A 69873-nucleotide genomic window follows, 5' to 3' on the forward strand; every position below is an offset into this window, starting at 1 on the left:
CCCTCCCTCCCCCAACCCCTTCCCCAGTAATAAAATGGATAACTGACTGTAGCTCAAAGTCTAGAATCTCTGGAGATCTGAGTTATACGGAACGGTCTCCTTGTCTTATAGATATCTGAAAACTGACTATAAAACTTGTTCTTTTAAAACCAAAGTATGTTCTACATCACAAATTTGTTTTTAATAATATTATCATTATTACCTAACCCTTACTATTTGCCTACTATACTAAGTGCTTTTCATTAATCATCTCATTCAACCCTTACCACAACTCTATGAGGTAAATTGTATCCATATCCTTGTTTACAAATAAGGAAACTAAGGTCAAGGGGGAAAGGCACAGTAAAACACTACCAGTCTCTTTTGCCTAATGTCACACAACCAGGAAGGTCAAAAATGCCCAAATCTCAGGCTGTCTGTTCCAAGGCCTTGCTCCTAGTCCCTGTGCCCTATGGCCTCCCTTTTGCTTCTTAATTCCTTAGAGGATTCACACTAAATATATCTAAGGGACTTGGTCTAAATATTTCCATTTTATAGATGGAGAACTTGGGGCTGAGAGAGAAGCTGACACCACCCAAGTACCTTTGCCAGAGGTCAGAACTGAGGGCCTTTCCCTTCCCCACACCTCTGCAGGTGCCAATCAATACAAGTATGGCAAGAACCGAGCGGAGGAGGATGCCCGGAGGTACTTGGTAGAAAAAGAGAAGCTGGAGAAAGAGAAAGAGACGATTCGGACAGAGCTGATAGCACTGAGACAGGAGAAGAGGGAACTGAAAGAAGCCATTCGGAGCAGCCCAGGTACCTATGTGATTGTGGTCCTGAGCACCTATGGGTGGCCAGCTCATCCTTGGGCACAGTAAAGGCAGGTCTCTTGCACAAGTCACCTTGTTTCCAACCCAAGAAAAGTGGGCTTCTCCTCCCCTTCGCCTTCTCCTCCCCTTCGCCTTCTCCTCCTCGTCCTCTTCTCCTCTTCATCGTTATCATCATCATTCCTCCCAATTAAAGAAAGTGTCATCAATTTAATAACTTGTTTTGGAGGGATGAAAAAGCATCACAATAATGTATACATTTAATATAGTAAGCAGCAATCTGATTTTAGAAATGTGAAGCATAGAAGTGTGCCTTAGAATCAAAGAAATAAGAGATGTCATTTTGAACTCCACCTTTATTCATTCACAGATATATGTGAGACATTGGTCCTAGTGCAGGGAATAATGGACATGATGCTTTCCCAGGATCCTCTTCTGAAACCAGGGACCTCAGCAGGCCCTGCCTGCTCTGGGCTTCTCCACACCCTATTTTCTGCTGTGTTTCCTTTGCATTCTAACTGCAGTTCAACACACTTTAAGCCTAAGGTTTCTCCACGTGCCGGAGGGAGCAGAAGTCCTGTTGCTATAGAACATGTCCACAAACATGTAGCCCTATGAGAATCTGGTGGACCTATGGACCCTTTTCTAAGAAGAAACACCACAGTTCACAATGCTGCAAAAAAAAAGTTCAGGAGCTCATGTGGCTGCCTCTGGAGCCTATCCATAGATTGCCTAAGACTCCATGAACCTCAGATTAAGAACTTCTGGTTTAAAGGAGAAGACTTGTTCTGTGTGGCCAAGAACCAGAATCAACAGGAGGAAGGCACAGGAAGACAGTTTGGTTTCCATATAAAGAATTTTCTGAGAGTCAGAACCAGGATTTGGAGCAAGTTGACTATCCTTGTCCTGCTCAATTTTTTCCCCTATGGCACTATTACTTGGTAACATATCAGATTATTTATTATATTTATTATTTATTGTTTGCCACAGACACACAAATGTAAGCACCATAAGGGCAAGGATCTTTGCCTGCTTTGTTCACTGATACATCTAGGGCCGAGGACAATGCCTGATACATGGTAAGCACGCATTAAATACATGGTGAATGATGAATATAAAGAATTCAACATTACTGGAAAACCCTCCAGCACAGCCTCCCTCAGGGCAAAGAATGGAACTGATTTTTAAACCTGGTAAGACCCAACACAGCACTTGGCATGAGAAAGGTACTAATATAGGTTTGTTAGATTAAATTGAAAAAGTGAGCTGGGTGCCATGGTTCACGCCTGTAATCCTAGCACTTTGGGAAACTGAGGCAGGAGGACTGTTTGAGTGCAGGAGTTCGACACCAGCCTGAGCAACATAATGAGACTTCATCTCTATTTTTCTGTGTCTGTAAAGCCCTGCTATGACACTTGTTTACAAGTAACAGAAACCAAAGCTAAACTGGCAGAGAAATGAAAAGAAGATGTAATTGGAAAATTGAGTGATCTGGTGTAGTGGGGTCCAGGGACTTAAATGATGTCACCAGGAAGCTTATTTCTCATACTCATGCTTCTACCCTTCTCTCCTTTGGTTTCATTCTCCCCTTGTGATGCCACAATGGCTGCACAGTGCCAGCCCTCCCAGCCAACCCAAGCAGAGAGAGCTTCTCCTCCCAGCAACCACCACAAAACCCTCTGGATTCACTCTGATTGGTCCCACTTTCATCCTTCATCCAATCACTGTCACCAGAAGATGAGCTGTGATTATGGGGCAGACCTAAGTTATGTGCCAAACCCTTGAACTAGAAGCAGAGTCAGCCCCACTCAAACTAGAGAGAATGGGGCTGGGGGGCAGGTGCAGTGGCTCATGCCTGTAATCCCAGCACTTTGGGAGGCCAAGGCTAGTGGATTACTTGAGGTCAGCAATTTGAGACTAGGCTGGCCAATATGGCAAAACCCCATCTCTACTAAATATACAAAAATTAGCTGGGCATGCTGGGGTGTGCCTGTAGTCCCAGCTACTCGGGAGGCTGAGGCAGGAGGATTGCTTGACCCCAGGAGGCAGAGGTTGCAGTGAGCTGAGATCACCCACTGCACTCCAGCCTGGGTGACAGAGTGAGACTCCATCTCAAAAAAAAGAAAAAGAGAGAAGAGAGACAGAATGAGAAGGGGAAGGTGGTTTCCCAATGAAAACTCAGAGTGCTATTTCCAGGAGATGGTGAAATGGGTACCAGACATATAAAGACCATAATGAGACCTCATCTCATTATGGAGCTGGAACCCCAGTATGGAACTGGAACCCCAAGCCCAGAGTCCATCTCTTAACCAAGACTGGGGACTGGAAAGGCCCACCAGGAGGGGCAGACAAAGGCATCAGGCCCTGCCAGATTCCCCGACACTTCAGGTCAGGTTCAGCTGTTTCTTATCAATGTATCTTGATTCAGGAGCAAAATTAAAGGCTCTGGAAGAAGCCGTGGCCACCCTGGAAGCTCAGTGTCGGTCAAAGGAGGAGCGCCGGATTGACCTGGAGCTGAAGCTGGTGGCCGTGAAGGAGCGCTTGCAGCAGTCCCTGGCAGGAGGGCCGGCCCTGGGGCTCTCCATGAGCAGCAAGCCCAAGAGTGGGGTGAGTCCAGGACCTTCCATGCCAGGGGCAGCTACTCCTGTATCCCTCCACACACTGCAGATCTCTCCTTCATGATCACTCTTTGGAAGTAGGGGTTATGCCCATTTACAGACAAGAAAACTGAAGTCCAAAAAGGTGAAGGGCATGCCATGGGTGGCACAGCTAGGAAGAGGACTCTTGGAGCAATTTCTCTTGATTTTCTGGCCTGTTCTTGTCTCCACAGCAGCATCACCATTTGAATTTTTACCCTAAAGGTGATCTTAGAAATGGCCTTGGGGTTATTGATGATAATAGTAGCTACCATATGTTGAATAACAAGCATGTGTGATCCATTACTACAGGCATCTTAACCTGTATTATCTCACACAATCTTCATGGCAGTCCTATGAGGTAGTTTAGGGGTTGACAGACAAGAAAACTAAGGTTCAGAGATGTCGAATGACTTGCTCAAGGTCACTCAGTGAAGTGGGAGACAGGATTCAAACCCAGGAAGTCTTAACTCCAGAGCCCTGCTCCAAAGCCCTCCAGTGCAACATGGCAAAACCCTGTCTCTACAAAAAAATACAACGGTCTCACATGCCCTCTCCTGGGATCTCCAGGGTACCAGGCCCTGTCCTCAGGGCTCTGTATCCGTTATCTCTAATGCTCCCAGTAACTCTGCGAGGAAGATTCACTCACCTCCAATGGGGCTCTCTCAGAGAGAACTTCCCTGACCTCATCTACACCAGGGTTTCTCAACCTCAGCACTACTGACATTTTGGCCCTGTAACTCCTTCTTATAAGGGACTATTCTGTGTATCAGCAGGATGTTAGGGATCTTAAGGTCCTACCTAAGGATATCAAGTAGAATGTTAAGCAGCATCTCTACCTTCTACTCACTGGTTGCTAGTAGCACCCCCCGACCAGTGACAACCAAAATATCTCCAGAAATTGTCAGATGTTCCCTGGGAGAGCAAAACTGACCCTAGTTGGTCTAAATTACCAACAGCTCCCTCTATTATTCTTCCTCATAGCACTTTACCACAATTTGTGTGTATGTGTGTATATATATATTTGTGTCCTTGCTTGTCCAATGTCTGTCTTCTCCACTAGATTCTATTCTTGTTAAGAATTGGACTACATCCATTTATCATTAAATTCCTGACCCTTTACAGAAAAATAGTGGGAGTGCAAGAAATATTTGTCAAATGAATAAATGTTTTGCCTGCTTTCGGGTGAGGAAATTGGGACTTAAAGAGACGAAATAACTTGTCTGATAAGTATGACTTGTCAGGAGGCAATGTGTCATTATTATTGTTGTCCCAGGTCACATTTCCTGGTCACACCACACCTGATTGAGCCAGTGCTGTGTCTTACACCCCTACACTTCCTTTCCATGGGGTGTTTCCAATCTCATTATATAGATGAAAAACATGTCAGCCAAGGACAAAACTTCCTAGAGTCACAGAGGGCTGGTGGAGGAGCTAGCATTGGTTCATTCATCCCAGCTGCTTCCTCCCACCAGCATGACCTGATATTCCCATTCCAGAGCACTTTTCCCTCAGTTTTGGATCCTTTTGACATTCTTTGGAGATAAAGAGAAGCTTTCTCTAAATTCCTTGCAGGTTTAGCTGTTACGATGTCACCCTTAAGGAACTACATCTAGTAAGGTATTATACTAAGCAATTATCTGGAAAATGTAAGGGGTAAAGGTAATTTCAAAAATGAGAAGGAATACAGGAGAGAGGTTAAAAGTCAGACTGTGGGGCCAGGCAGGGTAACTCATGCCTATAATCCCAGCACTTTGGGAGTCTGAGATGGGCGGATCACTTGAGGCCAGGAGTTTGAAACCATCCTGGCCAACATGGTGAAACCCCATCTCTACTAAAAATACAAAAATTAACTGGGCATGGTGGCACATGCCTGTCGCAGCTACTCAGGAGGCTGAGGTAAGAGAATCACTTGAACCTGGGAGGTGGACCTCCAGCCTTGGAAAGAGAGCAAGACTCTGTCTCACACACACACAAAAAAAAAAAAAGGAAGGAAGGGAGGAAGGGAGGGAGAGAGGGAGGGAGGGAGGGAAAAGAACAAAAGAAAAGGAAGGAAGGAAGAAAGAAAGGAAGGAGGGAAGGAAAGAAAGGAAGAAAGAAAGGGCTATGGGATTGGAATCCTGGTTCTCCCACTCATCAGCCACATGACCTTGCACAGCAATTTGACCTTCCCCATTTCCTCACCTATAAAATGGAATGACTAATAATAGTACCTACTTCATAGGCTTGTTGAGAAGCTAAAGGAGCTAATTCACACAATGCTTTGTAGTGAGGTTCAGTAATTTTAGTTGTCATTATCATTATCTGAAGGTCCTCAAGTATCTTCTGTTCAGTGCTTTTTTTTTTTTTTTGAGACGGAGTCTCGCTCCATCGCCCAGGCTGGAGTGCAGTGGCGCGATCTCGGCTCACTGCAAGCTCCGCCTCCCGGGTTCATGCCATTCTCCTGCCTCAGCCTCCCACGTAGCTGGGACTACAGGCGCCCACCACCACGCCCCGCTAATTCTTTGTATTTTTAGTAGAGACTGGGTTTCATTGTGTTAGCCAGGATGGTCTTGATCTCCTGACCTCGTGATCCGCCTGTCTCGGCCTCCCAAAGTGCTGGGATTACAGGCATGAGCCACCGCGCCTGGCCAATGCCTTTTATTTTAAAGTTCCCATGCTGCTGGGCACAGTAGCTTACACCTGTAATCCCAGGACTTTGGGAGGCCAAGGTGGGTGAACTGCTTGAGCCCAGGAGTTTGAGACCAGCCTGGGCAATTTGGCAAAACCCCATCTCTACTGAAAATACAAACATTAGCCAGGCCCGGTGGTGCACACCTGTAATCCCAGCTACTTGGGAGGCTGAGGTATGAGAATCGCTTGAACCCAGGAGGCAGAGGTTGCAGTGAGCCAAGCTCGTGCCACTGTGCTCCAGCCTGGGTGACAAAGAGAGACTCTCTCTCCAAAATAAAAATAATAAAGTGTCCTCATGCTTTTGAGGGCAGGCTGGGTGTCGGTAGCCATCACCAGATCTCACCTATGTAATTATTTATTGCCATCAACAGGAAACTGCAAATAAACCCAAGAGCAGCGTTCCAGAGCAATCTCTCCCTGTCAACTGTGTTTCTGAGCTGAGGAAGAGGAGCCCATCCATCGTAGCCTCCAACCAAGGAAGGGTGCTACAGAAAGCCAAGGTAGAGCCATAGTTCAGCTTATCAAATCACAGACCTGGTAACCCCCTTTTTATGGAAGTTCACCCAAAACCAAAAAATCAGCTAGTGAGAAAGGTGGAGAATTGCCAATGCATTTATGCAATGAAATTCATGAACCTTCCTCAGAAGCAGTAATCTTCAGATATTATTCAGAACCTATTCACTCTTTGTTAACACATATTTCTAACAAGCTTAATCATCTGGTTTCTGAGCCTACAATGTGTTTTAAGACAGGACAGGTCCCATTTCATTGATGAGGTAACTGAAAATCAAGGACTATGGGACTTGCCCAGGGCTATGCAAGATATCACTGCAAAAGCAAGTAAGTAAACCCACGTCTTCCAATTCTAAGTCCATGGCTCCCTCCAGGATGCTGGTCCACAGTCCCTTCTGTGTGACTCTTGGGGGTCAGCTATGTTTCAGAACTTTTTGGATTTTATAAAGGTAATATGGTACCTACACTAATATATGATGAAAACCCCAATAAGTCCTCAGGTGGTACCATGTAAGCAAACATGTTAATAATTCTACAGCAAGACACAGGAATATTTATAGCACATGGAGTGAATGAAGATTATAAACAGCCTCATATCAGGTCAGGTCAGGTTTTGCCACCAAATGAGTCTATACCAAAACAGTGGAGAAATATTTCGGTTTCACAGCTTTCTGGATTTCTAGATGACACTAAGTGAGACCCTGTCTCAAAAAAAAAAGCACGGCTCTACGTCCCTCAGGTTGGAATTGATTTTCAGAGCCTGAGAGGGAAGAGTCTTTATTCTTTCCTACAGTTAGTCATTAAACAAATATTTGTTGAAGACCTAACATATGTGAGTCTTGTTATAATTTCTGGTTACATAACAGGGAACCCAAAAAAGTCCCTGGTCTCATAGAGTTGGGAAGACAAATACTTTAAATACCACACATAAATAATGTGATGCCAGAGAAGATGAACCTCCCAAAGGGGCTTAAGCACAGTGACAGCAAAGACCCTTTCGAGAAAGTGACACATAAGCAGAGACCTGAATGGAGTGTGAGGGAGAGACCCATGCAGGGGGCTGAGGGAATGACGATCCAGGCAGAGAGAAGAGCAAGTGTCAAGTCCCTGAAGTGGGAAAAAGCTTGGAATGTTTGAGGAACATCAAGAAGATCCAGGTGGTTCCAGTGAAGGGAACAAAGGGTGAGCATTAGGAGATGAGATCAGAGAAGTAACCAGTGAGGGGCCAGATCATCTAGACCAGCAGTCAGCAAACTTTTTCTGTGAAGGGCCAGAGAGTAAATAGTTTAGGCTTTCTGAACCATATGATCTGTTCCACAACCTCTCAGCTCTGCCATTGTCACATGAAAATAGCCATGGACAATGTGTAAATGATGATGAAAACGGCTGTGTCCCAGTAAAACTTTTTATTTTTTTTTAATTTTATTTATTTTTTTTTTTTTGAGATGGAGTCTCGCTCTGTCGCCCAGGCTGGAGTGCAGTGGCACGATCTCAGCTCACTGCAACCTCCGCCTCCTGGGTTCAAGCAATTCTCCTGCCTCAGCCTCCTGTGTAGCTGGGATTACAGGTGCACACCACCATGCTTGAATAATTTTTTTGTATTTTTAGTAGAGACAGGGTTTCACCATGTTGGTCAGGTTGGTCTCGAACTCCTGACCTCGTGATCTGCCCACCTCAGCCTCCCAAAGTGCTGGGATTACAGGCATGAGCCACTGCGCCTAGCCCAATAAAACTTATTTATAGGCACTGAAATTTGAATTTCTTATCATTTTCATGTGTCATGAGATAGTCATCTTCTTTTGATTTTTTTTTTTCAAACATTTAGAATTAAGAAAATCATTCTTAGCTGATGGATTATATGAGAACGGGCAATAGGCCAGACTTGGCCCACAGACTATCATTTACCAGCCTTTTCTCTAAAGCCTTTCAGGCCACTGAGGAACCATGGATCTTGTTGTAACATAATGGATCTTGCTGTGACATGATGGAAGGTTTTGAGCAAAGGGTTTTGGATATAAATTACATTTTTTAAAGACCATTCAGGCAACTATGTTGAGAATGGATGAAGGGACAAGAGAGACCAGCATGGAGAAGTGACTTACTCAGGGCCACAGAAAGAGAGAGGGGGGGCTAGAACCCAATGCAACCTGGCCAGTGGAGATCATCTAACTAGGTGCCATGAAATGTTTTTATCTATGTCACACTAGACCATTCAACAAATTGATTTGTCTTGTCTTTCTGTACTTCAGGAATGGGAAATGAAGAAGACCTAGGAAGAGAATGAGGATTTCATTCCAAAGGAAATATCAGCTTGTCCACCTGAGGAAGAAATGCTTTTTTCACAAGGAGACACCAAGAGAAGACTAGGAAGTAGCCCTCGTTCTCCAGGGCACCCAAAAGACCAGCCTTTATTGTCTGCATGATTTTAGGGGATATGGGGAGGGAAGAAGTAGAAGGGAAGAGGGAAATGGAGAGCATTCTTATGACTTTACAAAGGGTGGAAATGAGGATGGAGGGATTCCCTTCTGAAGAAGAAATGAAAGCACATGTGAATAACCCCTTCCATCCCATTCACAGCATCGCACTCCCAGTCCTTAAGGCAAAGGGAGGCAGTGCTGAAGCATTGGTGGTGCAGTGTAGAGAGACAAGACCTGATAATCTGATCACACTTGTTCCAACTTGATTCATATTGGGCATTACTGACAACCACTGGGCAAGGCAAACAGGTTGAACAATCAATAACATTATCCCTGCCTGCATACATGTGAACAAAAGCTGTAGAGGACATGCAAATTCTACAGTCATTCCTCATTTGCTTTAGACAGAGTGCAGCTACTGGAATCTTCCAGATTTGAGTGTTTTAAAATCAGAGCTCTGAATACACAAAAGGAAAGAGAAATGGAGCAGCTGACATATTTTAAGCTCACAGTGATACTCAGTGACAGGAGCACAGAGCTCTAATGTCCACAATATGTTGTAAGGTAGGGTCTTTCAGTAAATCAAGTCCCTTACCTATGTTCTATGACACTGAGGTTCTTGGAGCTATGGGTTAGAAATCCAGGAGGCAATATGTCATTAATCTAATGAAGTCCTCATCTTGCACTCAGAGGCCCACTAGTCTGCCCTTCTACATACTAAGTAAAACCAAGAGAAAATAAGAGGATGATGGCTTCTTTCTGTCACCTCGGTGCTAAACCTTTTACACACACTTGATACTTTCATAGAGGGACCAAGGACCTCAAGTCCTGGGCAGTCTCCCTACTGTGCTACTCACTACTGTCTCAACACTGTAGGTACTTTATGGGTCTGTATTTAACACATTTCCTTCCAATAAAGATAAAACCACTTAACTCTTAAGAGCCAGTGCTTAGCTCAAGAGGAAAGAAGGAAAATCTCAGAATAACCATGGCCACTTTGCTATAGGGTTTACATATTTTAACCCACCTAAGGTTTTACAGACTTTAGCCTCACTCAAATTTTATCACCCTCTGAGGTAGCTGGAGACCACAGCAGGAAAAATAACCTGACCAGTAATCACCCACTGACTAGTGGCACAGCATAGGACTTAGAGGTTATAAGCCCAGATCCAGATAGGGCTAGGTTTGAGCCCTGCCTCTGATGACCAGCTGGGTGACCTTCGGAAAGTCACTTGACCACTCTGATTCTTGTTTTCTTATCTGTGAAATGGGGCTAACAATTGTTACTTTTCTCCCAAGACTGTTGGGAAGATTTAAAAAGATAATACATAGTAGGCATCTTGCATAGTGTCTGAGAAATAGGAAATGCTCAGTCAATAGTGGCTTTCACTGGCCAGGCATGGTGGTACTCGCCTATAGTCCCAGCTACTCAGGAGGCTGAGGCAGGAGAACCACTTGAGCCCAGGAGTTTGAGACTAGTGCACTATGATCATGCCTGTGAATCACCACTGCACTCCAGCCTAAGCAAATAGCAAGACCCCATCTATTAAAAAAAAAAAAAAAAAGTGGCTCTTATTATTAGCTATATAGGAAATGTGTGACTCACAAGCCTGTGTTCTTTCTACTGAGGAAGAAACTACTCTTACATGGTAATTACAGCCACCAAAAGCTAAAAGGTAACCAATACATAACTGAGAGTTTTCATCCAAATTCCACCTGTGTTTTCACAGCTAAAGGGGCTCACATACTCCAGATTTTCAGTGTTCTTTTCTAAAAATGTGGATCCTGGAATGTCACCTAACTCTCCAACTATGTATTCAGTGTCTGTCATATTCTTTCTTATGCAGTTATTTTGGGGTTGTCTTTTCTCACCAACAGATCTTGAACTCTGAGAGGAGTGGCTGGGGGTGACTAATAATTAACATTTATCAAGCACTCACCATGTGTCAGGCACTGTGTCAGCCATGGCCAGCTTCACAGGCATGCAACCTGTGCAGTCACACAGGGCCCCATGCTCAGAAGGGCCCTGTTCTTGGTTTAATGCTCTACTGCTGCCTTCTTCATAATATTTGAACAAGGGGTTCTGCTTTTCCTCTTGCCTTCTAAATTAGGTAGCCAGTCCTAGTGCTAACTAACCACTTTTCCAGGTACTATCCCTTTAGTTTTCACTAAAACCCTGAGATAAGCTGTATTATCCTAGTTTTCACAGTTCAGGAAATGGAAGCTCAGAGAGGTCAAGTAACTTTCCCAGGCTCACATAGTTCTTATGCTGGCTCCACCAGCATGTAAATATAAGAAGTCTGACCCTAGAGCCTTATTCTTAATTTTAAAGCTCTATGTCATCCATATATCTCCCTCCCCTTGTACTGCAACATTCAGAAGCACACTAGCACTTAATAAACAGATGAGTGAATGCATGGATGCAAGCAGCAACCTGATGAATGTTAGGCAGCTAGGAGAAATGTAAGCAAAATGGCTAAGGCACAGATGCCACTTGTTCTTGGTTATTAAAATGCCTTGTTTAGGCCAGGTATGGTGGCTTACTGTAATCCCAGCAATTTGGGAGGCCGAAGCAGGTGGATCACTTGAGGTCAGGAGTTTAAGCCCAGCCTGGTCAACATGGCAAAACCCCATCTCTACCAAAAATACAAAAATTAGCTGGGCACGATGGCATGTGCCTGCAGTCCCAGCTACTCAGGAGGCTGAGGGAGGAGAATCACTTGAACCCGGAAGGCGGAGGTTGCAGAGAGCTGAGATCACGCCATTGCACTCCAGCTTGGGCGATAGCAAGACTCCATCTTAAAAAAAAAAAAAATGCCTTATTTGGTTGTGTTTTTTCAAAGTGTGAACCACAGGTCTAAGGTAGACTTGAAGCTCCATCCTTCCCAACACTGCCAAGTGTTCAGTCTGTCAGAATTCTACTGTCACTGTTTCCTTATCGGGGCATCTTGCACAGGTTTACCAACCTTTCTGAGCCTCAATTTGCTCACGTGTAAAAGAGAATCATAATACCTTCCTAAACCATGTCACCCTTTTCATAAGGCCAAAAAGAAAATATAAGTTACTGGTCATGACACATTTGAGTTGGGCCTCGGATTAGATAAAAAGATGAAAATACTCCAGCTCTGTCCTCATGGAACTCACAGACAAGCAGGAAAGAAAATTTGACCCAAATAACTATAGTACAAATAACCCATGTTATGACAAGATTCAGAGTGCTCAAGGAACACTTCCCATTCCCTTAAAAAAAAACTTTTTAGGGGCTCTCCAGTAACTAAGCTGGCAACTCCAAGTGTCCTGGACCCCAGTCACCAATCCATCCTCGTAGTCTGTCAGCTTTCCATCCTAAATCTCTAAAGTTCATCTATATCTTCCTATCTTCACTGACACTATCCAACTTAAGTCATTCAGCAAATATTTATTGAGTACCTACTATACTAAATGTCAGAAATCAGTGGTGAACAAGCCAGACACCTCCTGAAGCTCATATTCTAGTTGGAGGAACAAACTTTAACAAGGAAGCAAAAGAAATAAAATACTAAGAAACAAAAAGGGTGCTGGACACAGTTACTTTAGAGTGGTTAGGAATGTCTCTGTTCTCCCAGGACAGAACATAGCCCCATCTTGCCTGGGCTACTGCAACATACTGCCTTCCATACCTCTTTTCTTACACCTTGCAATCTGCTCCACAGAGCAAAATGACTCTTTAAACACATAAAGCCTTTGTCACATGTTCCCTGTCAATGTAAAATAATGTAAAAGGTCAGAATCTAGTTTAAAGAGAGTTTATTCAAGCACAAAGGTTGAGGATGGCCTACCCGGGAAGCACAGAATGTAAGAACGTGTCTGTCTTATAAAGGATGGAAGTCAGTGTTCCAAAGCGTAGAAGTTTGTATTCAGTGAGGTTTAACAGAATTTCAACATCTTTCTATGCAAGGCTTAATGCATAGTTACAACGATCTGAGTAGTTAAGGTGGTCTTTTTCCTTCAAGAAAGGTATATTTAACATCACACCCTGCAGGTGTAACTGTCGTGGGGTCAGTTCAATTCAGGGCACCATCTGGTCTGAGTTAGGTACAGGACAATAAAGGAGGCCATCTATTACAAACATCAGTGATTGAGAGGGGAGAAATCTGGTTTCTGCTCTGCTACATGGACTCAGACCACAGCCACATTTCTCTCAAAGCTTAAAGTATTTGGGAGGTTCCAATAGCTTTTACATTTTATTTATTTTCATATTCCATTGCAATCAGAATCAGACTAAATTCAGCAAAAAAAATTTTTGAAGCTGGGAGCGGTGGCTCATGCCTGTCATCACAGCACTTTGGCAGGCTGAGGAAGGCGGATCACCTGAGGTCATGAGTTCAAGCCCAGCCTGTCCAACATGGTGAAACCTCGTCTCTACTAAAAATACAAAAATTAGCTGCGCATGGTGGTGGGCGCCTGTAATCCCAGCTACACAGGAGGCTGAGGCAGGAGAATTGCTTGAACCTGGGAGGCGGAAGTTGCAGTGAGCCAAGATTGTACCACTGCATGCCAGCCTGGGTGATCAGAGTGAGACTCCATCTCAAAAAAGAAATAATTTTGAACACCTAATTAGGGCACTGCTCAATGGGAATGAATAGACAATATCTCTGCCTTAAAAGAGCTTATATTTTAATGAGAGGAAATGAGAAAATATACACCATTTAAAAAACAAGTCGATAAGAAGGGCATTCGAGAAAAAGGCTGGGAGGAGTGATAGGCAATGGTTCAGGCTGCAATGTTTTAAACCGTTCATGTGATCTAGCCCTACCTAACAACTAGTCCTATTGCCCTCCCGCCTCTGTATATTTCAGTCCCTTACATGCAATACTCTTCTCTCTTTATTAGGCCTCTGCAGATGTTTCCCTCTGCCTGAACCCTTTCTTCAGCTCAGCTCAAATACCCGCTTCCTCTGGGAAAACTTCCCACACGGCTAGATTTCTATTCCAGGCTTCCGCAACACCTGCCCCTCACCTTTAAACACCGCTCATATTCTGACTTTACATCCCGCTTGTATCTGTTGATCGCTCATAACATCAAGTAAGCTCGATGCGGACACAGCTACGATCTGCTTTGTTTGCCGCCGACCCTGCGCCCAGCACGGAGCCTCTGTAGTTACCACTAGGACCCGGCCTACTCGCGAAACACACTGAGAGCCGGAAGTGTTGCGATCGCTCCGAACGACCGGATGGGGAACTGCGCGGGCCACAGGGCAAACGGAAGTATAGCGTTCCTGTCCGGAAGCCCTGAGAGGGAAACGCCCGCAAAGGCTGGTTTTTAAGCGGGAGCATCTCTTCACTCGCAGCGAGTGCGCGTGCGCTGCCTCCCTCAGCCCAAGTCGGGAACATGGCCGTAAGGTCGCTGTGGGCGGGCCGGCTGCGGGTGCAGCGCCTACTGGCCTCGACTGCCGCGTGGGAGAGCAAGTAAGCATTGCAGGCGGGGGGTCGGTAGCGTGAGGACTCTGCGGGGCTAGCGAGCCAGCCCGGGTGGTTGTGGGCTGGAGAGCGGGAGTTACCTGAACGTAGTCGAGGGGACCAAGCCTCTCGGCCTCTACGACCATGCACTCACGGCCCCATTTTACAGACCGGGAAACTGAGGCCCCCAGCCGCACCTCTTTCTTAGGCCGAGGAATGGGGGGAGATCTGAGGTCATGTATGGCCTGGAAGGTGAGAAGTCTCTTAAGCCCCCAAGGGAGGGATGGACCTCTCTCCTGGCCTCTTCTCCCAGCCTGTGGTACCCGTGAGTAGATTTGGGTTCTTTCCCCTCACTCCGCGTGACCTTAGGCCAGTCCTTTCTCCGTTATCCGGGCACTGTTGTACCTGTCAGTAAAAGGAGGCCGCTGAACTTGGTTTCTCCAAACGGCCATTGCATCAGCCTTCGGGAGACAAGTTCCATTTGCTGCCTTTATTCATCAGCAGCTTATATTGGTCACTTACGAGGCCGACTGCAGATCTATGGGTGGTTCTTTTTATTATTCCCTATTTAGTAATTGAGGAAACTGAGGTTTAGAAAAGTTGAGTAAGTTTTCCAAACTTAAATATTTGGGAAGTGGTGGAACCCGAGCTGGAAACCAGGGCATTAGAATGGGCGCTCTTATTTAATGAGCGATGTTAATTAATTTTCTCAGAGACTATTGCCTCTACACTGTTTCTTCCTGGGAAAGAGAATAAAAATGGTTGAGTACGAGGTAGGGTTGGACCTCTGAATAGTAAAGTAAGCTACGGGAGAATCTGGTAAATGTGCTTAACTATATATGTCACCGTTTTTATCTTAACACACCTGACCCAACATCCTACCCTAGCACCTAAGTAAGAGGTTGTATTCAGGGTTTCGGGACTTGGTTTTGTTTACCGTTCTCAAGTCTTTTTGGCAGCTTGTTGGTGATGTAAGGAAATGACCAGAAGAAAAATGGTTCCTTCTGATAAGCTGTCTCCCTACTCCAATTCTGAAGCAGCAGGAATTGAAATTGGCCACAACTCCCCACCCCTATTTCTTGGTCTAAGCTTTGGCCATTTTCCCTTTGAACTGGCCCTGAGAATATTTTGACCTGCTTGTTCAAGTGGATAAATGTGGTTTTTTAGGGAGAAGGAGGTGTTTCCCCGTGTGTAATTATCCCCAGATCTACAGTGACCATATTTTCTGACCCCAGAATGTGGAACTGTCTATAAAATCACACATCAGATTATAATAATTGAGTTTAAGAGCAGCTTGGAAAGTTGGGGAGATACAAGTCCTCTTGCCTACACCTTTAAATTTGCCCAGGATGCTCTTCTCTTTTTTAAAGCTGACTCTTTTACCCTCTTTAAGCATTTGCTCAGCCGTCTCCTCAAGGACCACTCTACAATATATGCCAGTCCATATAAATTGTTTTAAAGAACTCTTGTACTCACAGATTGATTTTCAAGATAATTTTACTTAAAGTCAAATTACGAAGATCCAGGAGGTGCAATGGAAACTTCCTTGAACTGGCGGTCAAGACTTCCACAGTCCAAGATTTGCTGTAAACTAGCCTCTAGTCTGAATTTCTTCCTGTGTAAACTGAACTAAATGTCAAAACAGTTTAGTTGTACAAAATTCTAGATTACATAACTAGTTGAATGCAAAGATCTATTTTCACCTGTGTCTATAGTTCACTGGCAGTAACATATAGTATTGTAAGTATTTCATTGACTTGATCTTATATATAGGTGGGAATTCCTTTCTCAGCACAGGTTCTCCTAAAAGCCTTACAGCTTGTGGTGAGGAAAGCTTAGAATTCTAAGCCTAACTCCAGTTTGATAAGGTCCCTTTACTGGACTAAATTTCCCCCAGCTGTAAGATGGAAGGTTGAACCAGAACTATATGACTTTTTGAATGCCCACTTCTGATAATGCTCCTCTGGTTCTGGTTATTAGCATTTGGTTTCCTTATGCTGCCTTTTGTATACCCAGTTCTGGCTATTTCTGCTGCCTGGTGCTTAGGGTCCTAACCCAGCAGAATACCAACTATGTGATCTTGAGCAGGCCATTATGCCTTAAGCCTCTCAGCATCAGTTTTCTCATCTGTAAAATAGGGATAATGATAGGACTTATCCACATATTGTTGTGAGAGGAAAAGATGACTCAAAGTGTCTGGTACATGGTAAGGACTTCGTAAGTGTTCATTTGTTACTATAACTGAAAACACTTTCCCCAGAGATTCAATCTGGGAAGATCTCTGGTCTCTAAACTTGGTTGTAATTTTGGCTTATGATGGCATTTCTTCATTATGCACTACCTCCTTCCTGTTACAGGGGATGGCCACTTCCATTCAGCACTGCCACCCAAAGAACTGCTGGTGAGGACTGTCGTTCTGAGGACCCTCCTGATGAGCTTGGGCCCTCTCTTGCTGAACGAGCCTTAAGGGTAAAAGCTATTAAACTGGAGAAAGAAGTCCAGGATTTAACAGTGAGTCGATTTTATATTTGTTCGTCATATTGTCTCTCTAGTTTAAATGTCCACATAAAGTTTTTCATGTCAATTTTTAAAATGAAGTTTTCCCTAATTGACTTTATCTGCTACCCCTCATCCCTCCTCCACTCCTTGCTAGGTATACTGGGCAGAAAAAAACTGTAGTAGTTCAAAAACACCACTGGCTAAAGATAGTCATCTCTTTTCGGCTCCCTGTTATGTCACAGCGCTTAGATATCTGATGTTTTGGCAGATTAAAAGAGGTGTACAGTGCCTGGAATATAGTAGACAATAAGTATATGTTGAATGAGTGAGGTCACTGACCATTGTTCTTTGCTGATGAGACCACGTCTGGCATACTGGACCCAGTCCTGGGTTGATAGACACACTTAGAGGGAGATAGATAAACCAGAGGAATTCCAAAGCAAAACCACCTAGATAGAATGGTAAGGAGGCTGGAAAGGTATAAGGTATTATGACAGGAGTTAAAAGAACCAAGAATTGCATTAAGAATGAGAGAGAAAAAGACTAAAGAGGGTAAAATAACTGCCTCCAAATAGATGACATATTTTTTTTAATGAGACGTAGTTTCGCTCTTCTTGCCCAGGCTGGAAGTACAATGGTGCAATCTTGGCTCACTGCATCCTCCGCCTCCCAGGTTCAAATGCTGCTTCTGCCTCAGCCTCCCAAATATCTGGGATTACAGGCGCCTGCCATCATGCCAGGCTAATTTTTGTATTTTTAGTAGAGACAGGGTTTCACCATGTTGGCCAGGCTGGTCTCAAACTCTTGACCTCAGGTGATTTGCCCATCTCGGCCTCCCAAAGTGCTAGGATTACAGGCGTGAACCACTGTGCCCTGCCTAGATGACATACTTTTAAAACTTATTCTCAGTTATCCTTAAGTTCAAGTTAATGAAAGGAAGTTGGAGGTTGGTAGTGTTGGCTGAATGTGAAAAAGAAAGCTTTTTCTCAAGATAATGAACTTAAAACCATTAGGAGTTTGAACTACCAGGCTAAATGACTACCTAGCAGTGCTGCTAACGAGTGGGTTTCTGCTTTGACTGGGGATTTGGAGTAGCTGATCTAAAATTTCTATAACTCCTAGTTTGTTTTATAAAAGCCTATCAGAAGGGTGAAATTCGTAAAGTAAACAAAAACATTCTCTTCCACCAATAAGCATTTGTTTTCTCATCCTTTTGATTTTGCTTTTGATGTTCAGTTGAGATACCAGAGAGCTGTAGCTGATTGTGAAAACATAAGGAGGCGAACCCAGAGATGTGTGGAAGACGCCAAGATATTTGGTGAGAGATTTATTTACAGTAAAAATGTCTTTGGCTGTGTGCAGTGGCTTATGCCTGTAATCCCAGCACTTTGAGAGTCTGAGGCTGTCAGATCACATGAGATCAGGATTCGAGACCAGTGCAGCCAACATGACAACACCTTGTCTCTACTGAAAATAGAAACATTAACTGGGCATGGTGGTGGGCGCCTGTAATCCCAGCTACTCTGGAGGCTGAGGCATGAGAATCACTTGAACCCAGGAGGCAGAGGTTGCAGTAAGCCAGGATCATGCCCCTACGCTCCAGCCTGGTCAACAGAGTGAGACTCAGTCTCAAAAAAAAAAAAAAGTCCTTGATTTCAAGATAGCTACCTGTTTTGACACAGGACCTTAAGCCTGTCCCTGGATTGAAGTCAGATTAACAAAGTCCTTGCCTCTCACCAGCCCCCACTGGAGCTTTGGTATTGTGTCATAGACCTCTCTAATGATGACATTTCTTGTCCTCATTTCCATAAGAAAAATCAAGTTTAGAATTGAGAGTAATGGGATTTCTCAACAACTGAATTTACTTTTGTCTTATAACAGTTCATATGACTCTTTTTAAAAATCAGACAAGTTTTGTGGTCCATCTCCAGCAACTTCGTAGCCAACTTGCCTCATCTATGGCTGTGTCTTACTTTCGCGTTCCTATTTAGCCAATCCTCAAGAATAAACCATTCATAACAACCCTTAGCATAGTGTTGTTGACTTTCTTTTTTTATTGTTATTGCCCTTCTCATGAAATATTAATGTCTTGTTCCTGTTGAGAATGTATGCCTTAGCACAACCGGGACAGGCAGGAATTTTCAATATGTACATAATACAAGCAAATAGCAACAAAATTTCATGATACATAAAAATATAGGCCGGGCGCGGTGGCTCAAGCCTGTAATCCCAGCACTTTGGGAGGCCGAGACGGGCGGATCACGAGGTCAGGAGATCAAGACCATCCTGGCGAACACGGTGAAACCCCGTCTCTACTAAAAAAATACAAAAAACTAGCCAGGCGTGGTGGCGGGCGCCTGTAGTCCCAGCTACTCGGGAGGCTGAGGCAGGAGAATGGCGTGAACCCGGGAGGCGGAGCTTGCAGTGAGCTGAGATCCAGCCACTGCACTCCAGCCTGGGCGACAGAGTGAGACTCCATCTCTCTCTCTCTATATATATTATATATATTCATGATACATAAATATAAAAATAGTTGTTTTTAAAGGACAGGCTTAAGCCTGTTGTCTATAGTCTTACCTAGTTCTCGGGTTCTGTCTTTTTCATTTCCTAGTCAGGTTCCTGGTCATATATGCCTTCTGAGAGAGACACTGACTTGTCAGTTGGGTTGGGGTGGTAATCAGTGATGATCTCTGAGTCCTGTGTGGCAGCCTTTCCACTTGCTGGACTACTCAGCCTACTAGCCATCTATTTAGGCCTTACCCAAAGTCTATGCCCAAGGGCAGAGTGATTTCCTCACAAACAATAAAAATATCTGGCTTCTCTGCAGGAATCCAGAGTTTCTGTAAGGACTTGGTGGAGGTGGCTGACATTTTGGAGAAGACTACAGAGTGCATTTCTGAAGAATCAGAGCCTGAGAACCAAAAGCTCACTCTGGAGAAGGTCTTCCGAGGGCTGTTGCTTTTAGAAGCAAAGCTGAAAAGTGTGTTTGCCAAGCATGGCCTGGAGAAGCTGACACCCATTGGTGACAAATATGATCCCCATGAGCATGAACTCATCTGTCATGTGCCAGCTGGTGTTGGGGTGCAGCCTGGCACCGTGGCATTAGTAAGACAAGATGGCTACAAACTTCATGGCCGCACCATTAGGCTTGCCCGAGTGGAAGTGGCAGTGGAGTCTCAGAGAAGACTGTGAAGAGGCCATCAGGAACTGGATGTTCTCCCAGAGCGCAGTCACCTATGTTTCTTTTATTTATTAAACTAGGTTTGTATTGTACATGAGGTACTTCATGTGATATATTTTGGATTTAGTCATATTGGCTTTATTTCTAAGATATTCTATTGATTTAACGTGACCTGTTTGGTCTCATCAGAAGTCTTACCATTGGGCATTTGAACAGTGTGACAAGTGTTCCGATGGCCTTTATCAAAACATGTTTAGGAAAATTGGTACTGTGATAAATTTGAATCCAAAATCCTTTTAACTAGGTGTTTTCAACTATGTGTTTCTTCCTAGCGGTCCCTATAATAGGAATTGTATAGTATTGTGTATTTTGTGGAAAAAGGAGATGGTGGGGATTGGTTCAACATTTGGGTACGTAGAGGATAAAGCTTCATGGTTGTATAAATTTAGATCATTTGGATTGATTTTTGTACACATAGATTTTCAGGACTTTACCTTTTGTTTTGTTTTTTCCTTTTAGCCATCTTTTGTTCTTGTAATCCCAGCTAGATAGGCTTTATGCTCACATCATTGTCCCATACCCCACCCCTTTCTCATCCCCATTTGCAGGGGCTAAAGGTCTAGGTGAGACTTGGAAGGCAAGGAACATTGAAATTTGAGATACCCAGGACCCTTTCAAGCAAGAATGGCCAAAAAGCCTTGTGCTGTCTTTGCTCTGAGTTATCTTCAAATTATTTTCAGCTTCCCTGTCATATAATCGTTTCAGGCAAATTGAGGCAGCACTAACAGCTAATGACCCAGATGGCTCTATTTGGGTAATTTACCTACAGCTTAACTCCACCAGCCCTTATTCCTCTTCCCCTTTGTCAGTTTTGCCTTATAATCCTTTACTAAATGATGGGAGGTGGTGATCAGTACAAAAGTGTTAGGTTCCCATGATTTCTCATTTCATTTATTAATAGTTATGCTGAATTTTTTTTTTTTTAAGTTTCCTCCGGCTCTGTTTATGTTATTTTTTGTGATAAGAACACTTAACATAAGTATTCTCTCCTCTTAGCAATTTTTTTTTTTCCTGTGTTGCCCAGGCTGACCTCCAACTCCTGGGCCCAAGCAATGCTGCCTCAGCCTGCCAAGTAGCTAGGACTACAGGCATTCACCACTGCGCCCGCAAAGTTGTTTTTTTTTTTTTTTTTTTTTAAGTTGGTACTCACAAATCACTACCTCCGTTATACTGACAAGCTTTATTTCCTATTCTTTGTATCTGTTAAGTCACATTTGTGTAAACATTGAGCTCACCTTTTATATATTAACCTCCTAGAATTAATGGGCCTATGTGGTTTTTTTTCAGTCTTATAGCTGGTGTTCTGTAAAAGAGTTGTCCAATAAATGACTTAATGAATGATACATCAGTCAGATTTTAGGAAGGCAGTCAATTATGGATATTTTAATGTTGGAAGAAGCCTTAATGATCAAATCTCACCCTTTCTGCTTCTGAAGTATGAAAATCTAGTCATTTTAGGACTGGACACAAGGAAAATAATCTCTGTTGACTAAATTGCAGTAAGAATATGAATAAAGAACAACTAGATATTAATGTCAATTATTGAAGATTAATGGGCATGCAATTAAGTCTCCAGCAGACAATCAGATGTTGTTGGATGTCTAGATTAATATAGGTTTAGATTGAAGTTATTACTCATAAAATAAATCCATTTTCCGCTGGAACTCTATGGCATTCAGTGGAGTGGTGAAAAGTTATCCTCTTATACATTATAGATAATTCTAAGACAGCACACAAATGTATCAGTAAAGCCATCTCCTTGTGGGCCCTATCATCTTCATCGGATTTAGACCCTTAAAAAACAAATATGCACTTTTAAAATGCAATCAAAAGACTGGTGGATAAGCTTTTAAAACCAGAACATCTTTTGGCATTCCGCTAAGTGTATATTGTAAATTTAATGAACAATCAATGTTCACAATAGGAAGTTGTCTTTTTTTACCTTCCTTTCTGTGAGATAGACACATGGTGACAATAAGAAAATGAGCTGATTGTAATTACTCTGTGTTTTTTATTGCGAGCTATTATTACCATTAATTACAATTAACAATTTTAGGTATGGAATGTTATGATTACCTAAAGAGATGTCTGTACCTAACGAGCTCAAGTGATCCTCCCACCTCAGCCTACCAGGTAGCCAGGACTACAGGCAAGTGCACCACCACGCCTGGCCAGTTTTTTTTTGTTTGTTTTTTGTTTGTTTTTTACAGGTGGGATCTCACGATATTGCCCAGGCTAGAAGAATTTTCTAATACTCTAATACCTCCCATTTTGGCAAGTAAATTGAGAATAATTTTAGGTTCTTTTATTATTCAGTAGTTTTGCAGACTTAAAAGTATAAATTTAGAATTAGAAGATGAAGCTATAATAGTAAGAATCTCAAGTTGAAGGGCTCTGGGGAGCCTAAGCAGCATATTAGGGCATAGGCTTGAACTTAAATCCCAGCTCAGTCACCTGCGTGACTTTAGGCACCAGTCATTTCACCCTTCTGAGCCTGTTTCTTTATTTGTAAAATGATTATAATAATTCTTTCACAGCGTTGTGAGGATTAAGTGAAATGTGTTAAATGCCTACTACAGTAGGCTCTCAGATATTTATTTTTATTTTTTTATTATGTACATTGTTTTTCCTGCCTTTTTATGGCTGTCTAAACTTTAGGGAAAAGAGAAGACTGGTTAATGATGAGTAGAAAAATCTTGTAAGCTAATCATTCACTGACTTATTTTCCTTCCATTTTCTGGTTTTTTAAAAATTAGCCACACCACAAGAAACCCACATTTTTAGATGGAAAGAGCAAGAAAATTGTGGCAGTGCTCTTAGTTATTTTCATCTTAATGGTATAGTGAAAAGACATTGGCTTGCAGATGATGCTAAGGAAGCTTTGGCTCACTCTCACTTGAAGAGGGGATCTTGATGTTTTAATACTTGTACTGTACAGATGTTTTACTGACTTTTCTTACTGCTATAAAGGAATCAGGCAGTTGGGTATTGATACATTATTTGGTGCTCTCATTCATAGCAAAGGATTTGATAAATAAGTTCTTAAAACACTAAAGCAAAATCAAATGAGCAAAACTAAGGATAAAATGTAATATTCATCAGAACAAGGATCACTGAGAAAAAATATTCAGAAACAACTTTAATAAAACCTGAATTGAAATAACTGCAGTTCAGGTGTTTAGAGTCTTTGTCTGCCTATTGGTGTTGTATACGGAACGTCATGGTCACTTCATGACTGCTGACCTGCCTCATTGATGCTCTGGAGAGGTACCTTGAGATCTCACAGCAGCACAGCCAAGTGGATGCAGTGTGGGCTTTCCCCACCCTGCCTTCGTGTTGAAGTCTTGTCTGTTTTATTCCTCCTTGACTTGCCTCTTTCTGATTCCTATATATTTCTTAGATCTGGATTCCTATTTCTGCCTTTTTTTTTTTTTTTTTTTTTTTTAGATGGAGTTTCGTTCTTGTTGCCCAGGCTGGAGTGCAATGGCGCAATCTCGGCTCAGTGCAACCTCCGCCTCCCAGGTTCAAGCGATTCTCCTGCCTCAGCCTCCCCAGTAGCTGGGATTACAGGCACCTGCCACCACACCCAGCTAATGTTTTGTATTTTTAGTAGAGACAGGATTTCACCACACTGGCCAGGCTGGTCTCAAACTCCTGACCTCAGACGATCCATCTGCCTCAGTTTCTCAAAAGTGCTGGGATCACAGGCGTGAGCCACCGTGCCCAGCCCTATTTCTGCCTTTTTTTTCTGGCATTGACTTGTTTTCTTGGGTTCACCTTTTGGTTCTAGGTGTCTTATTTCCTTTGACTACTGCACTTGTACTGCTGGATTACTGACTATTCTCCTAACCAGATTATAGACACTTGGCCTTGTTCCGACCTTCAGCTTCCCCATGTCCTTCCCACCTTGTGACTGCCTGGCCTTGTCTTTACCTCTGCTTCTCAGCTAGCTTCCATATACCTAGACTCATGGCTGAATGGCCCTCTGTTGGGCCAGCCTTCCCTGGGATTTGGTCTTGCATTTTCATTATCTTTCCAATCCTGTCTATACACTGTAGCTCCATAAACCATTTGTCCCATATTCCCAGTGCTAGTCAATGAGTATATTCTTATTCCTCTCCACTCAGATGTTGTCCATGCTCTCAAGTTCACTGTGGTTTTAAAACATGGCTCCAGAATTTCTTGACACCTTTATTGAGGAGGGCCCATGTCCATTCTTGATTCTCCTTGGAGCTTTGTGATTGCTTGACCAATAGAATACAGTGGAAGTGACACTGCTATTTTCTGGACCCAAATCTTAAAAAACTGATATCCCCACTTGCTATCTTGAGATGGTCACCCTTGGAACCTTACCATCATGCCAAGAGCAAGCTGAAGTAGCCTGTGGAATGGAACTGAGGGCCCTGGTTGAGCTTTCAGCTGAGCCAGCACTGTCTTGCCAGCCAGTGAGCTATCTTGAAGATGGATCCTCCCACACCCAGTGGAGCAGCCCCAAATGATACCACATGGAACAGATGAGCTGATCTCACTGAGTCCTGCCTAAGGTGCAGTGTGAGCAAAATAGATGACTGTTACTTTAAGCCACTAAATATTTTAATGGTTTGTTACACAACAGCAGATAAAATGATACAGTCACCCCACTGCATTCCCAGTCTGGCACCTCTGTGCCACAAGAATTATACCTACTTACTTTTCCCCTTATCAGCTCTTTCAAACCTCTCTTACAACGTTGATGACCACACACACTGTCAATGGGCTGGTAGGGTTGGAGGGGCTTCCTAACAGAAGAAAACAGCTCTAGATTTAAGAATTACAAAGGACCCTAAAATTATAAGCAAAGTATAGACAAGAAGATGAATTTGAACACTAACATGATTTACCCTACAAAAAAATGACAAGAATCAGAGTAAGTTCATAAGAGAACTTGGCACACAGTGGTCAATGAGTGCTTGTTTTAAAAACTGTTTAAGGGAGTATCTTGAATCTTTGGAAATGAACTTAAAAGGTGTTGCATCCTGATACAAACATTGCCAACAAAAAAGTTTAAGATTATGACAAATGCATGTTTATTCATCTACCAGTTTACTAGTAGTAATCCAGTTTGGCCCAAGTAAGTTGCAGTGCTGACTTAGAACCCCAGCTATAAGCTCTTTCACCATTCTCTGAATCCCTTCAGTTTTGTTTGTTTTTGTTTTTGTTTTTGTTTGAGTCGGAGTCTCGCTCTGTCGCCTAAGCTGGAGTGCAGTGGTGCGATCTCGGCTCACTGCAACATCCACCTCCCGGGTTCAAGCGATTCTCCTGCCCTGGCCTCCCGAGTAGCTGGGATTACAGGCGCACACCACCAAGCCCAGCTAATTTTTGCATTTTATTAGAGATAAGGTTTCACCATGATGGCCAGGCTGGTCTCGAACTCCTGAACTCAAGTGATCCGCCCACCTCGGCCTCCCAAAGTGCTGGGATTACAGGCATGACCCACTGTGCCCGGCCCAGTTTCTTCTTTTAGCCATAATCTCACTGAGTAAATACGGATTTCATTTATTTTTATATATGTATTTATTTTTAGAGATGGGGACTCTGTCATTCAGGCTGGAGTGCAGTGGCACAATCATCGCACACTAACCTCAAACTCCTGGTCTCAAGCCTCCCACCTCTGCCTCCTGAATAGCTAGGACTACAGGTGTGCACTACCACTCCTGGCTAATTTTTTTTTTCTTTCTTTTTTAAGAGACGGGGTTTCAGAGTCTCATTTTGTTGCCCGGGTCTCAAACTTCTGGCCTAAGCGATCCTCCTGCTTGACCTTCCAAAATGCTGGGATTACAGGCTTGAGCCACCCCTAGCCTCCGGATTTTCTTTATTCTGAAACTCATCCCTAACTTTATTTTCTGTCAGAGGAAATCTGTTTTTCACAGCGTGATAAACTAGCAAGTCTGAGCTGCTGCTCTTGTCTTCTTAGGGGATGAAAATGGGAGTTCATCCCTCCTTTTCTCCTTTCTGAAAAGAGAGTAGATGAAACCCTTCCCCGCCTTTTGGTTTTTAGGAAGCAGAAAGCAGAGATATTAACTATATATAAACTGCAAACACATAAATAACAGCTGGGGAGGTCAGTATCGAAAGCATAGGGCTTGTGTCAGGGGCTTGTGTCAGCATATGAATAGGGTAGCGTCTTACCACCCTGGCCGCATGCTTGTTCAGCAATTTCCAGCACTTAGAAACACTGCAAACGGCTTCATATCCCCTATCTCATAAGATGGTTACAACCAGCTAGAAAGGTGGAGCAGGACTCTTCGTCTGTGTTATAAAAGAGGAAACAATGAGACACGGAGAAGACATAGAGCTAATAATGTAGAGGCTGGACATAACCGAGGTCTTCAAAGCTTCAGTTTTGTCTCTTTCATCCCTCTCCGGCAGCTGGGCCCTGGTCCTGATGCTGAGGACCCGAGGCGCGCACACCTGCGCCGGGCAAGAATGAACCAGCCAATAAGGAACCCGCATGCAGGGGGTTGAACGAGGAAGCTGCCAATGAGAGAGCCTATCCCGAGAGAGATGGAGCTAATGAGGGCTTCGTGCTGGAGAGGGACGGCGGCTCGGCCAATGCGGGGCTGGGTCTGGCGCGGCAGGAAGGCGGGACGGTCAGTGGGGCGTCGGGGCGGGGCGGAGAGGCGAGCGCCAACCCGCGAGCGCCCGAACCCAGCGTGCTGCCCGCTCGCCGCCCGCCATGGCCCGCGCAGCACCGCTGCTCGCCGCGCTGACCGCGCTCCTCGCCGCCGCCGCTGCTGGCGGAGATGCCCCGCCGGGCAAAATCGGTGCGGGAAGGACGCGGTGGGGTTCCCATTTGGGGAGGGCTGGCGGGTAAAGGGTTCTCAGTTCTCAGCTAGGTGGAGGTAGAGGAGGGCAGCTGGGTGAGGGAGGGGTCCTCGGGAGAGGAGCTGGGTGGAGGAGAGGCGCCGAAAGGGACGCGGCAGGGAAGGTCCTGATGGGGCCGGGGCATGGCATGTGAAGAGGGCCACCTAGGACGGAAAAGAGGCCTAGGCAGGACTGGCCGCGGATCTCACGGGGAGGTCCAGGGTCGCTGAGCATCTGTCATGGACCTGGCTGTTTGCTAGGCCCCCGGGTGACAGAGGACAGAGAGGCTGGGCGATGGCCTTCACAGAGGTTGGTTGAGGGCTCTCTGTGTAGCAGACGTGGTGCTCTAGTTCCTGCTGGGGGAAGAGCCCTCACAGTACAGGGAAGTCCGTGCTGAGCTGAGGAAGTACGGTGCATGCAGAGGAGGGGCGCTTCACCCTGTCTTTGCGGCCCCAGGGGTGCTTCCTGGAAGTAACGTGTAAGCCAAACCCCGCCTCCGCCCCCCGCCTCCCCCCCACCCAGGTGGATAGGAGACAGTCCCGACAGAGACAGAACACAAGGTCTGCTGGAGATTTGCTGACAGAACGGGGAACTTTTAACAACAGTCTTTTTGTTTATTGTGCGTGTGGTTTCCCCAATACTTTATTTTGAAAATGTTCACAAGTACAGCAAGAATTTTATAGTGGTCATCTGTATACCCACCACCTACATTCTGCCATTAACTGCTACTATACTTGCTGTGTCACATAACTATCACGCACCGTTCTAGACACCCACGAATCCATCCTACATTTTGATGCATCTCCAAATAAATTGCAGACATCAGGACACCTCACTAAATACTTCATCGTGCATATCATTGACTAGAGTTTCATATGTGTTTACAGTTGCTTATTTTTCCTCCCTCAACGATTGTCATTTTAACTACATGACTCGTGAAGATTTTCAAGTCCCTCACACATAATATTCCCACAGACAGAAATGCTGGGCCTCAGGGTGGGAGGACAAAGACCCTACTCCACTAGGCCACCCTCCATGCACCCCAGTTGGCAGGAGTGCCTGGAACATCTCATAGAAGCATCACAAACTTACAGGGTCCAGTGCAGTGCTAAAGCTTCTTGTGCAGCAGAACCACAGCCCAGGCCATACAGGGTTAAGAAGACTGAAGCATGCCAGAAACCAGTTTGAGACTGAGAGATAAGGGCTTGCCAAGAAAAGGGAATCCTGAGGCTAGAGTAGCCAGAGAAGCCCTCATGGAGAAGGTGGAGTTTGAGCCAGGCTTTGAAGGATGTGGAAGAGTTAGGCGGGCAGTATCCATGAGTGACCATGTGTTCTCTCTCTGTCCTTAAATCATTTGAATACAGTGTGGCTAGGGGTAAGCAGAGTGTGCTGTGGGAATATGCAGGGCACTCTCCGTTTTCTTGGGAACAGGCAACAGGACAAGACATTTCTCACCATTGGGGAAGGGGCAGGACCTCCACCCAGCAGAATTGTGGCAACATGGAGCTTGGGACACTTGGCAATGCCACGCTGCCCTTTACCTTTCTAGATTTTCCTCAGCCCTCTGACGGGAACCTCTGTTCACCCTGGTGGTTTGGACTCTACCCACAACAAGAATGCGGATTCCTGTTAGGATGGCTTAATCCTTGTGCTCCTGCAGGATCAAATCTGAGAACCCCCATGTGGCATCAGGACCCTCTAAACCCACCCATATAGTTCCACATGCTGCCCCTCTCATGCTGATCTCTTTGCAGAGTGTGCGTGTCCTCTCACTGACAAAGCTGATTGTCCTCCAGCATCTTGCATGAAATCTTGTTTCCCCGAGAAGCCTGTGTCCCCACACCCTCTGGGGCAGAATTCACTCTTCCTCTTCAGGACTCCCTGGAACCCTGTTGCGCTTCATCATGGGTTGTCCTAGCTAATTGTGTGCAGGAGTCTGTCTGCCCAATCCTTGGTGGGCTGCTGGGGGACAAAAACCTATTGGATTTTTCTTTGTGCCCCAGGACATCTTACTGTAAATTAGAGAATGGGTGTCAGTTGTGTTAAATGAGCTGGTTCACAATGAAGTGGTGTCTTCTGCTTCCTGATCTTGGGCAGCTTCTAGGCCTTTTTTTTTTTTTTTTTTTTTTTTTTTTTTTTTTTTTGAGACGGAGTCTCGCTCTGCCGCCCAGGCTGGAGTGCAGTGGCCGGATCTCAGCTCACTGCAAGCTCCGCCTCCCAGGTTCCCGCCATTCTCCTGCCTCAGCCTCCCGAGTAGCTGGGACTACAGGCGCCCACCACCGCGCCCGGCTAGTTTTTTTGTATTTTTAAGTAGAGACGGGGTTTCACCGTGTTAGCCAGGATGGTCTCGATCTCCTGACCTCGTGATCCGCCCGTCTCGGCCTCCCAAAGTGCTGGGATTACAGGCTTGAGCCACCGCGCCCGGCCGCTTCTAGGCCTTAATATCAGTTTCTCCGAAAAAATGGGTAATTTGGGACTCTTTGCACATGGAGGGGATGGGAGCACAGTGGTTAAGATAAAAAGGTTATGTGCTGTCTTGAAAGTGGCTTTGTAAGTACTGAGAGAGGAAGTAGTTTATTCTTTCAACACAGAAAAAATACTTCATGAACTCTACTGTCTGCCAGGATCTGGGGACATAGTGACCATGCGCTCTCTCTGTCCTTAACTAACTTGACTACAGTACGGCTAAGCAGAGTGTGCTGTGGGAATATGCAGGAGGAACACCTGACTCCCCTCAGGTGGGACAGTGAAGCCAAGTTATAGGTGATGTCTGAGGGCTGTTGAAGCCAGTGAGACACAGGGTGATGGCACTCCTATCAAAGAGAACAGCTTGGGCAAAGGCCCAGGATGAGAGAACAAAGCTATGCACCCACAATAAGAGAAGCCTAGACAGACGAGAAGGTGGCATCTTGGGAGGGTAGGGCAGGAAGTGGAATAAGTAAGCAGAGGCCAGATCATAGAGAACCTGGTGCTGTCTGAGGATTGCCTGTGACTTCCTGGCAGGAGCTGGTACTCTGTGGGTCCAAATGGGTCCAGTAAAGGACAAATTACACCAGATTTATTTCATTTTCTTTTTGGGTAAGGCCTCTGGACTGTCTGATGAGAGGAAAGTGGTGTTTCAGATACATGGTTGGCAAAAAGTATAGGTAGGGTGGTAGTCTAGTTCAGTAGCTTCATAGCTAGTTTACAGTTCTCTCACAGGACTGTTTAATGATTAGTGTCAGGCCAGGCACAGTGAACGCCTGTAATTCCAGAACTTTGGGAGGCCAAGGCGGGAGGATCTCTTGAGCTCAGGGGTTCAAGACCAGCCTGGGTGAAACCTCATTTCTACAAAAAATATGTTGGGCATGGTGGCATGTGCCTGTAGTCTCAGCTGCTTGGGAGCCTGGAAGGTTTGCAATGAGCCGATATGCCACTGCACTCCAGCCTGGGCAACAGAGCGAGATCCTATTTCAAAAAAAAACAACAAGATTGATGTCTGTCCAGGCAGTGGTTTCCTAGCAGCACCTCCAAGCACTGTCCCATGAAACATTTTTACCAGTGACTTGGATGAGAATACTGATGGCATGTAAACCAAGTTTGCAAATAACAGGAAGGCAGGAGGTACAGTAAAGACAGTGCATGATAAGACCCAAAAAAGCTGAAACTTTGTAACAAGAATTCAAACTGGAGTATAGTGTCCTATAGGGTAATGAGCAATCCATCATAGGGTACATTCCAGTCTTTTTTTTTTTTTTTTTTTTTTTTTAGAGGGAGTTTTGCTCTTGTTGCCCAGGCTAGAGTGTAATGGCACGATCTCGGCTCACCATAACCTCCGCCTCCCAGGTTCAAGCGAGTCTCCTGCCTCAGCCTCCCAAGTAGCTGGGATTGCGGGCATGCGCCACCACACCCAGCTAATTTTGTATTTTTAGTAGAGACAGGGTTGGTCAGGCTGGTCTCGAACTCTCGACTTCAGATGATCTGCCCCCACCTCAGCCTTCCAAAGTGTTGTGATTACAGGTGTGAACCACCACGTCTGGCAGATGCATTCCAGTCTTCACAAACACAGACACAGAGATGATTTAAGTGTCCAATGGTAGGTTGGACTAGACCAGGAGTTGGTATGCTTTTTCTGTAAATGGCCAGAGAGTAAATATTTTAGGCTTTTGAGGCCATGAAGTCTCTGTTGCAGCTACTCAACTCTGCCTAAAATGAAAACAGTCATAGACAGTAATTGAAAGAGCAACATGACTGTGTTTCAATAAAACTTTAGTTTGCAAAAACAGACATCTGCCTGGATTTGGCCTGCAGGCTGTGGTTTGCCAATCCCTGGATTAAGGCATGGTTTCCAAACATTGATCACTGAACAGAACCGGTCAGTAACTTTTAATGATTCATAGTGAAATAAGAAAATTAGAAGCAAGGTAGTAAGTTTTATATAAAACTAAATTTATTCTCTTTAATTGGTCATCCTGACTTTCAGTATTCTTTGCTGGTCTTTTGCTACTGAAATACCTTTTTCTTTATGAAATGAAGGTATAGTAAGCGGCAGTTTTCAGGTTTGCCTTTGCTTATTAATAGCTCTACTGACAACTCAGTCTGCAGATTTCCTTTTGGAAATGTCATAAGCCTATGAAATTTAAGCACCTGGGAACCACCAGTGCAGGAGGATACAGTGTGAACTGCAGCCTTTCACTCTCATGTTCTGTCTCTCTCCTTCCCTGCCTCCCGGGCCTGCTGACAGCGGTGGTTGGGGCCGGGATCGGGGGCTCTGCCGTGGCCCATTTCCTCCAGCAACACTTTGGACCTCGGGTGCAGATCGATGTGTACGAGAAGGGAACTGTGGGTGGCCGCCTGGCCACCATCTCAGTCAACAAGCAGCACTACGAGAGCGGGGCTGCCTCCTTCCACTCCCTGAGCCTGCACATGCAGGACTTCGTCAAGCTGCTGGGTGAGTGGTCAGTCCTGGGGCTCCAGTGCCCCGTGCCCTGGGGCTGGTGACAGCACTGGGCCCTTCTCAGACTTCCCAGACCATCAAGGCTGGAAGGTCATGTGGCCCAATCTCCTCATTTTACAGATGGAGCAACAGAGACAAGAGAGGGGAAGGAACTTGCCTGAGGTTACACAGTGAGTTAGTTGCAGAGCCGGGATTAGAACTCAGGTTTGACTCCTAGGCCGGTTTCTTTCCCTGTCAATTTGCTGCCTCTAAATAATTGTGATTATATCACCTTCCACATGCTGGTGCTTGCTGGGCACCTTCTGAGTGGTAGGTAGGTATTACCTCAGATCCCCCCTACCAACCTGCAAGATGAGCATTATGTCTCCTCTTAAGGCAACTGAGGCTCAGAAAATGTATAGATTTAAGCTAAAGCCATTACAGCAAGAAAGGTGGGATTCAGACCCAGCAGCATCTGTCAAATACACATTCTGTTTGATGCAGAAACTCCACTTCTCAGAAGTGATGCTACCGGTGGTCTTACAGATGTGCACAGTAGCATAGATACCAAGTTATTCATTACAGCATTGTTTGTGATAGCAGAAGGCTGAAAGTATCCTGCCTATCCACTAGGACCTGGGGTTAAACAAATTACTGTGTAACTACACAATAGGCTGTTCAGCAGTCAGAATGGGGAAGTCTTTATGCCCAGATATAGGACAATCTCCAAGATATAGTGTATTGTTAAAGTGGAGAGCAGTGTGTGTAGTATGTGGGTGTGGGGAAGGGACAAGTCATAACAGCTCTATCTGTATTTAGGAGTCCACTGCTCTGTCAAGTTGCAGACTGCAGGATGGCTGTAAGGAGCTAGGATAACTTCAGTGTGATCTCAGGGCCCAAGGCCACCATCTCAGAGCAAGCCCAGTGGCTCTCAGCCCCTGGACATTCTGGGATAAAATCTGAATTTCCCTCACTTGTGGATCCTCTTGGGGGAAAAAAATGTAAAATGTCCCATTATTTTCATTTTCATTTTTTTTATTGACTAGGTAGTCCAGACATTTTCCCAGTGCATCTGTTTACTGTTTATAAACAAGCAGCACAAATGAGCAAACCATAGTGTTTGCATTTCCTTTAATGGAGCAGTCCGTTTGCGTCAAGAAGGCCCCAAGTCTTGGGGGGAACCTGAGGGGCTCCTCTTTGTCTCTGCAGGGCTGAGGCACCGGCGAGAGGTGGTGGGCAGGAGCGCCATCTTCGGTGGGGAGCATTTCGTGCTAGAGGAGACCGACTGGTACCTGCTGAACCTCTTCCGCCTCTGGTGGCACTACGGCATCAGCTTCCTGAGGCTGCAGATGTGGGTGGAGGAGGTCATGGAGAAGTTCATGAGGTAGGGCTGGCAGAGCTGTGGGGATGGCGTTCCAGGGGGACCAAGAAGAGGTGGGGGAGGAACCAGCTTGAGTGTACCTTGTGAAAAAGGAAAAGGTCCTTGCTGAATTGAGTCAGCACAATTCAGTGCAGGCTCAGAGCAAGCGCCTGGCATGAGGAATGGCCGTATTTCATCCGGTAATGGTCTCCCTAATATTGTCACATTGACACTCATTTTCTTACCCTCTACTACACTGATGCTAATAAAAGCATGGGTTGCAAACTCAGTCACTTAACAAGGGCTGAACTGGGATGTGAGTCATTGAATCAGCAGGTGGAAAAGAGCAGAACAAGGCCCCCTCTGAAGGAGGCAGCCAGCCCTCCACGGCAGCCATCTGCAGCCAGCCGTGTACAATGCCCACCTCCTGTGGCTAGATCTACTCACTTTTCAGAAGAAGCTAGAAATCCAGAGTTGTGTGTGAAAACTTTGTTTTTCAACGTTTGCAACCAATTCCTCTTGTAAGCCAAATGAAACACACCTGTAGGGCAGATGCAGTCTGTGGACCACTCATTTGCAAATTTTGTTGTCCTCATTTTTCCATCTAGAATAAACACCTTTTTTCACCACTCCTCCTATCCTTGGGCTCCAGCCCCCTCCCCATCACCTTTGGTCCCAGATATGGAGGGCAAGTGGTCTGTTCTCTCCCTGTTCATTCACTCACCAAGCTGTCACTTCACCTTTCCCCAAAGTCCCTCCCGAAGATGCTCACTGCTTCCAGCCTAAGGTGCAGGAACTGCTCCCCGGACCCCATCACTGTCTGCCTCCCTTCAGTGTCAGACACTCAAGTGTGGCATGTGCCCTCCTTCCCTGGTTCCTGGCATTTCTCCACTCTCTTCCCATTCTATAACTCTGCTGTTTATAGCACTTCTTCCTTATATTCTCCAGATGTCACCCGAAGCTTATTTCCGTACCTCTCTTTCTGATGTTTTTCTCCCTTGTCAGTTATATCCAGACCAATAATGTTGACTTCTCCGTTTTACGGGAGATGACTTCTCCTTCTCAGCCCTAGTTTCCTCTTCACTTCCAGACCCACATTTCTACTTTCTGGACACTCCATCTGGTGTCCTGTTGATAACCAAACTCAACATATTTACAAAAGAAGCCCTAGAATGGGCAACAATTCAAAGGCCTGCCAGTCAGGAAATTCATCAGTGGTTCCAATCCATGCTAGTGAGATTGCATGACTGATAGAGCGATAGGACATGAGCCTGGGGGTGAGTGGGAGCCCTGTCAGATCAAGCCAGAGGAGAGGACAGGCTGGACTGGCAGAGAAGGTGACAGTATCAGCATGAAGTTGCAACGTGCCATCGGGTCCTAGAAGCTGTGGCACAGCCGACGCTGTTGGAGAAGGAGATGTGTCAGCAGGGGTGGGCCGTAGCCCACAGCCTGGCAGTCCCAGCTGGGTGAAGAAAGGGTTATGAACTATGACCTCAGGCAGGGAGTGGCTCAGAGCAGTGATACAGTTGTTATGCAGCATAGCCGTGATGTAAAGCCAGGCCTAGAAGGATTCCATACCTCAACACTCCCTTTAGGTGGGGCAGGCCTGCCACAGTCAGAGAACAGGTGCCAGGGAACATCACCAGCCTCCTCTCCCACTGCTCCATGTAGAGGAAGTCATGGGTTCCTGGTGGGCCTCCCAGGCACTGTGACCCAGGGGCAGGTGGTCAGGCAGAAAGCCTTCCTGCGCAAGGACTCCAGTTCTATGTGTCTTCTAGGATCTATAAGTACCAGGCCCATGGCTATGCCTTCTCGGGTGTGGAGGAGCTGCTCTACTCACTGGGGGAGTCCACCTTTGTCAACATGACCCAGCACTCTGTGGCCGAGTCCCTGCTGCAGGTGGGCGTCACGCAGCGCTTTATTGATGACGTCGTTTCTGCTGTCCTGCGGGCCAGCTATGGCCAGTCAGCAGCGATGCCTGCCTTTGCAGGTGAGCGTCCAGCCCTTGACCTGCCCACCTGCCCCTCCTCCACCCAAGGTGCTCAGAATGGGCTGGGGGTCCCCATGATAACCTCGCCTTTATCCGGCTCATTACAGTTACATAGGCACTCTGCTGCCCCATCCTATCTGATTCTGGCACTGGCCGTGAATTGGCAAGAGATAGTATCACCCCACCTCACAGACAGTGAAAGCAAGGCTCGGATCACAGGTCCAGTGTGTTTCTACCACTCCCAATTGCCTCAATCCCTTGCATGCGTGTAAATGTTAGAGCTGAGATAATGCTCTGCTCTCTACACTTTGGTTTCAAGAACTGCCCTGTTGAGGCCTTTGAGCCACTGTTACAGCACCTCCTCTTCCCAGCTCTTCATGGAGGTGGCTGGGCCTGTGTGTAGCTCAGTGTCTGCTAGCACAGACCACAAGAGTGGAGAACTCAGGCTTCACAAGAGCAGGAATCCTTGTCTGTTGTTCCCTAATACGTCGCAAACACAGAACAGTGCCTAGGTCATACTAGGCACTCGGGGTATTTTTGTTAAATGGATGCAAAGGTTTACAATAACAAGCACCTCCCTTGTGCCCTCGATATTGTTCATCTGGCTCTGTACATGCTGGCTCCTTCTCAGCCTTCAGGCCCTGCCTCAGTGTCCCCTCAGTGTGGCTTCTCTGCTCACTCTTTCAGTATCTTGTGTGTCTCCTTCACAGCGTGTTTGTGTAGAGATATATAGAATTCACAAACCACATAATTCACCCATTTAAATGGCACAATTCAGTGGTGTTTAGCATGTTCGGAGTTCTGAAACCATCACCACAGTCAATTTTAGGACATTTTTATCATCCCAAAAAGAAACCTTTTGCTCTTTAGCCCTCACTTCCCCAACACCCCCCAGCCTCCCAGCCCTGGGCAGCTACAGATCTGCTTTCTGTTTCTGAGGATTTGCCTAGTCTGGGCATTCTGCAGAGAAGAGACCTCACAATATGTGGTCTGTGGGAGTTGGCTCTTTCATTGAGCACAGTGTCTTCCCCCCATAGCGTTGTGCACTTTGCTGTACTTACTCGTATGTTTGCCATCTCCCCACGCCCATGGTTGGGAGACTTTTGCTCTGGCAGGGAGGCACCGTCGAATAGTACTGGACTCCCCAGCCCTCCTGCCCCACGGCCCTGATAACCTATCAGCACCCCCTTCCTGCTTTGCCCAGGAGCCATGTCACTAGCCGGGGCCCAAGGCAGCCTGTGGTCTGTGGAAGGAGGCAATAAACTGGTTTGTTCCGGTTTGCTGAAGCTCACCAAGGCCAATGTGATCCATGCCACAGTGACCTCCGTGACCCTGCACAGCACAGGTGAGTAGCCAGGGCAGGAGCGGGCAGGTGTGCCATTCCCAGTGAGTGGACAGACACTTCTGCCTCCTTTGTACCTCAGCTCTGGTCTGTGATCCCCTTGGGGAGTATGTCCGAAAAAACATTGAGAAGCCCCAACCCGGCCAGGTGACACTAGAGGGTGCTGTTTTCCCAATTCAAATGTCAGAGCCAGAAAACTGAGACTTCTATCAACCCCGCCTTTTTCTGTTGACCAATGAGGACTTTGAATGATAACCTTGCCCAAGCCTCCCAGCTGGCCAGCAGCAGAAGCAGAGCGGAAACTGAGTCTCCTGACTCCATGCCCCTTGCTTCCTCTGCAGCCGCATCAGCATGGAGAGGCCAGGACCCACCATCTAGACAGCCCCGCTGCACCCGGAGTAGAACCTCAATGCTGGGCCCCAGTAGGGAGTTCAGTGGGTAGAAGCCAAAGGAAAGTTGACTTTTGTGCTCTTTTGTTTCCAGAGGGGAAAGCCCTGTACCAGGTGGCATATGAGAATGAGGTAGGCAACAGCTCTGACTTCTATGACATCGTGGTCATTGCCACCCCCCTGCACCTGGACAACAGCAGCAGCAACTTAACGTTTGCAGGCTTCCACCCGCCCATTGATGACCTGCAGGGCTCTTTCCAGCCCACCGTTGTCTCCTTGGTCCACGGCTACCTCAACTCTTCCTACTTCGGTTTCCCAGACCCTAAGCTTTTCCCGTTTGCGAACATCCTTACCACAGATTTCCCCAGCTTCTTCTGCACTCTGGACAATATCTGCCCTGTCAACATCTCTGCCAGCTTCCGGCGAAAGCAGCCCCAGGAGGCAGCTGTTTGGCGAGTCCAGTCCCCTAAGCCACTCTTTCGGACCCAGCTAAAGACCCTCTTCCGTTCCTATTACTCAGTGCAGACAGCTGAGTGGCAGGCCCATCCCCTCTATGGCTCCCGCCCCACGCTCCCGAGGTTCGCACTCCATGACCAGCTCTTCTACCTCAATGCCCTGGAGTGGGCGGCCAGCTCCGTGGAGGTGATGGCCGTGGCTGCCAAGAATGTGGCCTTGCTGGCTTACAACCGCTGGTACCAGGACCTAGACAAGATTGATCAAAAAGATTTGATGCACAAGGTCAAGACTGAACTGTGAGGGCTCTGGGGAGAGCCTGGGAACTTTCATCCCCCACTGAAAATGGATCACACCCCACAGCAGCCCAGGACTGAATAAGCCATGCTCGCCCACCAGGCCTCTTTCTGACCCCTCGTGTATCAAGTGTCTTTTCCCTCCAGTGTGGGTCCGGGTGGCCTACTGTCTGCCTATCTTAAGGGTCCACACGGTGGCTGCTGCTTTTTTTTAAGGGGGAAAGTAAGAAAAGGGAAGGAAATCCGAGCCAGTATATTTGTTTTATTTTATTTTTTTTTAAGAAGAAAAAAGTTCGTCTTCACAAGGTGCTTCAGACTTGGTTTTTTAGCTAGAAACCAGAAGACTGCGGGAGGGAATGTAAGGCAGAGAACTGTGAGTCTAATTTTATTACTGTTCTTTTTCACTACCTGCTCCCACAGTGGACAATCAGTTGAGGCAAACTACAATAAAACATTTACAACCAGATGGTTACAAATAAAGTAGAAGGGAAGATCAGAAAACCTAAGAAATGATCATAGCTCCTGTTTACTGTGGACTTGCTAGATTTGAGGTACTAGTTCAGAACTCACTAGTCACTGTCTCGAAGCCTGTCAACATCACTGCATATTGGAGGAGATGACTGTGGTAGGACCCAAGGAAGAGACACGTGCCTGAACAGTCCTCACTGTATTTCCAAGCTTCCTGGCAACCAGTGGGAAAAGAGAAACATGCGAGGCTGTAGGAAGAGGGAAGCTTTTCCTTTTCACCTACAGGAATTAACCATTCTCTTCCTTATGCAAAGATTGAGGAATGCAACAATATAAAGAAGACAAGTCCCCAGATGGGTAGGGAGCAGTCATATCTCACCCCTAGATGTTCATTCCAGCAGAAGAAAAAGAAAAGAAGGTGTTGGGGTAGGATTCTTCAGAGATTACCCTGGTACTTTCTCATCAGACACTAGCTTGAAGTAAGAGGAGAATTATGCTTTGCTTTGCTTTTTCTACAAACCCTTAAAAATCACTTGTTTTAGAAAAGAAAGTAAAAGCCCTTTTCATTCCTTTTGGACCTCTTCTTTTCTGTAATGGAAGAGCTAAGTCTTAGGTGCCCAGGGACCAACCACTACATTAGTATCTCCTGGGGAAGGGGAGGGAGCCTTGAGAAAGATGCAGATGCCGAAGTCCTACCAGACTTGCTAAGTCAGGCTTTAGGGAAAGGGCCTGGGTGCCCAGAGTAACAACACTGCCAAATGCAGGGCAAAATACCCTTCCAGTTGGTGGAGGCCCAAACTGGCTCTGAAGTGGTTTTTACTGTGCCAGGGTGATGGTAATGGCTGTGAAAGAAAGTACAAGTAGTATGCACTTATTGATAACTATAGAAATTATGAAACTGACACATCAGTAAGAAGGCTTTTTTTTTTTTTTTTTGGAGACAGAGTTTCATTCTTGTTCTCCAGGCCATAGTGCAATGGTGTGATCTTGGCTCACTGCAGTCTCCGTCTCCTGGATTCAAGCAATTCTCGTGCCTCAGCCTCCCGAGTAACTGGGATTATAGGCACCTGTCACCACATCTGGCTAGTTTTTTGTATTTTTAGTAGAGATGGGGTTTCATCATGTTGGCTGGGCTGGTCTTAAACTCCTAGCCTTGGTGATCCAGCCACCCCTGGCCTCCCAAAGTGCTGGGATTATAGATGTGAGCCACTGCCCCCAGCCAAGTAAGAAAGCTTTTGATGAAGTAGTAGAAAACATTGACTTAAGCAATAAAAAGTTTTTGTTAGTTATCATGGCTTTAAAGTCTAGGCATAGAGCACTGTGTAATCTCTCAGTTCCGTGATTTGTCTCGTGGTCAAAGATGGCTGCCAACAGCTCCCAGGAAGAGAAGGTCTTCTCTCGTAAGCAATGAACCAGATTTGGGGCTTGGCCAGTTGGACCACCCCTGAACCAATTCCTGTGGTCAAGGGAATGGCACATGCTGATTGGCTTGGGATTCAGATACAAGACCAGTAACTATGGTGCAGGCAGGGAGGTTGTGAGATTAAGCTGATTGGCTTAGAGCAGTCAGGTCCTATCCCTGGAACAGAAGTGGTCTCATCCAAACTTCAAGGTCAAAGGGGGAAAGGGTATTGGAGAGAGAGAGGCACAATGTCAGCCACATGCAAATAGGGCTCTCAAGTCCAGTGAAATCAAAGTGTGTAATGGCATCTTTTCATGGTCTGTTTGAAATGAGGATGGCATGCACTTTCATGGTGTAATTAATAATTGATATTGACCCAGCACTGGACAGTACAAAACTTATCCCTGATAACTACCCCCTCCCTTGCATCCCTACAGAGAATATGTGCACAGAAGACACAAATCAAGGCAGTTAACATTCGATCCTCAGTCCTTGGCTAGGCTTTGGCTCCACGCCCAAGCATGACTGCATTGGAACTGGCTATGTCCTTCAGAAATGTCCTTTACCTGAGTAGGCCCAAACAGCTCAGAACCAAAGCCAGCCAAAATGCCCACACTCCCTGCCTCCCCAAGCCCAAACCTGATTCCTTGGAGGCAGGGAGGGAAGGACAGATTCCAAAAATGAGAACCAACAGGAAGCCTTTGCCCTGGGGCTCACCCCAGCCTTCTCAGGCCTGGACATAAGCCCCCAGCAGCTCACGGACCCCTGGAAGAAGAGAGCATTTGCAAAGACAGCCAAACAAAACAGGAAAAGGGCCATGCATCCTCAGTCTTGGATGCAGCGTAGTAGACGTTTAATACCTTTCGTGGGAACTCTGCCTCCAGGAGCAGGTGACCCAAGCAAAATTTGGGGGATAAGGGGCAGCTGTAGAGGGTAGAATGGGGGTGGGTGATTGGCAGTGGCGGACCAGGGAGGTTGGTAAGGAATTCTTTGCTCTGACCCACCTATGAAGGCATACTAGAGGGAAGCAGGAGGCAGATCTTGGGCTCCCCCTAGAGGCGTCTGTGCACTTATTCACCAAACACCGCGCCCTATGCGCACTGGACACTGCCAGGTGCTGGAGGTGCAGCGCTGAGCAAGGGATAAGGCCCCTGTCTCGTGGAGTGCGAGCTTCTCGCTAGAGGAAGCAAACATGAAACACACTTAGACTCAGACCAAAGGAAGTTCCAGGGTGCTGTGTAGAGCCAGCTCTCCAAAGGATCTGAGCTTCCTGCTGCTGCCTTTAAACTGGGAGCATGGGAAGAGCCAGCTGGGACTCAGAGCTCCGCCAGTGGCCATCCCAGCCACCAAGGCCAAGCTTTTAAGTCACAGAATGGTAAGCCTGGAAAAGACCCTGGAGATCCCCAAATCCCATTTGTTCATTTCACAGATGAGGAATCTAAAGCCCAGAAAGAGGAAAAGGCATCATCCATATGAAGCTAGCTGGTGTTTATGGAGCATCTGGGGGCTCCTGATGCTTGGGTAGAAGTAAGACACCCCCCTCCTACCACAATGAGGGGTTTCCCCACCAGCCCCTATGCCCCAGAGCACCTAGGGTCTCCCAGGACTACAAGCAACCCTCCTGCAGCTCAATTCTTCCCACACCCTCACCCCACAGAAAGGGCTTGGAAGCTGTGGGCCCTTCATGTGGGGCTGAAGTCTTAAGACCTGGAGAGCAGCCCCAAGGGTGGAGAAGCGGCTGCTGAAGGGATCAGCATGCGCTAGCACAGGAAGTCTGTTTTCATGTGTCTGGAACCCAGCCGAAGCTTCCTGAGGTAATTTTAACCAGTATCCACTCTAGAACAATACCAAAAAAGGTAAGTTACTTACCACCCCAGGCAGGCACATACCTAATCATTGGCCTTTCATGAATTAGACCCTTAAGACGTTCAGAGCTAAAACTGCTTTAAGCACTAAAGTTAGAGCGGCCAAGCCAAGTATTCCTGTCCTGGGCCATTGGCCCTTTTATTAAAGTTAACTCTAAAGTGCTAGCTATTCTTACCCTCAGAATATAGTCTGAGCCCCTCAGCTGTCTTGTGGGAGAGAAGGTATTTTTAGGCCCTAGAACAGCTGATTTGGGATTTGCTGCAGGGGTTAGAGGGCCCAGGGGGAAGATTGAATTGCTAGGGGACAAAGGGGGAAGTGGGGAATTGCATCCAGGGGTCACGAGTCAGCACAGCACGGACTTTAGGATATATCAGTCCACACTGCTGTTTTTGGCTTTTGTTTTTTTTGTTTTTTTTAACAGTCTCACTCTGTCACCTAGGGTGGAGTGCAGTGGCACTGTCATGGCTAACTGCAGCCTCAACCTCCCTAGGCTCAAGTGATCCTTCCACCTCAGCCTCTCTAACAGCTGGAACTACAGGCTCGTGCCACCATGCTGGCCTAATTTTTGTATTTTTTTGTAGAGACAAGGTTTTGCCATGTTTCCCAGGCTGGTCTCAAATTCCTGAGGCTCAAGAAATCCGCCTGCCTCAGCTTCCTGAAGTGCTGGTATGACGGGAGTAAGCCAGCACACTGCCATTTTTGATCAGCAGAGTATCTTAATATAAGCCAGTGTCCAGACCAGCAGCACCAGCATCACCTGGAAACAATCATTTATATATTAGAAATGCAAGAAAAACACTGCAAAAAAATGCAAAGTATCAGCCTCCACCTGAATCAGAACCTCTAGATGTGGGGCCCCGCAAGCTGTTTTAACAGTCCCTCCAGGAGATTCTGATGCTCCCAGGAGATTTGGACAGGGCTGGAAGAAAGAATGATGACACTTCTCAACTTAAGAGTGTCTGTTCAAAACCAGGAATCCTCAGCTCCGAAAAAGTACATACATAAAAATTTCAAGGATGCACAGTCCCAGGTGAAAAGCACCTGCTCTTTGGCAACCTGGAAGCCTTTCTTTGGGTCTAAGTCTGATCTGCAGAGAAATCTCACAGCTGAAAATACTTCAGATCATCTCCTCCAACCAGAGCAGGCATCTGCTCCATAATACCTTTGAGAAGCTTGGCTTTAACTTGACAATTTCAGAGATGGGGAGCTCCCCGCTTCAAAAGAGCTTGTTTCCAGCGACCCTTAAGTGAGTAGAGTTAGCTCTTGTTAACTCCTACATTGGTTATAGCAACCAAGTCACATTAACATGGTTGAAATATAGACTTATAAACCCAAATAAAAGGAAACACATGGGCCAGGTGTGGTGGCTCACTCCTGTAATCCCAACACTTTCGGAGGCTGAGGCGGGCAGAAGTCTGATCTGCAAAGAGGCCCAGGAGTTGAAGGTCAGCCTAGGCAACATGGTGAAACCCCGTATCTACAAACAGGACAAAAATTAGCTTGGTGGAGTGGCACACACCTGTAGTCCCAGCTACTTGAGAGGCTGAGGTGGGAGTATCCCTTGAGCCTGGGGAGGCTGAGGCTGCAGTAAGCTGTGACTGGGTCACTTCCACCCTGGACCGACAGAGTAAGACCCTGTCTCAAAATAAATAAATAAAGGAAACACATGATAGCCCTAAGTAGTAGAGGTGACCACATTATTTTCTAATAGGCCACCTCAGAACTCAGAGTGATGAAACTCAGAACCTTGGAGAACTCAGAGTGACGAAAAATCCTCCTTTATGTTAATCTGAAATCTACCTCCCAGGAACCTCCTACCCTGACCCTGGTTTTGACTTGGAAGCCACAAGAAGCAAACCCAAAGTCTTGCTTTCAAAAGTCAGTGTTTACTTTTCATAGGCCTCTCTTGGCACAAAGGTGCAGGGAGGATGGTCTCAGGCTGCTGGCCTGGCTTCTGGGCCAAGTGCTTCAGAAGATGCAGGTGCAGCCCACGGCGATGGTCTCCATGACCGCACGCTGGCGGCAAGGCCCTGTGCGGGGTGGTGGCGGGCAGAGGCGGCGGCGCACAGGCACCTGGCTGAACACCGGCACGCTTACCATGCTGCGGTCCTCCTGCATGGTGAAGGGGTTCACACAGCCCAGACACAGGCACCGTGCCTCCGGCAGGTCTGCGGGAATACGGCTGGGGTCGTGGTTGATGCTGTAGGGAGCAGGAGAAAGAGCAGAGCGGAAGGTGATCAAGAAAGGGCCAGTCATCACCCATACCCCACACCCCTGCCTTTCCTAATCAAAGTTTTAATTTCCACAGCAAGACTGTGTTGGGCTGGAGGAAAGGCAGTAATCAACTCCGTGTTCCACATGAGGAAACTGAAGATCATGGAAGGCAAGTTGAGAGCCCCAAGGTTATCCAGCTTCAAGGTCACCAGTCACCCAGCTTCCTTCTTTCATGCAGCCAGATGCCCACCCCAGTACTAGGTTATGCTGTGGGGATCGTGAAGTAGCCTAAGGCCTCCCTCTGCCTGCCCCACCCCCACTGTGTTTATATTGTTGGGAAACTCAATCCACGGAAATAAAATGTGGATTATTTTTATTGATGCCTAATTTCCACTGGCAAGGAAGTCAGGAGGTCTGGGTTCTATTCTGACTTAATCTCCATTTATTCAACACTTACATGCTCACCACATGAGCAGTTCTGTCCTAGATTTTAGGTGTTCACTGATGAACAAAGCAGGCAAGTTCCCTCCTGGTGCTCTCATGGAGCCTCGCATACAGGGACTTGCTTTGTGACTTCTTTTCTGCACCTCGGTTTCCCCATCTACTAAATACGGGACAAGGAAGTGGGTGAACTGGACCTGTGGACATACAGCATTAGCATCACCTTATGCTTGGGAGCTTGCTAGAAATGCAGAATCTCCTAAATCTGAAGCTGCATTGTTTTTGTCAGATCCCTGAGTGATGCATGAGCACAGTCAGATGTGAAAAGCTCCATTCTGGAGGATCTTTACCGACCCTTCCAATGGTCACATTCTGGAGCTGCGCTGTTCAATGCAGTAGCCACTAGTTTCATGTGTCAAATTAATTAGGCTGGGCATGGTGGCTCATGCCTGTAATCTCAGCACTTTGGGAGGCCAAGGCAGGTGGATTGCTTGAGCTTAGGAGTGTGAGACCAGCCTGGGCAACATAGTGAGATCCTGTCTCTGCAAAAAATAAAAAATAAAAAAATTAGCCAGGTATGCGGGTGTATGCCTGTGGTCCCAGCTACTTGGGAGGCTGAGGTGGAAAGATTGCTTGAGTCCAGGGGGCAGAGGCTGCAGTGAGCTGAGACCATGCCACTGTCCTCCAGCCTGGGTGACAGAGTGAGACCCTGTCTCACACAAAAAATAAAAAAATCAAAGTTCATCCCTCAGTCACAGTAGCTACATGTCAAGTACTCAGTAGGCGCATGAGGCTAGTGGCTACCGTACTGGCTTCACATCATCACAGAAAATTCTGATGAACAGTGCTATTCTAGAGTCTCAGGGTGTATGTCATGTGGCTGAAAAATCTCTGGCCTGGGTTTGTGAGTGAGGACCTCAGGGTCAACCCATTCCTTCATCTTTGGTCCTTTCTGTGGGTTAGGCACTGAGCAAGGAAGTGGAGCTACAACCAAGAGAGGTCGCTGCTGCCATCGTTATCCAGGGCAGCGGGTCTTGATTCCCACATCACAGCCTGCTGTGTGCCCTGACCACGTGGAGCTATAAGAAATAGTACTTTCTGGGCCTCGCTGCTGGAGGTTTGGACTGGGCGTGGGAATCCCTAGGTGATTCTGATGCTGGCACTGGGAAGGCCCAGGTCCAGCATGAGACACTGCATGGAAGTGCCACACCTTAGAAGGGCGTCGGAGGCCCACAGAGCAGAGGAAGTGACATCTGGGGAAAGCCTTGCAGGCACTTCCACGGAGACTCGAAGAACAATAAGGGCAGTGCTCTGCATGGATATCTCATTTAATAAGACTCTGAAGTAGGTACTACTATTGCCTCCATTTACATTGAGGAAACTGAGGCCCAGAAAGGCTAATCCATTTGCCCAAAGCCTCACAGGCGAGTAAGAGGCAGAGCTAGGATCTGAACCCAAGCACCCAGACCTCTGAATCTGAGATCTTAACCATTACAATGACTGGGGCGTGGGAAAGGCCCCCGCCCCCCAAAGACAGCTTGCCACCACTGCCCAGCCTACCTGTAACCCCAGGGAGACAGGCTCCTCTTGTTGGACATCCACAGCTGCAAGTTGACCTCACACTTCCTCTTGGCCAGCTCCGAGCTGTTCCTCAGCTGGGCCACCATCTCCTCAATGTTCCTCTCATACTCTTCCATGCGGGCGTACGGTTTCACCCGTGACACCAGGTCCAGTGGCACCTGGTGAGGGCCAGGGGCCAGCGGCCCAGACCGCCCTTGCCCCTTCCTCTTGCTTTTGGTGCTCCTGGGCTGGCCCAGCCCCAGGAAGATGGAAATGGTAAGAAGGAACAGCTGGGGAGGAAAGCTACAGGTCAAAGGTGGGAGAGCCAAGTCTCTTTCTGGGCCAAGACTTGGGATCCATGGTCCTTTCCCATTGCTCTTAGGGGTCTCCCAGGCTCAAGTCTGACTCTGCCCACCATCCCCCAGCTCTCCCTCCTCAGATTACCCCATTTCCTCTCTCTTGTGTGCTCCAGCCTCTGGTCTTCTCTCAGTCTTACTCTCAGCATGCTCCCTCCTGCCACACGGACTTTGCACTGCCTCTGCCTGCAGCATTCTGCCTCTTCACCTCCTGGACACCTTCCCACCCCTCGTGTGTCAGCTTCAGCGCCGCTTTCTTAGGGATGTCTCTGGACTTTCTTGGGCTCTCATAACCCACACGCCTCTTGCATGATTTCAGTCTTATAGTTTGTATGTACGATTCTTTTATGTGTCTGCCCCCAACTCAGCATGGACTCCGTGGGGGCATGTGTCTGTTTCCACACACTGTCATATCCCCCGTGTCTGCGTGGTACATTCAGTGAACACTCGCTGAGTAAATGAATGGCTGTCCCCATCGCTGCCCTTCTGTCATTTATGTCTGAGAAGGAAGACAGTGAACAAGAAGACAAACACTCAGGTCTCACTAGCGACAAGTCCAGGATGGGCCCGTTCAGGGTGTGGCTGGAGAAGAGTGGGGCCTCCTGCTTAGCTGTGCTGGGACAATGGCCTGGGAAACTTTTCTGGGTAAGGGACTTGTCAGGTGAGGCATGGCAGGCATGGGCTGAGGGAGTTGAAGTATTACAGGGGTGGGAGGGGTGGGTTGGGGGAAGATGAGAGAGGAGGTTTGAACTGGTTAAGAACTTTGCTGAGGCTAGGCACAGTGGCTTACGCCTGTAATCCCAGCACTTTGGGAGGCCGAGGCAGGTGGATCACAAGGTCAGGAGATCGAGACCATCCTGGCTAACACGGTGAAACTCCGTCTCTACTAAAAATACAAAAACACTAGCCAGGCATGGTGGTGGGTGCCTGTAGTCCCAGCTACTCAGGAGGCTGAGGCGTGAATGGCGTGAACCTGGGAGGCGGAGCTTGCAGTGAGCAGATATTGCGCCACTGCACTGCAGCCTGGGCGACAGTGCGAGACTCCGTCTAGAGAGAAGGAAGGAAGGAAGAGAGGGAGGGAGGGAGGGAGGGAAGGAGGGAGGGGAAAGGAAAGAAAGAACGAAAAAAGAGAAAGGGAAAAGAGAAAGAAAAAGAGAAAGAAAAAAGGAAAGAAAGAAAAAGAAAGAGAGAGAAAGAAAACCTTTGCTGAATGGAATGGAATGTTGATTAGGAGTGAGTGGGAGGAAGAGGGGATGAGATGAAGTTGGGAAGATGGGCAAGTTGTGGGCTAAGGACGTCCTGTCCACCTGCACTGCCCTCCTCCCCTGAGCCTTCCCTCTTCCAGTCATCCCCCAAGCCCTCCTCACACATACACACCCCACCCATTGCCATCCACTTCTCCCTCCCAGCACCAGAGCATCAGGAAAGCCTTTGGCTCACAAGGAAGAGGACTCAGGCCCGGCAGAACCCAGACTCCCCAGAAATCCAGAGAGAGAAGGGACAGTGCCTGCGTGTGAGGCAGAGGTCCCAGGATGGAGGCACCTCTGACTCCTCCTAAATTGAGATAGGCTCCATATGTTCCCTGTATGCCTCAGCTCACAGCCCCACAGCCCTATGGCCCATGCCTGCTTTATCCAGGCTACCCAGCAAGTCTTGACTGTAGGAAACAAGTTTCAGCAGAGCCCCTCTTGGCAGAGGTATTTGCTGGCGCAAAATCTGCAACAGAGATTCCAGTTGCTAAATTCTTCCTTTTTGGTCCTAGATTCTAGTGCAGAAAAAATGTCTCCCTAACAATAGGCTCTCTCATCAGAGTTTCTCACAGGGCATTCTTAAACTCTGGCTCTCCACTCGGAGAAACAGAATAGAATCAAAGTCCCCCTCCCTCACTCTCCAGATGGGACTCTGAGAAATAGAAGGACTTGCCCAAGGTCACACAGCCAGGACCTCAGAAGCCAGGTCTGTTTGGAAAAACCCCGCTGACTGAGTTTGCCGGGATCTCCCCAGACGCCTCTGGTCTGAAAAGCCTTCAGTGTGCCCCGGCTGAGCCCCGTTCAGGAGCCTGCACTGCTGGCCATGGCTACAGTGACCAGTCTCTGTTTCTTTCTAGTCCTGGGGGAGAAGACAGAGAAGTTGCCTCTGCAGATCCCAAACCAAACAGAGGCAGCCATTAATCAATAGGAAAGAAAAACTGACATATTCGGGCTCTGAAAAGGGGTGGGGGTGCGGCAGGGAAGCTCCACATACCAGGTTGTGAGGCCAGTCCATTCCACCAAGCGGCAAGGTCAGCCTGCAGCTGCTGCCCGCCCGGAACCCCAGATGCCGCCGAGAAAATGGCAGCAGCAGGATGGAGTGAAGCAATTATAGCTCAACTGGGGGCTGCTGGGGGAGTGAGTGGGTGGGCTCGTCATCAGCTGGGAGCCTTGGGCCCCCAGCTGGCTAAGCCTAGCGCAGTGGCAGACAGTGAGGGGCATGGGGGCAGGCCAGGAGCTGGGCTGAGGTGCCCAGGGGCTGTTGACCGAGGGACAATGCCCTGTGTGTCTGGTGGGGCTCTGGCTGGTGGCACCTCCGCCTGTGGCCTGCGGCCGGCCGCCCAGCCAGCACCCACAGGGCCAGCTAAGACAATCAGCTTCGTTTGCTTTGGGGATGGCAAGGGGTTGAGGGTGGAGGAGGGATGGGCCGTTGGTTGGTCAGGAGAGCAAATGTTCTCAAATTGTGCTGGCCAGAAGCGGGACACAGGCCCCATCTCCCAGGGAAACAGCCTCAAGCACTCCAGCCTCTGCCGGCCCCAGGTGAGTTCAGCAGCCCTAGGAGACCAAAGCCCAGCCCCTCTAGATCACAGTCAGGGAAACTGAGGTGGAGCCAGAAAGGGACTTGTCACTATTAACAGTGAGTTAGAGGTGTCAGAGCTGTTATTCCCACCCTGTCCCCATCCAGGGTTCTATCCACCACCCCATGTTGTTTTTCTTGGGATATTTTCTGCACAATTTCAGCCTGCTGTGAACATATTTCTGAAGCTGTATGCCCTCACTCAGGCCAAGTTTCAGATCCATGAGGACTTATGGCTGATTGTTCTGGCCCTCCTGACACAGCACTCTCCCTCCTGGGGTGGTCTCCACTCTCAGAGCCTGTGTGGCTACATGTGAGCTTCACTGTCAGCCACAGTTCCCTCCTCTGTAAAATGGTGGGTGTACCCAGAAATAGAAGGTGGCCTGGCCCATTCCCTCCTGAAATCTTTCTGAGCCTCAGTTCCCACCTCTCTAGAATGGGAAGAATCATGGCACCCTCTTAAAGCTGCTAGAAGGAATGAAGGAAATAACCTATGTTAAATAGCCGGCAACAGTACCTAGCGCATAGTAAGTGCTCAATAAACACTTAGCTGTTTAGATTATTATAAAATAATTGTATAATGATTATTATAAACATTAGCTGTTCTAATTAGCATTAGAGGTAGCACGGTTCTCATTTCTCTACTGACTCTCCCTTCAACCCCCTCAGGCCCACCCTCCTGACTGCTGAGAGAGGTCTAGGCCTCCAAGACTCAGGCCACAAGTTTGTGAGGTCAGATGACCCCAGGGTCAAAGGTCCTGGAATCACATGCTCAACTGACCAGCTCCTCTGGCCAGTGTCTCTCACCTCAAGTGAACAGCCCAGCCCGACGTGAGCGGGTACATCCACCCAGGGAGGTAGGAATGGCGGGAGGGAATGTGAGGAGGACAGAGGAGGGGCATTGTGAACAGAGACTGAGGATGGCCCTGTCGTGCTGAGGGCTGGTCTTGGCCATTTACAGGAATCGTCTGAGGGGAAGAACGCAGGGTGAGAGGCGCTCCTGAATGTCACAAGATTAATCTGTCCGGGGCAGGCTTCCACAGCATAACTGAGACGCTGGCTGGGGCTTCGAGCATGAGAGATGCCACCATATTTGGTCAAATACTAGACAGGGCTCTATTCTATCGTTGGAAACTCCAGAGGGAGGGGGACTCTGAAAATACCTCCTCAGGCAACAAGGGCCCCGCCCCCACCGCAGGCTGTCCCGGCCCCAGCCCCATCGGAGGGGCGGCCTGGCTGTGTTCTGCGCTGGCTCTCTGCACGCGTTCTGCTGTTGCTAGCGGTGGGGTCCCACAGACATGCAACTGGGGTGACCCTCCCATATCCACAGAACAGTGGCAAATTAAAAGATGGATCCTGGGGTATGGGAGACCCCTGAAACCAACACATTCTCCTTACCTGCTGGCAATACACACCCTGCACTTCTGCCTCCCCAAGCCAGGACTTACTTGTCAGCTTCCCCGGCTCCAGCTGCAGAGCTTGTACTTGAGATATCAGGCTCCCAGCCCCAGAGATGCTGAAGTAGCGGCGCAAAAATCTGCATCTTAGCACGAGCCCAGTCTGAGCGACACGGGTCCTCACCCATCATCTGGCCCCCTCCTCCCACCCATTTCACTGCAAGGAGACTTGGGTAAGGGAGGGTCCTACCCCAGCTCGCACAGTGCGATTGTGCCAGAGCTGGGAGCAGAACTCCGTCTCCTAAGTCATTCATTGCTCTTCCCTCAGACTTTATACAAACAGCTCCAAGCCAGGCTGGGCCTCCTTGCTGGTCTGTCAGAGACCAAAGAGCCAGGCCAGTCCTTGTGGGGGCCCCAGATCCTTCACAGTGGGGAGGGGAGCTTTGGGGTCTCCTGGCAGATGCTGTGAGGAGTCAGGCATGGGCCCAGCAACAGTCATTGGTTTTCCCATTCCTGGCCATCTGAGACCAGGAGGGAGACCCTTTCTTCCAGCCTTGGTTTCTAGAAACCCCTGGAGGGTCATCTGCCCTTCTCGATGTCCTGAGTGTGCACCCAAGCAGGCTTGTGGTACCCAGCCCCAGGACACAGTGCCAGGCCTGAGAGGGAGGCGCAGGAACTGGGCTTCCGGGGCTCCCACCCCACAAGCGAGGCTGGGGTCCTTGGGTCTTTACACGCAGAGGGTGGCCATCACGCGTGAATGAAGGACTGGGCAGATGAGCTACAGGGGAAGGAGCAGTGGGTGGCCAATGTCTCACTCAGAGCCCTCTACGGCAGGCCCCGTCAGGAGCAGTGCTGCACTCACCAGCAGGTGGCGCCACTAGAAAGCCAGCCAACCCTGAAAAATGTGCCGACCCTGAGGGAACTTGCACTCTGCCACCTCTTTCTCCAGGAGCGGCCCGGAACCGAGAATGAGGGGATGGGGCGAGTGGGTGGGGCCCTGCGCCTGTGCCTGGCTTCCAGAGTGACCCTTTTGTTGATGAGGACCAGAGCCTAGGAGACATCAGAGCCGGCCAGGAATGACACAGCCGGCCAGGAGTCGGGTGGAGGCTTCTGTCTGCTGAGTGAGTGATTGCCTTTACTTTGAGCAGCTGCTGTGTGCCAGGCCTCAGGCATTTGGCACCTGGACACCTTAATTTACAGAAAATAACAGTAACAATAATAGCTGCTGCTTAATATCCACTTACTGACTGCCAGGCCCTAAGCTAAATCCTTCATGAAATCCTCCAAATAACACTGGGTGAGGTTCTAGTTTTATTCTGAATTACAGATGGGGAAACTGAGGCTCAGAGTGGTTAGTCACTTGCCCACAGTCACAGAAGATTCACAGCAAGTTTGTCTGACTCCTGCACACACTGCTCCCTGCGGTGGGCTAAGGAGAGGGGCGGCAGCCAGTGGTGGAGTGGGAATGTCCAGTTGGTCAGCTGGTCATTGAACACGGTCTATGATGGCCTCAGCCTTGACCCACGGCCTCAAACAACCTGAACCCAGTAGGTTCGGGTGCTCACTAGACCCATGCCCAAGCCCAAGTCATCAAGGGGATCCGAGAGCTACCAGGGGGGTCGTGGGGCACCCAACAGCATTCCTGGTATGTGAACTAAAATATTGATAAATTGAATCAAACTGACTATAATACAGGGAGGCCATGCTGGGACAGAGGAGGAGGCCAGAGCAGAGGGACATGGAGAAGGAGTGCAGCCAGGAGGGCAGAGGTCAGGCTCCACAGATGGGCTGGCCTGAGTTTCAGCCCTGCCCCTTCACCACTGTGTCATCTTGGGAATGTTAATTGACTTCTCTGAGCCTTAGTTTCTTCTGCAAAGTGAAGATAATAATAACTTGGCTCTCAGTGGATTGTTGTGGGGATCAAATGAGATAATGCATGTTAAAGCGCTTAGCACAGTGCCTGGCAAAAGTAAGTACCCCATTAATGGTAGCTGCAACCGTCATTCCTACAGTTAAAACGAGTTTTGAGTTGGGCCTTCAAGAATGCTTCTAGTATGTTCCTGGGGAGGAAGGGCATTACAAAGTGGGGACACGGCTAGAACCAGCAGAAGAATGCAAAGGTGCCTATTCCAGTGGGTCCACCCTAGAGCGTTGGCAAGGCCAGGGGGACCGGAAGGATTTGGTCTAAGAACTTGCCCAAGTGAACCCAGTAAGATCAGGGAAGACGGGAAGAGGCTAGCCGGCGCCTTTGCTGGCTGCGGCCAGGAGGGTGCAGCCCCCTGGGGAGGTCCTGGCTCTCTTGCCATGCTGCCCTCCTCTCCCTCCCTGGTAGGAGTCCTTCTCCCAGGCCCATATTTGCACAAATGCCTGCCTCACTGCTCACTCCGGAGCCCCAGCCAAGAGGGGCTATTTTAAGATCCCTGGACGGGAACACTGTTGGTGGGAACAGCCCCAGCCAGCAAGCTCCCTGTTCTCAAAAAAGGGAAAGGCCTGGGTGAATGGGCGCCCCCTGGGGTGTGCAGAGGGGCTGCCACGTCGACATGACCCTCTGCCCAGGCCAGGTGCCAGCGTCTCCTCCCCACAGGGGGATGTCAAAGAAATGTGAGTTGGGGTAGGACTCCAAGAGGTGGTCTTGTTCACTGGTGACTGGGTCGCCTAGGCCTCTCTTCTGCACAGCATCCAGACTTGAAAACACCAAGTCTGTGTTTCTGGGTTGCAGACTGACTCTACACTGTGCCAAGTCTCTTGTTAGCACTTACCACCCTTAGGCCATCAGGGGTAGGGGATACCTCATCCAGCCCCTACCAGAGCGGGAACACTAAGTGCTTTTGCTGGGAACCATCAATCTAGGAATATCATTTCTCTCTGAGGATGCACAGTCCAGTTTTTAAAACTCTGGTTGTTGAAAATAATTATAATTATAAAAGCTTTCTTTTTTATTTTGCAGAAGCCCTCCTCCTGTGGGGAAAAGACTGCAGACTTCAGGCAATCGTAGTTGGACATTTGCCCTGCCCCTTATTATATGGTCATGTCCACCCCCCTCACTTCAGTGGGCCTCCGTTTCCTCATGGGGTTGTTAAAATGCATTAATCATTAAAATTATTGTTTGCCTGGTACATAATGGTACTTAATATTTGGCAAGTTTGGGCTGATATTTTCTAGTTTGGTTTGGTTTTATACGTGCCTGAGTTTGTTGTATAGTGTTTTTGTGGGTGTATGTGCTATTTTTGCTTTTTGATTATGAAGAGCCAGTATAGATTAATATTTAAAGCACAGACTTTGAACCAGAGTGCCCTGAACCTCATCCCTGCCACGTAGCAGCTAAGTCACCTTGGGCAAGTGACCTAACCTCCCTGAGCCTATGTCCTTGAAAGGGAGGTGGGGAGTTAACAAGATTACGTGTGGCAAATGCCTGGCACAGGGAATGGCCCTGCTATTATTTTGTGATATACATTGTTCTTAGTTCTTCCCAATCAGGTGGCACAGAGCAATTCTAGTAAGCTCAATTCTAGCACTTTCTAACTGCCAGAGAGTCCCAGAAATAAAATGGACTGCCCTGGAAAAGAGTGATCTATCAGCAGAGACCAGAAGACCAGCCAGGAGGCTCTGGAAGAGGAAGGAGTGGCCCAGGTGTGTGTTGCGGGCTGGAGGGGTTGTTGAGCCTTTTTTTTTTTTTTTTTTTTTTTGAGATGGAGTCTCGCTCTGTAGCCCAGGCTGGAGTGCAGTGGCGTGATCTCGGCTCACTGCAACTTCCGCCTCCCAGGTCCCTGTTAAGCAATTCTCCTGCCTTAGCCTCCCAAGTAGCTGGGATTATAAGCATGTGCCACCACGCCCAGCTAATTTTTGTATTTTTAGTAGAAATGGGATTTCACCATGTTGGCCAGGCTGGTCTTAAATTCCTGACCTTACGATCTGCCCGCCTCGGCCTCCCAAAGTGTTGGAATTACAGGCGTGAGCCACCGTACATGGCCGGTTTTTGAGCTTTTAAAGTTCCCTTCCAGCCTTGAGAGGTCCAGAGCTGATGTCCAAGACCTCAGGCTCCCATGTGGGGCTGTCAGGCCTGCTGTAACTCACCCAGACCTGGGACAGGAAGGAGTGCAAGAGAGCCTGTGGGGGACATGGAATAAACAGCCTGTCTCCAGGGCAGACAGAGGCGCCAGGCCCCCTGCCCACTGGAGTGTCCTCCCCTCAGTCCCGCGGGATGTTTATCCTCTGCTCAGAGTTTACAGGACGTCTGGATTCACAAGATCCGGAATTCTGACTTTTCCCCCAAAGCTGTCAACCCCTCCTCTGGCTGGGTGGGTCTGAGTCTGTTTTGGGTGGAAGGCCCCAGCCCTGCCCTCAGCAGAAGCAGGAAACAGGTACAGAACAAGAAATGTCCTCTTCAGCCCCCGAGAGCCACTCCTGGCAGAGGAAAAGGCCACATCTGTGGGGGCGTGAGAAGAAAACAGTCAACGTCTCCCAGCGGCTGCGTAGGGAGAGGAGTTCTGGGGGCTCATGGGCTGCAGGGGCTCATGGATGGGGCAGAAAGGACTTCTTTTGCAGGTTGGGTTCAAAGGTCTGCACCCCAAACATTAAGCTACAAACCGATGGTACTTATCAAAGTCTGCCTTGCATCTTGGCCTCTGTTACTGGGTCAGAGACCGCTGTTTTTATTGTGGTTGTTTTGGTGCATTGTGTGAGTGCGAATTTGTGGGTGGTGTCTTGTATGGGTGTGTTTTGTTATTGTTTTAAGAGCCATCAGGTAAGAGCTGCTTATAGACAGGATGAATGTCGTCCTCTCAGATGCTGCTCTCTGCACCTGTCTCAGGGAGCTGGGGGCCAGCTTGCGATTAGGGCAGGATTAGCAGAAGAATGTCCTGAGAGCTACACACAACATAACACTTAGAGCACAGGCAGCAACTCTGAGACACATCACATCACCCTTGATGGCCATAGCCAAGGCCTCTATCCTCATCCTCCTGACCCCTAGAAAACTCACAGGCTTAAATATCCCCCTGGCCTCCCTGCAGAAGCTTATCTCTGTGGCCTGAACTCTTAGGAGGCAATGTTGAGAAGCTGCTTCCGGTGGAGGTTTAAATATCTGGCCTAGGATGTTCTGTAAGTTTCTGTGAGCTGTGACCTTCAAGGAATTAGCCTATGGACAATGAAGAGCCTTTGAGAGTTATTGAGGAAGGTTCATTCCATTCATTGCACAAATATATATTGAATACCTACTATGTGCCAGGCACTGGGGACATAGTGGTGAACAACTAAAACAGTTCTTGTGTCACCAGGCTGGAGTGCATGGCGGTACAATCTTGGCTCACTGCAACCTCCGCCTCCCGGGTTCAAGTGATTCTCATGCCTCAGCCTTCCGAGTAGCTGAGGTTACAGGCGTGCACCACCATGCCTGGCTAATTTTTGAATTTTTAATACAGATAGCATTTCACCATGTTGACCAGGCTGGTCTTGAACTCCTGACATCAAGTGATCTACCCGCCTCAGCATCCCAAAGTGCTGGAATTAGACATGAGCCACTGCGCCTGGCCTATTCCCGAACTTATGTTCTAATGCAGGATGGGGCTCTAACAATATCAATATTTTAGGACAAGCCTACAGCTGAGGGGTTCTTGCTGGGCCCCTCTCCTCTCAGTCCTGTGCACCTCCTGCATGCATGGGGAACTGCTGGATCTTCTGGGAAGCCCATGACCTCAGCCCTCAGGGCATGTGGAGGAAGGTACAACGTCTCCAGAATGTGAAATCTTGCCAAATTTCCACTGGAAGGTCAGTTCTCATAAATATTGTGAGGAAAGAGGAAGAAATGGCTAGTGTGGAATCTGACCATTTCCAAAGTCTGGTTCCCAGGAAATAAGCCTCGGTAATTGCTCTAATGTGAGAAGGCAGCTTCAGGGTTTATGGCTGTGGGAGATGGAAGGCATCCAGCCAAGGACCCATGCAGATGCTGATGACAATTGCATGATGGTAACAGGGTTACCCCTGAAGCACTCTACAATTTGAAAAACACTTTTAGCCCAGGTGCCATGGCTTATGCCTGTCATTTCAACAGTTTGAGAGGCCGAGGCAGTAGAATTGCTTGAGGTCAGGAGTTCAAGACCAGTTCTGGCAACATAGCGAGATCCTTGTCTCTACAAAAAATAATTTAAAAATTAGCCAGACATGGTGGCATGCATCTGTAGTCCCAGCTACCCAGGAGGCTGAGAGGCAAGAGGATCACTTGATCCCTGTAGGTCAAGGCTGCAGTGAGCTGAGATCATACCACAGCACTCCAGCCTGGGTGACAAAGCATGATCCTGTCTCAAAAAAAAAAAAAAAAAAAAAAAAAAAGGAAAGAAAAAGAACACTTGTATATCCATGACTTTATTTACTTCCTGGATCAACACATGAATGTAAATATTTCACAGAAGAAGCTGAGGCACAGGGAAAAGAAGTAACCTGTCTATAGCCATACAGTGAGGAGAAAAGGGACAGAGCTTGGGATGAAAGTTGAGCCCCTGAGGTCCCTTTAACCTCAGCTACCCTAACTTTGCCCCAGCTTAGGGAAAGTGAATGAGCACTGGAACCAGCAGTGGTTAGAGGTGGGTGCCTGTCATTAGGCAGCAGACGCAGAGCACCAAAGGCTATCCAAGTTATTTCTACCATGATCAGCTGTGCTTTATGGAGAAATCTACATTGGATAAAAATGTGTCTGGTGAGAGGGCTCCATGCCAGAGGGATAAGTTTTCTGAGTCAGCTCTGGAGAGAATTCAGGGGTCAGGCTGACCCTGATCTTTCTCTCCCCAGCAGTGTGCTCTTAGAAAAACCTAGGATTGTTCAGCCCTTCAGTCTGGCCAACACATGGCTATGTTCATAAATTCTTGTCTTCCATATTGGGATTCCCTTGTATTTTATCCCATTATCTCAACCACAGAGCTAGCTCTGACCCTGGCATTCCAGAATTACCTACAAATCTTCTCATTTTTTAGTCAGTTTCTTAGACTCTCAAGTTCAACAGGACCATCAGGCTTCTCAATGATACTATCGTATGTGCTCCCCAGCCTTTTATTAGTTGTTTTAAATGTCTGTCTCCCTGCTTCTGCCATCTGCTGACTGCAAACTGGCTTTTTGCAAATATACAGAGCAAAACTGTTCCCTCTGCCCTAAGGCAAACAGTATCAGTCAGTATAGGCCAAGTTGCACTGCAGTAACAAGCAACCCCCAAATCTAAGAGGCTTAGCCCAGCAGAAGTGTCCTTATCACCTATGCTACATAGCCTGTGCAGGCTCGCAGGGCATGCTGTGCTTATCAGAATCATGCAGGGACATGGCGATGGATGCTTCATCACAACATGCTTCCACAAGTGCCAAAACAGAGTCAGAGGTCTGTAGACAACAGATCTGCAGAGGTCAAAAATCAGGCTCTGGAGTCTCTGTTCCAGCCACATATTTCCTTTGAGCAAATTCATCTCCTTAACTGTCAGTTTCTCATCTGTTAAATGAGGACAATGAAAAAGTACTGACTTCACAGGTTTGCTATGAGGCTGAGAGGATGGGTGTAAGCCCATAACATAAAGTCTGGTTCACAGGAAGAACTCAATAAATGTCAGCTGATAGGAAGTTGGCAGAATATTCTGTTCACTTAATTGTGGCTACCATCTCTAGAGAGAACAACCCTGGTTCTTTCCACTGTTCCTTGCTTTAACCAGTTTAATTTCTTTGAAGAGTTAAGGAATTGTCTCTTCCTAATTGTCATTTTCGTATTATTTTTGACGCATTTTTATCCTGTCAGAGAGATTCAAAGCTGAGGCAGAAAAAGATCTATGTGTCTTGCTAACCCCAAACTAGATTTATCCCGTTCAACTTTCATTACCAAGTCTTTCTGAGAAGTCCAAAGAAGGAAGATCAAATTTGGAAAAGAATCTTTGCTTGATATAAAACTCAATGGCAGATAGACAGAGAAATCAAACTGGAACGTCAGAATTGGAGGGGACTTTTAGAACGAGACCCATCCTCTCCTCTCTTTTACAGATGGGAAAACAGAAGTCCAGAGAGGAAAATAGACCGATACAGTGTCACGCCGCAATTCAGTGTCAGAGTTGGGACCAGAATCTACTTCCTTTAATCCCAGCCATGGGGCTTTCCATGTACTACATAAGAGGACAACATTCTTCAGCACTGGGATGGGGGAGGAGGGGATCTCCTGGAATTATGGCTTGTCCTCATTTCACAGAGTTGTACTCCAGCAGAGCTGTAAAGTTAAGAGTCCTATAAACATTACCTTATTAAGGCTTCTTGGAAACCCAAGGTCACAACTCCTCTGGATCATGGGACATGAGCTGAGCATCCAGTGAACAAACAGATGGTAATGTTACATTTTTCACTTCGTTAATGCAACCTGGCTTCTAATTATAGGATTTGTTTAACGGTCCTGGGTGGTTTGTGAAGGCTTGGAGTCAGCCTGCAGTCCTGAGGGTGGCTGAGGAGTATCAGACCAGGAGACGCACGCAGGGGTTGGGGCCTCAAGGCAGGGAGGGGAGACGAGGACAAACAGAGTCAACTTCAGCCAAGGCCTGGAAGAGGATATTTAAGTAATTTTCCCTAATCTAACCAAGCTGCTCCCAGTTGGAAATCATTTCTAATAACGTCTGTGGTGCCATAACCCTTTCATACATGGGTGGTGAATATGCATTTGTTCTATGGGAATTAGGTGAAATAATTATCATATTACTCTAGTCATCCATGTCAAATTGAATTCCCCTGCAATGGTGGTGACCAATGCAGTGACCCCCTCCCTGTCCCTGGGGAAAGATGGCTCAGGGGCCTGACTCCATCTCTTTGTCTGTCACTATAGTTAAGCTCATGATCTAAGGAGGCAACAGGTGGAGACTGGTCGGGGGCAGAATGGGATCGTTATGAAGATGAAAGGCTCCCAGCCTCATGCAGCCAATCTGGGATACAAGGGTCTTGTGAAGACTCTCGCACGCCCAGATGCTTAAGGTCCAGCCCAGCTACCACATAGTCACATCCCTCTCCTCATTCAGGGCTCTGTTGCAAGCTCAGCCTGGGCCCCCACTGCTTAAGGAAACCCCCCCAAAACCCTCATCATGTCCCAAGTTTTCCAAATCTCACAGAACCTCCATTCCTGAGTTAGTACACACACACACACACACACACACACACACACACACACACGCACAGAAATCCACAAGGCCCTCTTAAGTCCCTTCACCAACCCAGCTCCGTAAACGCTTAAAGCTAGGTAAGTGATTTCCAATGTAGGGTGTCATTTGAGGCTTAGGAAGACTATCAGGTCTTCTATTTTTACCTCTGTCTTTTCTCATTTCTAATTGTTATTTGTGTTAAAGAAACATATTAGTATAATAGCACCTTATAGAATTTATAAATAAAGATTCATTTTTAAAAATAACATTAAATTTGAAAATTTTTAATAAACTGTTATTTATTGTTAGGGGTTTATGATAAAAAAGGATTGGGACCCCTGGACCAGGATTTTGTTTTTTTATGGGGAGTTTTTTCTTTGTGTTTTTTTGTTTTGTTTTTTCTTTGAGAGAGTCTGATTCTGTTGCCCAGGTTGGAACACAATGACGCTATCGCAGCTCACTGCAACCTCCACCTCCCGGGTTCAAGTGATTCTCCCACCTCAGCCTCCTGAGTAGCTGGGATTACAGGCACCTGCCATCATCCCCGGCTAATTTTTGTATTTTTATAGAGATGGGATTTCACCATGTTGGCCAGACTGGTCTTGAACTCCTGACCTCAGGTGATCTGCCCATCTTGGCCTCCCAGACTGCTGGGATTACAGTACAGGAGTGAGCCACTGCTCCCAGCGTTGGACCAGGATTTTGAACTCAAAGCCTCTTAACCCTGGGTGGGATGGTCCCAGCCTGTCGGGACTGGGAAGAGCAGGGAGAAAGACACCCAGGCTTAGAGGCACAGAGAACCTCGGCCACGGGGGTGTCACCAAGTGACCGTCTGCCCCAGGCAAAGTTTCTATCCTTTAACACCAAGATAAAATGGCTTCAGCTCCCAACCCACACCATCAGAGAGTGCAGGGAATTCTTCCCAATTTTAGAGTTTTAGGGGGCTTAAGTTTCTGCTAAAGTAGTCCTTGGCACAGCCTGCTGTTTCACGGCGCTGGCTCCCAATTGGGGCTCCTGTCTCCGAGGCTACTACCCATTCCCCCACCCACTGGGCCCCCTAAGCACCTCTCCTTCATCTCCCAAGTGTCATTCCTGGGAATGCAATGCTGAAAGCATGTCAGGCCCATCACTGAGCTGTCAGTGGAGGAGGGCGACCGACCGGCGTGCAGTGGAGGAGGGCGACCGGCCGGCGTGCAGTGGAGGAGGGCGACCGGCCGGCGTGCAGTGGAGGAGGGCGACTGGCCGGTGTGCAGTGTGCAGTGTGCAGTGGAGGAGGGCGACTGGCTGGTGTGCAGTGAAGGAGAGTGACTGACCGGTGTGCACGACTTCACCATTGACTATAAGCTCTGCAAGCCTAAAGGTCACTGTCATGACCCCAGGAACTTCTCATCGGCCTTGTCTCACATTAGTCCTCAGCCTCCTACAGTTCCCAGGCCTCCTCCTTCAAAGGATGTCCTCCTTTCTCCCCATGCCCTGCCCTCTTTCCCAGCTTCTCATCCCCTTGCTGTCTCTCCAAGGCTGCCTGGAGAAACTCAAAATTTCTGTGACACAGGCCTCTTGTACATTGCAGGTGGGAGTACACAATGGTTACAACCTACATGAGGGAGGTGGGTAACAGGGGATAGAGCAATATCTATGAGAATCACAAATGCGCAAGGAATTTAATCCAACAGTCAGTCTTCTATGCCTTTGTCCAACAGAGGCAGCCCCATGTGGAAATGACACGAAGACCAGGACAGGCTTTGCAGCGTTGTTTGTAATCGCAAAGGACTTTTACGTCTATCTTTTCTAATTTCTATCTTTTATTTGTGTTAAAGGAATCTATTAGCACAATAGCATCCTCAAAGTGCTCATCCTTATAGGAAGCGTTGCATGACTTATGGCACATCCATGCCGTGGAACCCTATCCAACCACTCAGAGAATGAGGCAGCCCTCAGTAGAATGATACACTCCAATAGCCAATAGCTGTTAGTAAGCAAATGAATAAGGTGCATAAGAATGTGAATAGTATACCCCAATCTGTACCCGAAAAATGCAGGGACTGTACATACGTATACTTCTAAGTGTATGTGCTTGTATTTGCATAGACTCTCTGGAAGTCTATATAAAAAGTTCAGAGTGATTTTCTCTGGGGAGGGGAATTGGGTTGATAAGGGGGTGGGGTTAGGAGGGAAGTTACTCTTCACAGAACACCCTGTGTACCTCTGTGATGGTGACAATGTATAGATATTGTCTATTCAAACAATAAATACTATTTTTAAATGAAAACATAAATTGCTGCTACCATATGCTGTGGATCACTTCATTTTCTCTCTTTCTCTCCCTCTGGAGGCTGGGCCCAAGAGGCCTTACCTTTGAGTCAATAAGGTCACCTAGAAGTGAGTCATGTCTTACGCCTCTAAGGCTGAAACAGCCACAGTCTCTGCATCTGTATACGTGTGTGTGTGCTTGTGTGTCTGTGTATATGAGGGAGGGATTGTTTTCCTCTTTCCTTCCTCAGCAGCAAGTTACCTAACCCCTTTATTGTACAAATAGAAAAACTGAGGTCCAATCGTCCACCCAATGTCACCCAGTAAGTCATCCTCTGAGTGGCTCTGAATCAGCCTCTGGGCTTTGACTTAGGCTGTTCCCTTTGCTTCAGTGTCCTTCTCTGCCATTTTTACGCTTCAGGTCTCAGTGCACAGCTTCCAAGAAGCTTCCCAGATCCCCCAGTAGAAAATGAGATTTCAGCGTGCCCTATGCATCCCTGTGGCTCCGTACAAGTTAGCAATTGGCTCTTTACCAACCTGCCTTGCCCAACAGAGGGTGGACATTCCCTGAAAGCAAGGACTTGGTCTTTGTCTCTGGAGCCCCAGGCCTAGTTCAGTGTGAAGCCTAGAACTTCAGTGTTTAAGACCTGAATAAATAAATGAATAAATGCATGAGTGCATTAATTCCTCCATCTTCCGAAACCCTCTTGTTTCACTGAACCCTCTCATATCACTTAACATTGTCTTCCTTATAATGTAATTATTTCTGGGCATATCTGCAGTGGACACCTTCTTCCTACCTCCCTCCCTCTCTTCCTCTCTTCCTCCCTTCCTTCCTTCTTTCCTTCCTTCCTCCAGAATGTATTCTCAGACAGACAGAGATTCTGAGAACATTATTTGAGCCCCTGGGTCCAGCCATACCTAAAGCTGAACTACCCATGGACTTTTCAATGAACTCCACTTTGTTTTGAAGCCACTAAGAGTTGAGCTTCCATTCTTCTCTAAAAAGAGTGTTGAGGAATGTAGTGAATTGGGAACTGATCATAATCCTACAAGACACAATGCCAAACGCAATAACTCTGAATGTTGAAATCCTGAAAAATCAAAATCCTGAAAATATAATTCTGAAAAAATCATTTAAAAGTGCGTTAAAAGATATTTATTTATAGATTTAATTGAGAAACATATCAAAACATGTCAGGACACTTTACAGACCACTTTACACAGTAAGATAGGCAATAAAGACATACACATTTTTGCAAGATAAACACTCAGGTACACTAAAAACAGTCGCGCGAGTCTCACAGTTTTGCGCAGATGAACTGTGTTCATGAAGAAATAGGTCAAAAAGAGAAATGTACAAATGCATATCACTATGGTTGTTAATTGTGTGCGCCCAACTTTCTAACTGTGGCCATCTGAAATACCACGACAAACAATCTAAGTCTTTTGACAAGATCAATAAAAAACTGCAATGGGTCACCACTGCAAATACAGTTACCCAAAGAACCGAGATCTTGAGAAATTTTATCTTTCACAAATGCACATGTACAAAAAGGACTTCTCTTCATTTATTGAGGAAGTTTCAATGCCTCTACATACACGCATTACGTTTACAAAGTCCACGTTGTGATAATGCACTTTTGTGGAGTCAGATTTGCAAAAACACATGAAACTAATTAGGATTCTCTAAAAGTCTTTGCAGAATTCCAGTATTGGAAATGATGTGAAGATGATATGAAAACTGTATTACAGGGATAGATTGTGGACAATTACACAGAGATAGTCCATAAGAGCTGGCCAACTTTCACCATCATTCACTATATTTTGAAGTCTTGCATGAAGATGAAAAGCTGTTTTGTTCTTTTAGCGTATGGCTGTGCTTGGAGAATACGTCACACTCATTTTCTACGTGGCACCGCTCTTTCTGAAACTCCTCTGTGATTCTATATGCATAGCCATGAGCCTTCCCTATTAAATGTTCCCATCTTTTTTTTAACTTTTGTTTTAGGTTCAGGGGTACAGGTGCAAGTTTGTTATATAGGTAAATTTAGCATCACAGGGACTTTGTGTACAGATTATTTCATCACCCAAGTAACAAGCATAATATCTGATAGATACATTTTTTTATCCTCTCCCTCCTCCTACCCTTCACCCTCAGGCAAGCCCCAGTGTTTATTGTTCCCTTCTTTGTTTCCATGTGTTCTCAGTGTTTAGCTCCCACTTATAAGTGAGAACATGTGGTATTTGATTTTCTATTCCTGCATTAGTTCTCTTAAGATAATGACCTCCAGCTCCATCCATGTCGCTGGAAAGGACATGATCTCTTTTTTTTAATGGCTGCATAGTATTCCATGGTGTATATGGGCTACATTTCCTTTATCCAGTCTGCCATTGATGGGCATTTAGGTTGACACCATGTCTTTGCTACTGTGAGTAATGCCGCAGTAACACTGCAATGATGCATGTGTCTTTATAGAACTATTTATATTCCAAATTTTCCCATCTTCTGCACCATGTTTTTATGGTGGTTTTGGCTCACAGAAATTCATTCCACATCCACTCATATACAGACCACAGATGTGGTGGAAATAATGCTGGTGATTGAACAACAACACCATTATGTAAGTGTCTTCTTATCCTACTGTGCACATAATTACTTCTGAACCAGTCAGTGATTTCACTGGCTTCTTCAGGCAAATGCGACTTTAATTCATTAAACGCTCCTTAAATGTTATCAACTGGAAGGAATGCCAATGCAGTCAAATGACGCATTATTTTTTAATTACTTTTTATTTTTATTCTTTTGAGAAGGAGTCTGGCTCTGTTGCCCAGGCTGGAGTGCAATGGTGCAATCTCGGCTCACTGCAACCTCTACCTCCCAGGTTGAAGCAATTCTCATACCTCAGCCTCCTGAGTAGCTGGAACTACAGGTATGTGCTACCATGCCCAGCTAATTTTTGTATTTTTATTACAGATGGGGTTTCACCATGTTGGCCAGGCTGGTCTTGAACTCCTGGCCTCAAGTGATCCATCTGCCTCGGCTTCCCAAAGCGCTGGCATTACAAGTACTGGGATTACTGGGCCACCACACCCGGCCCGCAGTTTTAAACTGAAGTTGTTGTTGTTGCCGTATCTTGTGGCCAATCCACTCATCTGAATTTTCTGCCAAATGCAGTGGGCTGAATGAAAAAAACTAAACTGTATTGCTAAGACCTTGAAATTCACTTTTAGAAGCTTGATCACACCTAATTCCAAATCTGTCAGTATGGTTTGAGGATTCAGTTGAAACCCATTTTCTTTTGCAAAGTTCACAAAATCTTCAAATCAGTGTTGATAAAGTGCTTCACTTTTTCCAGTCATTAATATACACAGAAGCAGATACATTCCAGAAATTTCAGATCTAACAGGGACATGAATTGTATATAGTTGATCTTTTAAGAAAAACAAAAACAAAAAAAAACAGGACATTTTGAAAGTGCCATTCATTGGCCAAAGTGAAGCATGTGCTAGTTTTTCTGTTAGATTTATAGTTAATATAAAAAGTCTATCTTCTTTAACAGTCAAACCCCTCATCGAGAATAGTTTGGCTGGGTACAGTGGCTCTGTTATTTCAGCACTTCAGGAGGCTGAGGCAGGTAGAACGCTTGAGTCCAGGAGTTTGAGACCAGCCTGGGAAACATGGAGAAATCCCATCTCTACAAAAAATACAAAAAATGTAGCCAGGCTCAGTGGTGTATGCTTGTAGTTCCAGAAAGCAGAGGTGGGAGGATCACCTGAGCCTGGGAAGTTGAGGCTGCAGTGAGCCATGATCGCACCATTACACTCCAGCCTGGGTGACAGAGCGAAACCCTGACTCAAAAAAAATAAAAATAAAAGAAAGAATAGTTCACCATGTAATGTGCTTTGTAACACTGGAGGAAAAACACCTCGATATCAGCCAATGCCTTTGGTTCAGAAGGTCGCTGAACTGGTCGAACTCTTCTCATTCTCTGACGAAGGGCGTTTTTTAATAAGGCAAGCATGGTGCTATATGGGAAGGGGAGAAGTTGTACCCAATTGAATAATTTGGCAGGAGAGCGTTCTTGTATTTTTCACCTGTGTCTTCACTTCTTTGATATTTGAAATACTCACTGCACTTGTACTTGGAGAGTGGTTGTGGTCTACACATTCTGCAAGTGTATGTTGTCCATCTGAGTGGTTATTGCTCAGCCATTGCAATTAAGTGATATTCTGGCTTTTGCAGCACCAATAATAACTCATTTTTAATCTTTTTTTTTTTTTTTTTTTTTTTTGAGATGGAGTTTTGCTTTCACCCAGGCTGGAGTACAGTGGTGTGATCTCTGCTCACTGCAACCTCCACTCCTTGGGTTCAAGCAATTCTCCCACCTCAGCCACCTGAGTAGCTGGGATTATAGGTGCCCGCCACCAGGCCTGGCTAATTTTTGTATTTTTAGTAGAGACAGGGTTTCGCCATGTTGGTCAGGCTGGTCTCAAACTTCTGACCTCAGGTGGTCCACCCGCCTTGGCCTCCCAAAGTGCTAGGATTACAGGCATGAGCCACCGCAGCTGGCCCATTTTTAAACTTTTATTTTTTACCTTAAGTAGCCTTGTACACTTCACTATCACAGCCTTTTTGTGAGGGAACAATTTCACACATCTCTTTCATTGTGTTGTAAGAAACACAATGAAAAGAAATGCTGTTCTGTTTCCCTAGTACCAAATCTGTATTAGTCAGGGTTCTCTAGAGAGATAGAACCCATTGGATGTGCATGTAGATGTATGAGAGATTTATTAGGGGTATCGACTCACATGATTACAGTGGCTGAGAAGTCTCGCAACAGGCCGTCTACAAGCTGGAGACCCTGGGAGGCTGGTAGCATGACTCAGGCGGAAAGCCCCAGGACCCAGGGGCCACTGGTGTTAAGTCCTAGAGTCCAAAGGCTGGCAAAGCTGGAGTTCTGATGCTCAAGGCAGCAGAAATGTCTGTCCCAGCTCTCAGAGAGAGACCAATTGCCTTCTGTATTTGTTTTCTCCTGGCCCCCTGCCTATTAGATGATGCCCACCAACACTGAGGGCAGATCTTCCCCACCTATTTCACTCAGACCCACACACAGATCTCCTCTAGAAACATCCTCACACACACCCAAAATAATGCCGTATTAGGTTTCTAGATAGCCCTTCATCCAGTCAAGTTGATACCTAAAATTAAGTCCATAAGTCCACCCCTTGTCAAGTCGGCCCCAAGACACACCTCCAGAAACCATACCCAATTTCCAAATAAAGACAACAACAAGGTAATAGTTCTGCCTAACATGATGAAACCATCCCATGATTGTGATTTTAGGGATTTTAGATATTAGGGATTTAGACTTTAGGGATTTTAATCTTTTGGGACTTTAACATTCAGGATTATCATGTTTGAGATTATATCTTTCAAGATGATGATCCAAACTCCAGTGAACTAACACTTCCCCTTAACTGTATCGGAAAGGGTCTGATTTCCCTTCCTAGCTACCTGGGTGCTGAGCACAGCACTCTGTACATAATAAACACTCATACGTCTTTGAGAAAAGAGAGCAGCAGACTCAGGCACAGCCCTTACAGAGCTAGTGATGGAGGAGGGCAGACCCAGGCAGAACAATTCTTTACTGTATTAGTCCGTTTTCTCGCTGCTGATAAAGACATACGCCAGACTGGGCAATTTACAAAACAAAGAGGTTACTGGGGCTGGGCCCAGTGGCTCACGCCTGTAATCCCAGTACTTTGGGAGGTTGAGGTGGGCAGATCATCTGAGGTCAGGAGTTCGAGACCAGCCTGGCCAACATGGAGAAACCCCATCTCTACTAAAAATACAAAAATTAGCTGAGCATGGTGGCAGGCACCTGTAATCCCAGCTACTCAGGAGGCTGAGGCAGGAGAATCACTTGAACCTGGGAGGCAGACTTTGCAGCCAAGATGTCACCACTGTATTCCGGCCTGGGTGACAGAGCGAGACTCAATCTCAAAAAAAAAAAAAAGAAGTTATTGGACTCACAGTTCCACGTGGCTGGGGAGGCCTCACAATCATGGCGGAAGGTGGAAGGCACTTCTTACACGGCAGCAAGAGAGAAGAGAGTTGTGCAGGGAAACTCCCCTTTTTAAAACTATCAGATCTCGTGAGACTCATTCGCTATCATGAGAACAGCATGGGAAAGACCTGGCCCCATGATTCAATTCTCTCCCACCGGGTCCTTCCCACAACACATGGGAACTATGGGAGCTACAAGACAAGATTTGAGTGGGGACAGAGCCAAATCATATCACTCCCTTAACATTCTCCAGGGCCCTGCCCGGGTGCTGTCAGGTGGGCAGAGAGTAGCAACCCTGTTCACAGCTGGGGCATCAGGGATCTCAGCCACACAGCAAGTTAGTGGCACAACTGGGCCAAAGGCTTGGCCTCCTGATTCAGTTCCCTTCTAAATCCTTTACCTATCATCCAAGAAGAATGCTGGGTTTGGACTGCACATGCACACAATTGCACACAATACTCTGGACATAAACAAGAAAAATGGTAGTGGTGGGAAGTTGGTCATGGTTGGGAGAAGACAATTATCTTTTTTTTTTTTTTTTAATCTCAGTAAGAAATAACAAAGAAACAAATTTGAGTGGGTGGGACAGCCTTGTGGAAAAAAATTTGCGAAGTTAGTTCCCAGCATGTGGCACAAGGTTCCTGAGTATGTTGACTGTGAGCACTACCATGTTTGTTGAGTGAATTGTGGATGGTGGGGTTTTGTGTTAGGTGGATTTGATTAGCTGTGGCTGTCACCCTATAGTTAATAATAGGGTCGGGGCTCCTCCAGTCCTCACCTCCTGGTTTCTGAGGACAGTGCTGTTTCTAATACCCCAGGGGCATGTGCTCAGTGGCAGGAATTTTTGCCAGCTGCAAAATGACCAGGGCAGGGTGGCAGACAGGGGATGTTGGATTTAGGTCAGGGATTTGGTGGATTGATGCTGCATCCATTCCAACCTTCGTTACTGCAGAGCCTTGTAAGCTAAAAGCTACATTTCCCAGATTTCCTAGGGTTCTGGAGGGAGGTTACCTTCCTGTTTCTTCACAGTGGCTACTGGCAAGCACCCCATATGAGTTTGTCCACATCAGTGGTCCCTTACCCATGTTAAGCATTGAACTATGTCCCCCATCCCCAAATTTCTATGTTTAAGTCCTAATCCCCAACACCTCAGAATTTGACCTTATTTGGAAACGGGGTTGCCGCAGATGTAATTAGTTAATATGAGCTCAGACTGGAGTAGGGTGGGCCCCTAATCCAATATGACTTATAAAAAGAGGACCTTTGGAAACAGCACATGCAGGGAAAACACCACATGAAGATGAAGGCAGAGATCAGGGTGATACATCTACAAGCCAAGAAATACCAAAGATTGCCAGCAAGCCACTAGAATCTAGGAGGCTTGGAACAGATTCTCTCTCACAGCCTTAGAAGGAGCCAGTTCTGCTGACACTTATCTCGGACTTCTAGCCTCCAGAACTGTGAGATAAATTCCCATCGTTTAAGCCACCCTGTCTGGAGTACTTGGTTACAGCAGCCCTGCCTGACTGACACAATCGGTCGCTGACTTTGTGGGTGTGGCAGAGGCAGAAGTAGCCTCCTAACCCTGGACACAGCTGCAGCGATGTGTTCTTCACATGACAGTGGAGCTCCCCCTCCAGAGTCCACTGTAGTCAGAGTTATCCAGATAAACAGAGCCAACAGGATATACAGACACATAGAAGAGGAGAGTTATCTCAGAAACTGGCTCACATGATTACAAAGGTCGGCAAGTCCCATGTTTTGCCATTTGCAAGCTGGAGGACCAGGAAAGCTGCTGATATGACTCAGTCCAGGTTCAAAGGCCTGGAGCCAGGGGTGCCACTGGTATAAGTCCCAGCGTCCCAAGGAGCGTGAACCAGGAGCTCTGATGTCTGAAGACAGGAAAAGACGGATGTTCCAGCTCAAGAAGACAGAATTCAGCCTTCCTCCACCCTTTTGTTCTAGTCAGGCTCTCGATGGACTAGATGTTGCCCCTCTGCATTGGCAAAAAGCAATCTGCATTGAAAAGCCAATCTCTTCCAGAAACACCCCAGCAGACACATCCAGGA

At 47.0% G+C, this 69873-nt stretch overlaps 4 protein-coding genes across 8 annotated transcripts in view; 3 read left to right on the forward strand and 1 right to left on the reverse strand.

Annotated features, from left to right (window-relative positions):
* Positions 1 to 10636, forward strand: part of AFAP1L1 (actin filament associated protein 1 like 1) — a 66915-nt gene extending 56279 nt beyond the window's left edge. The window contains exons 16-19 of one of the 2 annotated variants that reach the window (XM_025387962.1): positions 634 to 798; positions 3238 to 3416; positions 6490 to 6618; positions 8881 to 10636. In XM_025387962.1, coding sequence (XP_025243747.1) covers positions 634 to 798; positions 3238 to 3416; positions 6490 to 6618; positions 8881 to 8904 — 497 coding nt within the window. In that variant the 3' untranslated portion in view covers positions 8905 to 10636. The remainder of the gene's footprint in view (positions 1 to 633; positions 799 to 3237; positions 3417 to 6489; positions 6619 to 8880) is intronic. The other variant, XM_025387963.1, reaches the window with a different exon arrangement.
* Positions 10637 to 14277: 3641 nt separating this feature from the next.
* GRPEL2 (GrpE like 2, mitochondrial) lies at positions 14278 to 23394 on the forward strand. The gene is made up of 4 exons (XM_025388712.1): positions 14278 to 14495; positions 16844 to 16997; positions 18222 to 18303; positions 19813 to 23394. The coding sequence occupies exons 1-4, from the start codon at positions 14419 to 14421 to the stop codon at positions 20175 to 20177; spliced, it is 678 nt and encodes a 225-aa protein (XP_025244497.1). The 5' UTR covers positions 14278 to 14418; the 3' UTR covers positions 20178 to 23394.
* A 3485-nt stretch (positions 23395 to 26879) lies between these two features.
* Positions 26880 to 38852, forward strand: PCYOX1L (prenylcysteine oxidase 1 like). Of its 4 annotated transcripts, none has more exons than XM_025388709.1 (6): positions 26880 to 27045; positions 31793 to 31999; positions 33194 to 33368; positions 35123 to 35334; positions 36539 to 36679; positions 37160 to 38852. In XM_025388709.1, the coding sequence occupies exons 1-6, from the start codon at positions 27009 to 27011 to the stop codon at positions 37819 to 37821; spliced, it is 1434 nt and encodes a 477-aa protein (XP_025244494.1). In that variant the 5' UTR covers positions 26880 to 27008; the 3' UTR covers positions 37822 to 38852. The 4 variants fall into 4 exon arrangements, with proteins under 4 accessions (XP_025244494.1, XP_025244495.1, XP_025244493.1 ...); XM_025388710.1 differs by having other exon boundaries at positions 35300 to 35334; XM_025388708.1 differs by having other exon boundaries at positions 26886 to 27029.
* Positions 38853 to 43416: 4564 nt separating this feature from the next.
* Positions 43417 to 48431, reverse strand: IL17B (interleukin 17B). The gene is made up of 3 exons (XM_025388713.1): positions 48366 to 48431; positions 45766 to 46055; positions 43417 to 43750 (listed from the first exon to the last, which is right to left on the reverse strand). Exons 1-3 carry the CDS (start codon positions 48384 to 48386, stop codon positions 43519 to 43521), a joined length of 543 nt encoding a protein of 180 aa, XP_025244498.1. The 5' UTR covers positions 48387 to 48431; the 3' UTR covers positions 43417 to 43518.
* Between the last annotated feature and the right edge of the window lie 21442 nt (positions 48432 to 69873).

Source organism: Theropithecus gelada, chromosome 6 (genome assembly GCF_003255815.1).
Source record: "Theropithecus gelada isolate Dixy chromosome 6, Tgel_1.0, whole genome shotgun sequence".
NCBI classification, from domain to species: Eukaryota; Metazoa; Chordata; class Mammalia; order Primates; family Cercopithecidae; genus Theropithecus; species Theropithecus gelada.

What these genes read in the sequence shown, in the direction of transcription:
- GRPEL2 (XM_025388712.1), top strand. Translation starts at nt 14,419, where the DNA reads ATGGCCGTAAGGTCGCTGTGGGCGGGCCGGCTGCGGGTGCAGCGCCTA. An exon ending in AAGAAGTCCAGGATTTAACA is followed by an intron (nt 16,998 to 18,221) that starts GTGAGTCGATTT and finishes TTTGATGTTCAG; the next exon opens with TTGAGATACCAGAGAGCTGT. An exon ending in GGAAGACGCCAAGATATTTG is followed by an intron (nt 18,304 to 19,812) that starts GTGAGAGATTTA and finishes GCTTCTCTGCAG; the next exon opens with GAATCCAGAGTTTCTGTAAG.
- PCYOX1L (XM_025388707.1), top strand. Translation starts at nt 31,681, where the DNA reads ATGAAATTTAAGCACCTGGGAACCACCAGTGCAGGAGGATACAGTGTG. An exon ending in AGCGATGCCTGCCTTTGCAG is followed by an intron (nt 35,335 to 36,538) that starts GTGAGCGTCCAG and finishes TGCTTTGCCCAG; the next exon opens with GAGCCATGTCACTAGCCGGG. An exon ending in CGTGACCCTGCACAGCACAG is followed by an intron (nt 36,680 to 37,159) that starts GTGAGTAGCCAG and finishes TTTTGTTTCCAG; the next exon opens with AGGGGAAAGCCCTGTACCAG.
- IL17B (XM_025388713.1), bottom strand. Translation starts at nt 48,386, where the DNA reads ATGGACTGGCCTCACAACCTG. An exon ending in TGGACTGGCCTCACAACCTG is followed by an intron (nt 46,056 to 48,365) that starts GTATGTGGAGCT and finishes TTTCCTCCCCAG; the next exon opens with CTGTTCCTTCTTACCATTTC. An exon ending in CTGTCTCCCTGGGGTTACAG is followed by an intron (nt 43,751 to 45,765) that starts GTAGGCTGGGCA and finishes TGCTCCCTACAG; the next exon opens with CATCAACCACGACCCCAGCC.